At 36.5% G+C, this 72,089-nt stretch overlaps 4 protein-coding genes, 1 long non-coding RNA gene and 1 pseudogene across 11 annotated transcripts; 2 read left to right on the top strand and 4 right to left on the bottom strand.

Annotated features, from left to right (window-relative positions):
* The first annotated feature begins 12,741 nt into the window (after window positions 1-12,741).
* Window positions 12,742-16,171, top strand: LOC147557626 (protein NTM1-like 9). Its single transcript, XM_086658444.1, has 4 exons — window positions 12,742-13,038; window positions 13,131-13,384; window positions 14,199-14,585; window positions 15,572-16,171. The coding sequence occupies exons 1-4, from the start codon at window positions 12,882-12,884 to the stop codon at window positions 15,800-15,802; spliced, it is 1,029 nt and encodes a 342-aa protein (XP_086514570.1). The 5' UTR covers window positions 12,742-12,881; the 3' UTR covers window positions 15,803-16,171.
* Window positions 14,868-22,077, bottom strand: LOC147557627 (serine hydroxymethyltransferase 3, chloroplastic-like). Of its 6 annotated transcripts, none has more exons than XM_086658439.1 (9): window positions 21,938-22,077; window positions 21,284-21,519; window positions 20,252-20,441; window positions 19,988-20,162; window positions 19,745-19,862; window positions 19,534-19,646; window positions 19,298-19,420; window positions 18,446-18,550; window positions 14,868-15,189 (listed from the first exon to the last, which is right to left on the bottom strand). In XM_086658439.1, exons 2-9 carry the CDS (start codon window positions 21,501-21,503, stop codon window positions 15,016-15,018), a joined length of 1,218 nt encoding a protein of 405 aa, XP_086514565.1. In that variant the 5' UTR covers window positions 21,504-21,519; window positions 21,938-22,077; the 3' UTR covers window positions 14,868-15,015. The 6 variants fall into 6 exon arrangements, with proteins under 6 accessions (XP_086514565.1, XP_086514569.1, XP_086514564.1 ...); XM_086658443.1 differs by having other exon boundaries at window positions 14,868-15,314; XM_086658438.1 differs by having other exon boundaries at window positions 21,952-22,071.
* A 53-nt stretch (window positions 22,078-22,130) lies between these two features.
* Window positions 22,131-31,600, bottom strand: LOC147557628 (pyrophosphate-energized membrane proton pump 3-like; annotated as a pseudogene). Its single transcript, XR_015234101.1, has 14 exons — window positions 31,472-31,600; window positions 30,297-30,500; window positions 29,384-29,529; window positions 29,154-29,301; window positions 28,936-29,068; window positions 27,519-27,689; window positions 26,436-26,556; window positions 25,371-25,558; window positions 24,793-25,230; window positions 24,527-24,691; window positions 24,119-24,274; window positions 23,923-24,034; window positions 22,489-22,708; window positions 22,131-22,230 (listed from the first exon to the last, which is right to left on the bottom strand). The product of XR_015234101.1 is annotated as a pyrophosphate-energized membrane proton pump 3-like (transcript).
* A 2,070-nt stretch (window positions 31,601-33,670) lies between these two features.
* On the bottom strand, window positions 33,671-35,367 carry LOC147557629 (uncharacterized). Its single transcript, XM_086658445.1, has 2 exons — window positions 35,065-35,367; window positions 33,671-33,964 (listed from the first exon to the last, which is right to left on the bottom strand). The coding sequence occupies exons 1-2, from the start codon at window positions 35,230-35,232 to the stop codon at window positions 33,917-33,919; spliced, it is 216 nt and encodes a 71-aa protein (XP_086514571.1). The 5' UTR covers window positions 35,233-35,367; the 3' UTR covers window positions 33,671-33,916.
* A 7,372-nt stretch (window positions 35,368-42,739) lies between these two features.
* Window positions 42,740-44,146, bottom strand: LOC147557630 (uncharacterized). The gene is made up of 2 exons (XR_015234102.1): window positions 44,103-44,146; window positions 42,740-43,035 (listed from the first exon to the last, which is right to left on the bottom strand). It is a non-coding gene; the product is annotated as an uncharacterized LOC147557630 (long non-coding RNA).
* A 6,019-nt stretch (window positions 44,147-50,165) lies between these two features.
* On the top strand, window positions 50,166-53,617 carry LOC147557631 (NAC domain-containing protein 76-like). Its single transcript, XM_086664240.1, has 4 exons — window positions 50,166-50,459; window positions 50,552-50,832; window positions 51,644-52,030; window positions 53,017-53,617. Exons 1-4 carry the CDS (start codon window positions 50,303-50,305, stop codon window positions 53,245-53,247), a joined length of 1,056 nt encoding a protein of 351 aa, XP_086520366.1. The 5' UTR covers window positions 50,166-50,302; the 3' UTR covers window positions 53,248-53,617.
* Window positions 53,618-72,089: the final 18,472 nt, after the last annotated feature.

A 72,089-nucleotide genomic window follows, 5' to 3' on the forward strand; every position in this document is an offset into this window, starting at 1 on the left:
AAAGAAGAAGAACATCCTCTTTTGTTATATATTTTAATAAGGGTGAAAGAGGTATTAAAGTCAAATATTCCTACCCAAGAAGTTCAAAGGAAATATTCTCATATATATCTCCAAGATATGAATATATTAGCATTAGGATTATTTCTATATCTACGTTATTTATTTCCATCCATTGTAATTCTCTGCTAGTATAAATAAATATGGAGGTATATGGTTTTCCTCATCCAAAACCTAAATCTTTTATGGTATCCAGAGCCATTCTCTAACGAGTTCGATCCTTGTTATTTTTTTCCGGTTGTCTCCAACCGAGATCATTATTCTATTGTCCGGCTCATCTTTACCGAGGTCTTCTTCTTTTCAAGAGCTATTTTTTTCCGATTTCATATCGAGGTTAAAATCTTCGAAAGGTTTTATTATTAAGTTTGTTTGCTATGGAATCTTCACCCGGTTCTTCTATTTCAAGTGCTATTTTATCTCCCTCGGCACCAACTATGATATCTTATCCGCATCTTAGCTCTATGATCAACTTAAAACTTGATTCAGAAATTTTTTTGCTATGGTGTCCTCAGGTTTTATCTTTATTGGAAAGTCCACGTCTGGTTCATCATCTTGATAATACGGTCCCTCCACCGGAACCCACACTTGCTTCCCCTACAGGTTCGTTAACGATTAATCCTCTCTGTGAATCTTGGTTAACTACAGATCGCCTTGTTTTTCGATCATCTATAGTTCTCTCTCCAAAGAGGCAATGACTGATATTATAGGCTTAACCCGAGCGGCTGATGTTTGGGCTCAGCTCAATCAAACTTATGCTAGTCCATGCATCACTCGCTCTCTTCAGCTCAAGGAACAAATTCAATGTATTAAACGAGGTAATGCATCTATAGCGGATTATGCTCGTAATTACAGGGTTTTATGTGAAACCTTAGCCACCACTGGTCATCATATTTCTGAAGCTGAGAAAGTATACTGGTTCTTGAAAGGTCTCGGCCCAAATTATGAATCTTTAGCCGGATCTATTATCTCTAAACCACCTCTTCCAACTTTTAAAGATATTTTACCTATGCTTCAGGCTCAAGAAGGTGTCATAAAATCCTTTCGGGTTGTTCCTCCTATTACCGAAGGTGCTTATGTCCCTACCCACAATTCAGGTCATCGCCAATATCGGTCACCACAACGTTCCTCTCGTTATGATCGGTCTTCTCGGTCTCCCCCTCGCCATGATAGACGACCCTCTCGGTCAACACCGATGTTTGTCTGTCAGTGGTGTAAGAAGCCTGGGCATTTTGCTGATCGTTGTTTTTTGCTTACTGGTCGACAACCGCGACGTCAAAGAGACTTTCCTCGTCGTCGTAATCAATATTCACCACGACAACCGTACCGAGAACCCTCTCCTCGTAGGACCCGTGACTCATCTCGTCGTCGTCCTCATGATCGATCTCTATCACCTCGCCGAGAAGCCCACGTTGTCGATGCTGAATCTATTGAAGCCTCCGCTGATGCTCTTCAGTCTCTCGTCATCACCAATCCGTCAGATCCGTCTTGGTATGTCGATAGTGGTGCTCAAGTCATATGACGTCAGGTTCCGGTAACTTTTCTCACTTAACTCCATATTCTGGTTCCAATAAAGTCTACATCGGTGATGGTTCGCCTCTCACCATTCGACATAAAGGTTCCCTTTCTCTTCCCACTCCTCATGGTGTCCTCACCTTACCTGACTCACTTCATGTTCCTTCTCTTACTAAGAATTTATTATCTATAGGCAAACTTGTTGATGATCTTCATTGTTTTGTTCTATTTTCAAAACATGGTTTTGTTATCTTTCAGGAGAAAGGAAGGATTCTGGGCACCAGCAGTAGGCGAGGAAATTTGTTTGTCTTGGATGAAGCTCATTCCTCATTTTTTAGTTCTACTTCAGTCTCAGTCAAAGCACCACTTGCTATATGGCATAATCGACTTGGTCACGTGTCTTCTAGGGTATTAGATATTTTAATTAAGGATAATTTAATTCAGTCTGTTTCCAAGAATTCTATGTCTTCTATTTGTATTTCTTGTAATATGAGTAAAAGTCATAGACTTCCATTTACTTTGAATAATAAACGAGCTTCTTCTCCTCTTGCTCTTGTGCACATTGATTTATAAGGTCCTTCTCCTGTTCCTAATTATAATGGTTTTAAATATTATGTGTTTTTTGTTGATGATTACAGTCGATTTTCTTGGTTTTATCCACTTTGTGCTAAATCTGAATTTTTTCAAGTCTTTGTAAAATTTAAATCTCTTGTCGAAAATCAATTGGACTCTAAAATTAAGACTCTTTAATTAGATGGAGGAGGTGAATTTCAAAATACTCAATTTTTAAATTTTCTAAGTGAAAATGGCATTGACAGACGTATTTCTTGTCCGTATACACCTTCTCAAAATGCTCGTGTAGAGCGTAAACATCGTCATGTGTGTTTATCGGTTACAGTAAATTTTATAAGGGTTTCAAATGCTTAGATCCTACCACCAAGAAGGTATTTATCTCTCGTCATGTTATTTTTTATGAAGCTATTTACCCGTTTAAAACGTCTGATTTTGTGTCTTCATCTGATGATCTAGTGAGTTTTCTTCATACTCGTCCCTTAATGTCTTTCTCGTCTTCAACTACTACCCCTAGCATTGAAGCCAATCCCATTCCCATTCCGGTGGATGATTCTGCCTCATAGGCGCCTTTAGTTACCACAATTCGTCTAAATGATACCCCTGTCAGTTCATTCGTGACCCCTATTCCTGCACCTACTGGGGAGGTGCCTTCAGTCTCGACTGAGGGCCCCTCCGCAGCTCCTTCTACTACACCACCGGAATCTACTCCTACCACTCCTCTAGTATCGGGTCCTCGTTCTTTGGCAGGTATTACTCTGGTTCTCATGCGTTCTATGACGGATTCGATTACGGGAAGGGTTGCTCCGACGGCGTCATTAGATTCTAGCTCGGAGTGTGGTCCTCAAGGTTACAGGTTGATGGACTCAATCATGCGTGATGCTCTACTAGTTGACACGACTCCATCTCAGGTATATTCTCGGTACCCTATTTCTCCCCGTGATTCTAATATTTTTGCTTCTTCTGGTTCCAGCTTTTATGCTGCCTTATCTGCTATCACGGAACCGCGGGGATATCGTATGGCTAGTAAATTAATACATTGGCAATGTGCTATGGAAGAAGAAATGGAAGCTCTTATGAAACAACGTATTTGGCCTTTTGTGCCCCCTGACCCCTCTATGAACATTGTTGGTTCTAAATGGGTTTTCGCACCAAGCTCAAACCTGACGGCACTATTAACAGGTATAAAGCCCGTTTGGTTGCCCAAGGTTTTACCCAGAAACCTGGACTTGATTTTGATGAGACTTTCAGCCCCATGGTCAAAACTACAACTATTCGGATTATTTTATCTATTGCAGTTTCTCGTGGATGGTCCATTCTTCAATTAGATGTGAAGAATGCCTTTCTTCATGGGGATCTAACTAAGGAGGCTTACATGGCCCAACCTCCTGGCTATGTTGATACTTCTCATCCATCGTATGTTTGTCGTCTTCACAAGGCTCTCTATGGTTTGAAGCAGGCTCCTCGGGCATGGTATGACAAATTCAGCTCTTACGTAATCCGTATTGGTTTTCGTGTTAGTAAGTCGGATACCTCTCTTTTTATTCGTACGACTCCAGTGGGTATGATTTATTTGTTGCTTTATGTTGATGATGTTATACTCACGGGAGCTGATTCCTCCACCATTAATACTATTATTTCTCAACTATCTTCTGAGTTTGATATGAAGAATATGGGTTCTCTACATTATTTTCTGGGTGTTGAAGCAACTTCGAATAAGGATGGTCTTTTACTTACTCAATCTAAATACGCCTTAGCCATCCTTAAAATTTTAAATTTAGAGGGTGTCAAACCAGCTTCTACACCTATGACTACAGGCATTCAGTTGTCAGGACAGGGTGTTGCTTTTTCAGATCCTACTCAATATCGTATGGTGGTGGGTTCTCTTCAGTATCTTACGTTGACTCGTCCAGATTTAGCCTATGCAGTCAATGTGGCGTGCCAGTTTATGCATGCTCCCACAGTTGACCACTTTCAAGCTGTTAAACGCATATTGCAATATGTTAAGGGGACGATTCACATGGGTTTACAGTTGTTTGCGGACTCTGCCTCTAATTCTCTTCATGCTTACTCTTGTGCTGACTGGGCAGGTTGCCCTGATACACGTCGTTCTACATATGGGTTTTCCTTTTTTCTTGGTCGGAATCTTCTAACTTGGAGTGCTCGTAAGCAGCCTACGGTTTTTCGTTCCAGCACCGAAGCTGAATATCGGGCTCTTGCCTCCACTACTGCTGACTTAACTTGGATTGGTTATATTTTTTAGGAATTGGGTATTCGCCTATCTACTCCTATTAGTATATATTGTGACAATAAAAGTGTCATCCTCATGACTGCCAACACAGTGTTTCATGGTCGTTCTAAGCACATTGCTCTGGACTACCACTTTGTTCGGGAAAAGGTGGCAGCCGGATCAGTGAAGATTCAGTTTGTCCCATCTCATGATCAGCTCGCTGATATTTTGACGAAAAGCTTATCTCATTTCCGGTTCTTGGAGCTTTGTCCCAAATTGAACCTTCGCGTCTCCTCGAAGCTCAATTTGCGGGAGGGTAATAATGGTAATAATAATCAGATTCGGGAAATAATTGACTAAAGATTTTGGATGAGATTGGACTTGATTCTTTCCAATATATTGTATATACTATTTCCTAACTTATGTATTTTCTTTCCTCTTTTGTGTATAGCTATCTATGTCAATTACATATTTATGTAAACTATTAACAATATAAATATACAAGGGAGGTTAATGGTTTTCCTCACACAAAACCTATTCATATTCTTTTATATTTAAGGGAGTCCCAATAAGAAGAAAAAGATTTGCAGAGGAAGAGAGGATCTTCCACAACAACGTACTTAGAGACTAAGAGCAAATCCAATGGGGAGGAGTCCCGGGCCCTTAATTCAAATTAAGGGCCCGGGACACCCCATCCTCCCCATTGGACTCCAGCCGGTCCCGGGCGGAGGGCTGAGCCAAATAAGGGGCGGCCCCTTATTAGGGGCCGGCCCCTAGCTCCCCAAGGGACCGTTGGGGCTCCCCAACGGTCACATTGGGGAGCAAATCCCACCGTTGGATCACATCCAACGGTGATCCAACGGTGGGATTATTTATTTTCTTTTTCTTTTTTTTTTTGTAAAAACAAAATAAATAAAAATAACTCATTAATTTAAAATTTTAAAAAACTAAAAAATTCATTAAAAAACTTAAAAAAACCTAAACTTAAAAAAACTTGAATAAAAAAACTTCAAATTTAAGGGTCCGGGACCGCTCCCCATTGGAACTGATTTTGAGGGTCTGAGTCCGGACCCTTAAATTTGAATGAAAAGGTGAATTAAGGGCCCTGGGACCGCTTCCCATTGGACTTGCTCTAATAAAAGAGAAGAAACAGAAAGATAATGCTTATTAGAGGGAGAGACAGAAGAGTGCAACTTTGTAAAGTGGCTACGGTTTCAAGAGAGAGAGCATCTTCAGCGACAATGTTTTGTAGAAACTAGCTCGAGAGACAAACAAACATAAAGATCATTCATGAAAGAGAGAGTAATGGTGCATCTTTAACTAGGGTCGTACTGATTTTCGAGATCAGATATGCATCTTCCTACTTTGGGGTTTGTAGAGGGACTAGCTTTTTTTTTTTTTTATAGAGAGAGAGAGAGGAACAGTCAAGGATTATGGTGTAATCATTAAAGTGGGAAGTATGTCTTTACCGATATGGAAAATGGTATTTTATATAAAGGAAAAATAAAGTTATGAATAGTGATTAAAAATATAAAAACAGTAAAGAGAAAGTAGGTTTTCATGAAAAAGATAAAGAGAAGACTGCTGTCCAACTAGATTAATTTGTTAGTATTAGTTGGTGATGGAGCATCTAGTCACATTACCCATCATTTACTATTGAAAGATAAAGCAAAATTTTCACCATGTCTCAGTTGATTTCTTGAAGATGATTTGAGTTTGTCTCCAACAAATTTTTCAAAAGATTGTATAGAGCTCATTGTTCATATAACCAAGGAGAAGCATTATAAACATAACTAAATTGTTAATTTATGACATAAGGTAAAATATGTTTAAATTCACAAGTTAATGTTGGTGAAGAATAGTTAACATTGTTGGAATCGGAGCCGATTTTGGATCGGTTAAAGTCGTCAAAACTCAGAAACGAAGCATGCCATTGCGTTCGTCTCGTCGAGCTCTTAAGTTTAGACTCAAGAATCACTCAAATCCGATTCTGGATGAATGAGATATTCAAGTTTGAAGTTTGATCGATTTTTGGTTAATTTAGGGATTAAATCGCAATAAGGAAAAGTTGGTTTGGGGGCCATTTACGGAAAGAGAATACGTCCAGATCGGACGGCACGTGTTCACTCCGCGCAAATGCACCAGATCCAACGGATCGCATTAAGCCCGTGTCGGGCAAGAGGTGGGATCATCCCGAAACCCCATCCAACGGCGGATCTCCTTCAGATTTCGGTATGGTTTCAGTATAAGTCCATCAGATCTAACGGAGGGCGTTTTCTCCGCGCTTTTGAGTGAGATCTGACGGTCAAAATCTCAGCCGATAGTAACTGTTGGAACTAAGTGATCCGTCACCTCTTTCTTCCAACAGATGCGTCTCTAAAACCCAACAGAAGTGTCCCTTATGAATGCATCTATTCGAAACCTATTTATAGGACCCAAATCAACTCCAAATTTGAATCCGTTTTTTCCAGAGTGTCAAGCATTGTTAGAAGATCATATTAGAGTGTCTAAGAGAAAGATTTAACAGAGTTTTCAAGGAGTTTCATAAGCAAGAAGTTTGGTCCATTTGCATTAAGTCAGAGGTTAGTATACTTTCAAGTTCGACTGCTTTCTGATTCGAAGTACCATTGAATTGAAAGGTTAATCGTTGTATCCTGGGAGACAAACGCCGGTAACTGTTGGGTACTATACAGGGCGTCAATTGTCTTAAGGAAAGAGGAATACCTCACCTCGATTAAAAAAATTATTCTTCTTCTTATCCTCCGTTTTTTCTTTTTCTTTTTAGTCTATCTGATTTCTTAATCAAAGACATTCTGATTTTTCAAATCAGAAGTGTGTTGATTTTTTAAAGTAATAAATCAGTAAACACAGAAGGATACAATTCCTCTTTCCGATCTTAAATCGATAGTGAGATTCGACTACGAATCATCTGTTCTGGATAACAGACATTATCGGCTAGAAATACGAAAGATATTGAGTTGTTTTATTCCTTAGTTTTTCTCCATTAATTTGGAAAGAAAGTGTTTTTGATTGATTTACCAATAAAATCAAAGTAGTAACCAGTTTCACCAGTGATCCGGTTAGAGACTCGTTGAGTCAACTCGTTGAATCGGTACACCGAAACCAACAAACATTTAGTTGATCACCTTCTTTAACATGTCCACGAATAAAATGATAGTGTGTATCGATGTGCATGCTTCTTTCATGATAAACGAGATTCTTGTCTGGAGTAATAGTCGATTTGGTGTCAAGAAACACTTCTATTGGACTAACTTAAGGGCATTAAAGATGGTACAACACATTTCTTAACCAAATGGTATGACAAACCATTGAGCTACCTGCTACATATTCCGCTTCACAAGTAAATAAAGTCACAATCTTCAACTAAAAAAAGTAGGTAAAGTCACAAAGGGTTGTTTCTTAGAAGACCAAGTAAATGTCGTATAACCTATAAAAAATACGAACCTTGATGTACTCTTCCTTTCATCTACCTCTCTACCCCAATCACTATCGGAATTCCCAATAAGTTTAAAATCTTGTGCACAAGAGAAAAATAAACCATCAACGTACCTTGAATATATCGAATTAGCTTTTTTGCAACATTAAGATGAGATTCATTCGGTGTCTTCATGTGCCTACTCACTAGTCCAGCTGCGTAAAGAATATTCGGTCTTGTACATGTATGATAACGTAGAATGACAATCAAACTTTTGAATATGTTGGATCCACCGTCGTAGATTCCAAGTCTTTTGACTCTGCAATAACAATAAATACATTATCAAACTTAGGTGTCAAAAAGTGTAAAATCTTCTCCTCACCCTAACATCATCACATTTTTCACCACAGGCCATCATTTCGTCAACATCGACAATAATCTTGAAACGTAATAAAAGATAAGTTCTCATTCATTCATGCTCAACTTTTCAAATTCACCACGCGAAATTTGAAGACGAACCTTCACCGCTTTATCAACTCCTCTAAATGAATTACTGAGAATACTCTAACCCTCTTTCGATGATTTTACTTTAGACACTTTTTCAAATGTTGTCCATCAATTCTTTGATAGATAAGATATAAAGTTGTTTTCTTGAGTCTTTAAGAATACACTTTTGTACATCATTCATAATACTCTCTTCTTCTTGAGTTGGTTATACATAGCCATCTTGAACAATATCCCACAAGTCTTGAGATCCTAATAATACCCTCATTTGGATACACCAATGTCCATAGTTCTCTTTAGTTAACCTCTTTTTTGTTGCAAATCTCTTTAGTTAACCTAGATATTTGAGGTTGTATCATATTTGATATCTTCTTACTCCCCAAAAAATTTACACACCCTACATTCTCAAGATGTTAAAAACATGAAATGATAGACTAATATGACTCTGATACCATTTACTGGAAATAAGGTGTATATAATCACAATAATACAAGTAATAAGATCAATATCAAATCAACTCAATCTATTTAATTCAATAAACTTCAATAAATACACATTCAAATAAATCAACAAAAACTTAGTTATTCAATAACTAACTAATTTTGACATTGGTACTTACCTTGATACAAACATCTTTAACACCAATTTCTTTTCTAAATCACAAGTTTTCCAACATTCACTTATTTTTCTCACTAGGAACCTCTTTTCCGTAAAAAACCAAAATGCATTAGATCTGGTCCTATTACTTGAACCCTTTTTTTAGAGAGTGCTACAATGACAAAAAAATTTGACTTAATTTATGATTTAATGACTCGCCTTAATTTATGATTTAATGACTCGCCTCCACTAAAAGACAAAAAATATACAAAGTTTGACTGCAATCTAGGTCGTTCTTTAACATTCAACATTCCCTTTTGTACATTTAACATTCCTTTTTCTTTTCTTTTCTCTTACTGTTTGCTAAAGTCCTAATTACTTAGTTTAATAATAGGCCTAAACTCAACTTGGTTTAAAGCTCTCGGATGCCATAAGAAGAAGATCTCTGGGTAACATCACCACCGATCACATTGATAGAAAACCCAAAACCAATCACAGTTAGATCACACAAATACTAGACTCCTTACTTTACTTAGGTGTTGTTTGTTTTTTTTAGACTGAATTGGTTGAATCTCAATTTGTTGAACTGAATTTGCTGAAGTTGAATTGTCTGAATTATTTTACAAATTAGATGTTTGTTTTATGAATCTGAATTATTAGGTCTGAATTGAAATTGTGACAATTATACCCTTAGTTAACATTTCTGACCAAGAACAGAACAAAATCCTATTCCTCTTGCTCCATACATGGAAGTCTGAATAATAGAAGGAAAACTTCTTAAAACCTGACATATTAGGGTTTTTTAGAACCTATAGAGTTTTTTAACAACCTAACAGATTAGTGTTTTTTCTGCATCCCTTTCTCCTTCCCAATGGAATCAGTCTCATTCCCTCTCCTTGTGCCTCACCCTCTCTCTCGAGGCGAAAATCATCAAAGAAACTAGGGTTTCGAACAAGATATGTGGTTGAAGGGTTTGAAGAAGTTTCTGAGATGGTTGTGGTTTGTGCTCTGATGGTAGTCACAATGTGTGGTGGTGGCGGTATGTTGTCTTGGTGGCGGTTTATTTCTCTCTATCTCCCTCACTCTCTCTGCCTCCCTCATTTTCTTTCTATACGACCCGAAGATCAGACAGCTAAACCCTCGCCAGATCCGACGAGGGTTCAGACCTCTTGCGGTAGTGGTGATGTATTTTGTGGTGGTTGTTGACATTAGGGCGATTTATCTTGTTTAATTTCAGGGTTCACAGATCTGGCGAGGGTTCTCTTTAGATCTAACTTCTACCAAGACTACTACTGGTTTTTAGTAGTGGTGGTGCGGTTATATTTGTGGTGGTTGTGGGATCTTGTTTGTGGTGGTGGTAGTGGTGGTATTTTGTTTGTGGTGGCGGTGGTGCGATCTTGTTTGTGGCTGTGGTGGTGGTGTGATCTTGTTTGTGGCTGTGGTGGCAGAAATGTAAATATGAGAGTTTTTTGTTCTTAAATTACAGGGGTACAATTGTCATTCCATACATTTCAGAAATCTGGTTTTGTTTTCAGACTTGTTTTGAAGTCTGAAATAATTGGGCTCTTTTTCAGTCCATTCAGACAATTATCTAATTCAACTAACTTTTTCAGATTTTCATAAAGTGATAAACAAACATCTGAAATCTGAATTGTGATTCAATTCAAATTTCAGATCTGAAAAAATGAAAAGCAAACAACACCATAGTTTACCATGTTATGTTCGCATGATCTCCGTGAAAAAAATGGTGTTTCGTAGTTAATTGCATAATAAGATACCAAAAGTATAATCTCACTCTTTACACGCAATACACAATTTATTCTTTTCTCTAATTACCCAAACTTCGTTAATGTCATCTAATTTGACAAGGACTAAAAACACAAAAACAAGTTACCTATCTATAATAATTTTATATATGTTCATCTTTCTTTCACGATCAATAATATTTGTAACATTTAAAAGAAATGTGTGTGACTATAAAGTGTTACATTATGGAACCTTATGGTACTATTCAAATATTAATATCTAGAGAAATGCTTCACCAAGATAGGTATCCTTTATTCTCCTTGTATTGATTAATTGCCTTAGTCTACATACCATGCTATTTAAAGTTTTTAAATAATTTAAAAATATGGTTGAGACATATAATATAGTTAGAGGAGATAGAGAGAGAGAGAGCATAGTATTGCGTGTGGGGCGATGGAGCGGCAAGTGGGGGCCTACACAGACTTTTTGGTGGCCTGTTGTTTTGTTAGTTTGTGAATAGAACATTAGCAGAGAAGCTTCTTGTCCTCCCTGTGGCTCTTTTCATACAATAACGTCACCCATAGAATCTATTAAAGCCAAAGCTAACCCTAATATTTCTTTCAACAAAAAAAAAAAAAAAACCCTAATATTTCTTTTTTTTTTTTTTGGAAACAAAACCCTAATATTTCATTACCCCTCATTTACTCCCATTATTACAAATTTCCTTTTTCTATCTTCCTATATTTCTTCTTTTTATCATGTTGATTATTTCATCTTAAGAGTTTCATTATTTCATTGTATTCTTTGGAATTATTCGAAAAGGACTACGTACACTCTAGTCCGTGATCTATATTGCTAATAGTTTGCACAACTTGAATAAAACAATTATAGCAAATTCGTGCTACTAAAATTGGCTTGTATTTTAACAGACTCACACTCTTTTTTTTTCTCCCGAACTTTAATGAAACTCTGTGAATAGAGAGTAGTTTTTCTTGCGTAAAAACATTGCATGGGTTTTACTTGACCAGAACAAAATCCACCAAAAGAAGATCATGTGTTCATTTTCTTGATTGTAGACCTCGTTCATCGGAAGGCTTTAGAGTCTCAAGCAAGAGATGAAAGTTCACTTAGTTGCAAATTTTGAAAAGTATAAAGACCTTGATTGAAGATGATAAGAAGACGGATTAGAAAGAATAAAAATTAGGTAGAACGGCAGGTTTAGCACGAAAAAAAAATCTTACACGTGTATGACGAATACCCTCTGTATATGACGCCGAAAATAGACCGGTTTAATAGTACCCTTTAATTCGAAGAGCGAAAGAAATGCCTCCTTGCATAATATGTATTCCAAACATTCATCATCTGTATGTGAATGAGTCGAATTACTTAGTTCTGGGTCTACTAGTGAACTATCTCTCTAGCGATTGAGCGAGACGCTCCACTAGAATTATCCTTGTTATTGGTTCTACTCATATTCTCCAAAAAATAGATCCCACTCTAATAGTTACGAATAATTTTAATACACGTATTAAGATGCGAAGACTTCTTCTGCCACAACAACAGAAACACTTTTTCAATCTTTCATATATTAAGTTTCACTAGGAAAAGAAATGCTCCATAGTAAAGGAGTCCAAACATTCTTTGAAAGGAAGTACCATACATAATTTCTACCTATAGTTTGCATAGTTTTTCTTGTAGCGAAGCACTCCTCAACAATTTATTAGTAATAGATTAGAAGGTCGTTTGGTAATTTTTGCTAAAATTTATTAAATATTATTTTCACCTGTCCTAACTTAATTGAGATACTTTTCAACTAAAAAAAAAGAGAGATGCTAGAATCACAAAATTTTTTGACAAAAACTAGTTCCCAGCTGATGTGGCGGTTGTGATTTTCATCTCTCAACAACCTAGATTTGGTCAAAGTTTGAAACCACACCCGTCACATCAGCTGGAAAGTTTTTTTGTCAAAATCTTTTGTATCTTTATCATTTCCCAAAAAAAAAACTTAATTGAGATACTAAATTGCATGGATTGTATAGCATCCTAATATATTAAATGTCTAAGGGCTTTTACTTTACAACTCATCTTAACAGGGAGCTATTTAGTTCAATATCCATCGTACGAGGCAGTCATCTACAGAACTCTCTCTCTCTCTCTCTATATATATATATATATATCTATCTCTCCATCTTTACTCTCTCTTCCTTGTGCCTTGTGTATGAGATTCCAATGGCACCCATTACCTTACCACCCGGTTTTCGTTTTCATCCAACAGACGAAGAACTCGTAGTTTATTATCTGGATCGTAAGATCAAAGGTCAGTCTATCGAACTTGAAATAATTCCCGAAGTTGATCTCTACAAATGTGAGCCTTGGGACTTACCAGGTAATTAAAACCTAACTAATGATTAGATCTTAATTAATAATGATCCACTTATTGTTAATTATGTGTTTATATACTAATTTGTTATTATACAGATAAGTCATTTTTACCAAGCAAAGATATGGAGTGGTATTTCTTTAGTCCAAGAGATAGAAAGTATCCAAACGGGTCAAGAACTAATCGGGCAACACGATCTGGTTATTGGAAAGCAACTGGAAAAGATAGAATAGTACAATCGCACAAGCGTCCCGTTGGTATGAAGAAAACGTTGGTTTATTATAGAGGTCGTGCTCCTCATGGTATTCGTACTAATTGGATCATGCACGAATATCGTCTATCAACTCTAAAGGTATATATGTTGAAATTTTGTGATTAAAATGGAGTACTATATTTCATGTTTACATTCAATAACTTAGTAATTTAACATAAGAACATATAATAATTTTGCGATTAAAACGGACTACGACATGACATTTTGGTATAACCACAATAAAACAGTAGATTACAAAACTAAACATAATATTCAGTTCAATTTAAAATAATAACTACATATGAAATGAGTCATTGCTATAACAATATCAATTCAATACTTATCACTACGACATGCTAAATATCCACTAGTTTTAATTTGTTATTCTCGTGAATGTTTAGTTTTTATATTGTTAGCAGGTTTATGTTATATTTTTCACCAGGTCCGTAATAATTGACAGCGGCAGCAAAGAAGCGATTTAAAAAAAAAAAAAACACTATTTTCGCCGGAACATAAACTGACGAAAATACTTTGACCACTATTTCCGACGGATCTGCAAAAACAAACCATCGGAAATAGGCCGAGCTTAGTTCACATTTAACCGGCTTTTTCCGGCGGGATTCTTCAAGTACGTCGTCGAAAATGAAAATTTTTCCGACGGATCCTCTCGGCGAAATAGTATTTGCGTCGCCCTTATTTATGACCATTTTACGACGGATAGAGATCGTTGGAATTATCTTTTTCCAACAGTCTTTCTTATATTTCCGATGGTTTCATTCCGTCATAAATGGCCTTCATTTTTGTAGTGTATGGTTGGAATTAGGTAATTAGTTATTCTTTGATTATGTCTTAACTAATCCCATTTGGGTAATGGGTAGCTACATTTGACATTAATTGTGGTTAAAAAATGCAGGACACTTGTGCATTGTGTAGAGTACTAAAGAAAACTAGCCATGTACCAAAAACAAGACAAGGACAAGAAGGCAATACTTCTTCCCGAAAGAGCTTTTCATTCGTTTCGACAGGGGATGATGCAAACGATATCGTTTTGTATTGTAGAGATCCAATTGGAGTAGCATTAGAAGAAGAAAATTTTTATTATCAACAAGACTTTTCTAAGTTTCCTCTTAATTCTTCTGATACATCTTCTTCGGAGATTACTCAAGGAACACCTAACAATACAAGTAGAACCGAGGATCAGTATCTTCTACTTCACCGCGACGAAGCAAATAGCTCCATCAACCATTCAAGCTTAAACATTTTGGACTCATCATATAAACCAGCTGCTGCCACTCATGAGGTATGTATAAGTTCAAATGTTTCTTTGGTCTTATTACAATAGAGAAGGTTTATGGGCACCATCAGTAATAATCTTCCTCAACATAATCATTTAGTGATTTACGTACGCGAATAATTGGTCTAAACTTATGAGGAATAACGACCTTTAGAGTGATTTCTAGTAATTAATGGCTGAGTTTGGCATAGGAAACAAATGTGATTACGAGGAACACCGACCTTTAAAGTGATATCTAGTAATTCTTGTACCTTATAATAGTATTTGATTTGATCAGGAATAAGATTAGTATAAATTTATTTTGCCCATAGATTATTTCTATTTAATTAGTGATTAAATTTCATATTCCAAACATGACTTCACTAATTTGGACAGAAATAGTAAATCTAAGGAGGGTTGTTCAATTACATATTACTAAAAGTTACAAACTCAATTATCAATTAGTGTCGAGGGAGTAAGATAAAAAAAAATCCATATATACAATATGGTAATCTTGACAGATAGTTGTGGGTGACTGGACATTTGAACAAAGAAAGTACTCTAAAGCTTCCAGGTATTTGATTGATGAGGACCATGACCAAAAAGAGAACTCCCTTGATTTCAGGACACGCTGAAATAAAGTTTCAGCATTACAACTTGAATTCTTTGATCACTTATTCAAAAAGAACTGTTGACTGCATGCATCTCTATATAACTTTTCTCATTTATTTGGTATCTGCCCTCTAATCATGAAACCTTTGAACAAAGAAAAAGTGAATAAATTTTGAATCTTAATCTCAAATAGGTCACTAGATATCACTCACTTTACCATTTATGATGGTGTCTCACTCATCATCCTCATCTTCCTTTAGAAACAACCTTTCTACTTTTTTTTCTTCTTCTATATCATCAATTTTCATCTTATATTTCCTACTTTCTTTGATTAGTTTATTATTTATTTGATTAACTTATTACTTAGTTATCATTTGTTTTTGTTTTTAATCTTGTTACAGGGTATAACTACATTGTCAAAAATTTCAAGATCACAACAATTCCCATATCCACCATTAGGTTTAGAAGATTTTCCATACATGGATACAATGGAAACAAGTATATTGACGAAGTCTCAAACGGTGGAGGAATATGTTACGAATAATTACTTCATCGAAACAAACATGCTCGATGAGATTTTCTTCGCAAGTTCGTCCCAAGAGACTTCTATTAGTACTACTCCACTAATATAGTATTGTACTCGCATTGCTCGAACGGTACTCTAAACCATGAAAGTTTTAAACAATGAGAGGGCCTTTAGACCTTTACCTAAAAATGATCGTTTTGAGGTGATCATTTAGCTATTTAGTGAAGAAATTATTTACATTATAGAATTCATTTGGGGTGGGGTGGTGTATATGGGTAGTTAGATAGAAAAATTTGGAGTGCCACATAGTATTTTTCTAGAAAGAGTGCTGGGAATTGATCAAAGATTAGGTTAATATGATCATCTGCAGGGAGGAAAATTTATTTATAGTCGGATAGTGATCATTACAATATGAATACGTTTTGTTAAGTGATATTCTATTCTATACCCTTAACAATGCATGATTTTACTTTTTTGTGTGTTGTAGTGAGATTTGAATGTTGTTTCTTTTTTCTTTTACACATATTGGGAATATTATAGTGAAAGAATTTGATTATAGCTGGTTTTCATTATATTGATATGAAATAATTTTACTAAAAATGCTCCTAGCCATATGCTTCGCTCTCTTTTAATCCAACTTCCGAATCGAGTGGTTTCTCAATAGCATTCGAATCGAGATGGAGAAGATGGGTTAAACAAGGTATGAGTTCAACTCATTTTTCAATCTTGATCAATGGAGAATCGAGTGGTTTCTTCAACAACTTCAAAGGGTTGCGACAAGGCGATCATCCTCTATCCCCCTTTATCTTCATTCTAGTAGGTCAGGTTTCTTCTGGGCTAATGAAAGAAGCCATAGCATCTAACAGATCACATGGGCTCAGGGTCAATGCACAGGGGAGTGAGATCTCTCATCTCCAATTTGCAGATGATCATACAGTGATATTTCAGGAAGCTAAGATTGAACAATTTCAAGCTCTTAATATGGTTCTTCAATAATTCGAATCTCTTACAGGTTATCAACTGAGATTAATCTAATATTATTGGGGTGAATACAGAGCAAGTTTTTCTAGATGAAGTCAAAAGTACGTTGCATTATAAACAAGAAAACCTTCCCTTCTCTTATTTGGGGATGCCTCTAGGAAAATCGCCAAAATGCAAGTCCTTCTGGAATCCTGTTATTGATAAACTTCAAAATGGATTGTCTTCGTGGAAGTGTAGGTTCCTGTCTAAAGGAGGAAGAATTGTGTTGATTAAGAGCCCTCTCACAGCCATACCAATTTACTTTCGCTCCCTTTTTCTAATGCCTGTATCCATCAGGAAGAAGATTGATAGAATTATCAAAAACTTTTTGTGTGGTTCGACCAATAACAAGAGGAAGAATCATTGGGTTGCTTGGTCCAAAATAAATATCAGCCAAAAGTCAGGAGGCTTAGGTATAAAAAATTTGGAATGGTCGAATCAAGCCTTAATCTGTAAATGGGTTTTGAGATACGGGCAAGAGCTGCAGAGCGTATGGAGAAAGATCGTTGATGAAATGTATAAGGAAAGAGCCTTCCTTTGGTTCCCTAGTGAAAAAAAATCCTCTAAATTCTCAGGTCCATGGAGATACATCTCTTCTATGATGCCAAGTATCCTAAAACATACAAAACTAGAGACTAACTGAAGGATATATCTGTTCGGTTTGAAGGAGATGTCCTTCCGAAGGAGTGTCCTTCGACCAAGATGACCATGTGTTCAATTTGTCAGTTAGGATAACGATGACTTTTTCCGGAAGATCATCTAGTCCGGTCCAATTACGGATCGTAATGCTTAGCTAGAAGCCGCTTACGATCGCCGGATCACCTTAATAATCCGCGACTAACATAGATCGGATCCTATAACGGGTTACCCCAAAGAGTGGTGGCTTCATCGGAGAGAGTTGACTAGTGGGAGCTTTCTTATAAATGGATATGATCCTATTTGATAGGCGCAAAAAGATAGAAAGAATCGATTTCGAAAGGGAAGCCCGGAAAAGTGTAAAACCCATTCATGGGTCGACTAGATCAAACCCAGTAATGGGTTGTCGGAACCGACCACATAAAATGGATGGGTCGGCCAGGCCAAACCCAGTAATGGGTTGTTGGAACAGACCACACAAAATGGATGGGTCGGCCAGGCCAAACCCATTAATGGGCTTAGGTGGCCGGCCACACTATTAAGGGAAACCCTACAGGGAATCCCAGATGGAAGGGATTCCCAGTCAGAAAGGGTTTCTGACAAGTTTATCTTTTCTGGGGCTCTTATTGAAACCTGATGGGAATGGGATTCCTATTAGGGTTTCTCTATATAAGGACCATTATAGAACAGAAAAGGTGTGGATTTTTCTCAAGAGAAAAATTATTTCTCTCTCTCTCTCAGACAGCTAAGTAGAGAGAGAGGGTTTTGAGAAAAAACTCCCAATCTATCTAAACAGGCAAAAGAAGAATGGTTCTTCTTCTCAACCTTGAATGGAGTCATAGCTGACATTAAAGAAGGGAAATCAAGTCACTTACTCGGGTATCTCAAGTCGAGGAGCGACAATTGGAGCTCTCATCTTCGGGATAAAGGAGTTAGAATCTTATTCGGGAAAGCGAATCCAGGTATTCTACTTTCAGTTTCTAGTTTATTATTTGTTCTTGCATGCGACCTCGTAGACTAGTGTTAAACATATGATGTTTGAGATTAGCATCTAAATACAATGAATAAACAGAGAAACGAGTGATCCACTGACCTGTAAACCTGGAAAAACAGCATTGTTGATAGCAGTCTCCATGTCAATTCCAAGAACTGGATCTTTCTTGAAGAATATCATGCCACCTCTGGGACCTCTCAAAGACTGCCAAGTGTCTTAAGCTATTAGGTATATACAGAGATATTATAAAGTCAAGGACTGTGATACATAATTGAACCGCCTAGGGGTTAACCCATGTTTGTAGATTGCTGGTTTGAACAACTTGTCACCCAAATGTTGATCTTAGAGAATTAGATATGGACAAAACCATAGCGATTAAAGATTGTGAAACCCCAAATATTGGGGCCAGTGCACTCTTAGTTCATCGCTTTACTCCTGTGCAACATGGACTTGAGTACTAAACGTAAATTTCACCACCCATATGATGTATCAGATAAGAGTGATAAGACAACCTAAATATCCAAATGTTCCTACAGCTACAAAAATATTCTCTTGGCTTAGTTATTCGTTTCTTGTCTTTACTTACAGTTTCTAGTTCTCCATCAATCATTTCCAAATTATACAAAAATCGACATTAACCTGGTCCTGAGGTAGTAATGGTATTTTATGGACATAAACACGACTTTGTGCAACTGTGCAAGTCCACAAGATGTACATACAAAACTTCACAACATTGGACTGGCTGAGTGGCTGTGACTATCCAATAAGTAATTAAGTAATGGATATGATTATCCTTATCCTACACTGGAAAAAAAACACTAAAAGGAGCATACATTTCACACAGGTATATTTCAACAGCTTTATTTAACTCCTACAAAAATTTGCACGAAATGCAACCCTCACATATAGCCAATAATATCTTGTTAACTTTGTAAATGGTTCTGGTTGTACCTTGTGTGTGGTAGTAGTCACGACATCGCAATATGCAAAGGGATCTTTAAGTACAGAAGCAGCAACGAGACCACTTATGTGAGCCATATCCATCATGAGGAAAGCACCAACAGCATCTGCAATCTTCAAAAACAAGGTAGACGAGAACAATTATTTGCATATAGAGGTAATTAATCGATAATTAATCTGCAACGATCCCAATTCTTGATTAAAATACAACCCGTGAGGATAAATACCTTTCGGACACGAGGATAATCAAAATCTCGAGGATATGCACTAGCACCAACAATGATGATCTTGGGTCGGAATAAAGTTGCTGTTTTCTCGAGCATGTCGGAATCAATAAGACCTGTAAGCAAATAGAGGTAAGCATGAAAACTAACAAATACAATAGACAACAATAACAACATTTTACACTGATTCAACCAAATAATGTAAAACCATCACCTGTAGATTCATCAAGCCGATAAGGCATTGATTCAAAATAAATAGAAGTGGCCGAGACCTGTCTCTTGGGAGTCATGAACCCATGTGACAAGTGGCCTCCATGAGGAAGGTCCAAACCCTAAGTCAAACACTTGAACGAATTAATACAACTTCAACATGAAAGCTAAAAAAAGAAGTTCAACAAATCCGCATCAAACAGTTGAAATGGCAAACCTAAAATTGAACATGAAATGACTAGCTTACCATAATTCGGTCATGTGGGTTAAGAAGTGCAGTGTAAACTGCAAAATTGGCAGGAGAACCAGACAAAGGCTGGACATTAACTCCCCACTTCTTTCCATCTAAATGAAATGCAGCCAAAGCCCTCTGTTGACAGAGGGTCTCAAGCTCATCAATGTACTCATTTCCACCATAGTACCTAAGTCAGATACATAAACCATTAATTGCATCCAAAGATATAATATAGTAATAACTGAAACTCAAAGGAAACATTAATGATTGTTTTACCTTTTACCAGGAAGTCCTTCAGAATACTTATTGGTGAGGCAAGAACCAACAGCTTCCATCACTGCGCGAGATGTAAAATTTTCTGAAGCAATGAGTTCTAAGCTGTTAAATTGCCGATTCTTTTCACTGTCAATAATTGCCCGTACTTCAGGATCTGCTTCGCTGAGACCATTGTCTACAAATACACTTCCTGTATAACAGAATGCAATATTCCCGAGTCAGACTCAAGTTAGTAGTTGCAACTCGTACTGCAATATATATCTATATATATACACACACACACATACACACACACACACACAAATACTGAGACACCACAAACATTATAACAACCTAAGCCTCGGCTGTCAATGATATTGATCCTGGTTTTACCATCCAGACCGAAGCCTAAGGTGCACAGGATTTTGTTTTTCCGCGAATGCCCCACAAGCCCACAAATGCCTTGACATTTGTTACGCTTGAACCCGCACATATATATAACCCAGTCTTACAATGCTCCACCAAGCCTCACACACACGCCAAATAAAAATTGGAGCGGACAGTTCGCTTCGTACAAGTTAAGAAATGCAATACTAGCTTTTTAATAAGAAGAACAACCTTCTATAATACAATGGAGAAATCAAATTTTTCCTTCACTTTCAGGTCAATGAATTGTTAATTTTATTGTTAAAAAAGGGTACATCGTCGGTACACAGAGTAATTACAAAGATAAGCACCGATACTTGTTACCCTAGAAATATAAATATTCTAGGGAACGGAAGTAACTTCAGAGAGCTGAAATATAGTTATTCCCACTCAAGGACTCAGATATCTTTCGAGGAATATCTGTTAAGTTTGTGGTCATCCAACTCAAAACCAATTGGCAATGAGTGGAGAGGACCTAGACATTATATTCTTGGTTGCTAGATACCCCTTCTCCCATGTGGGACTATTCTTACAATATCTACTCAAAAAGCAATAACATTTCTTCTATAGAAATCAGAGTAGAAATAAATAGACAAAAAAAAATTCTAACGATAAGTTTCAGATCACCTGCAACTTCAGGAATAGGAACTGACACAGACGAAGGAGGCCTTCCAGTAACTAAGCTCCCTTCAATAGAAGAAGCTTTACACGGCCTTGCGATATTAAGTCTAACTGGAACTGGAAAGCTACCAGTAAAAGTACTCAACTTCGGAAGAAAGTTGGAACCTTTAGTCAAATTTAGCTCTTGAACTCCACCCATAACTCCAGCTCCACTACAAGCTAGCATCTTTCCTTCCTCAAACCTAACAAACCCAACAATTTCCAAAGTTTTTACAAACTAAAACTACAAAAAAAGCAACATAAATTTGTATAGAATCTTTAAACCCTTCATTTTGGAAGCTTAATCAATGGAAAGATGATTTTTATTGAAGTAATAACTATAAAAACTAGGAAATCAATCTAAATATCAAAGAAATTAAACTAGGGCTAATCTTTAGAACTTTCTCTTATGATTCCTTGGAAGCTCGGATTAGCAAATGAGTCATTTGAGAACCCTATGAAAACTATTTATGTTTTCTAACAACCTAAAAGATGACTTAAACTTTAAAAGATGGTTCCTTTATCAATCTAAGAAGAGAAATTGATCAACAAGAACAACATATTTTAAGATAATCAAAGTATATATCAACAATTTAAAAAGTTATGAAGAACAATAGTAACCTGGATCCACTCACTTTCTCTCTCTATCTACTCAATATCAATATCTGTGTGTGAGAGAGAGAACTGAAAAAGCTCAATTAAGACAGCCGAATGTACTATGTCATCAAAATTAGGGAATCGTCTGATTGATGTCGTATTCTTGGGAGAATGAGAACTGAAAGAAGAAGAAATGAAAAAGTATAAAGATGAGGTCTCACAGGAAAACTGGCGCCATAACTAGAGTAATGGTTGCAAGCATTTTGATAAGGACATGGATCGATGGTCCAGCAGTGTCCTTAAAAGGGTCTCCCACTCTGCAACACAAACATGTATTAGCCGAACAGCTCATTAGAATAGTCAATACTGAAAGGACAAGATTCATTCGGGAGGAAATTTTGACTTGTTAAAATTTCCAGTTCCATCCTAAGTAGTTTCTATGATTTTCAAAGATAAGGTATGTACAAATTTATGGCAAACCTTACTAGACCAAACATTTATACATCCCTTCTTACAAAAGAAAATTTGGCCTATGGGGTTTTGACAAATTTTCCAGATTGAATTTATGAACTTACGTATCGCCAGTGATTGCAGCTTTATGACAATCACTTCCCTTGCCTCCTAAAGCTCCAGTCTCTATATACTTCTTTGCATTATCCCAAGCACCACCCGCTGTGTTTAGGAAAAGAGCCATAAGAATACCAGAGACAGTTGCAAACATTAGCATAGATGCCACAACTTTAGCACCGAGTAGAGGATGTCCTGTAAAGTGTCCCAACCACCGAAACAAGAAGCCTGCAACCCATAACCATCAGAACTTGAATATATATATTTATATAATAAAGTAGGTAGGTTTTTATCGTTTTTAACTAGCAGATTTGATTTTGTGCAAAGACATTAGACAGTTCAGATTATCAGATTTGATTAATAAAGTAGCTTTCCAAGATGCCCTGAATGAATATTATGTCTTCTTACTTTTAATTCTGACTTTCTATTTTTCTCTAAAACTACTTCTCTCTGTATATTTCTGTCTTACAAAATTAATAGCTTATTTCTCGACCATGGGCGAGTCACTTTATCTCTCTTCTTCCCCACCTCCACACATACTCAAGCGAAGGGGAGAGAGGTAAAAGACAGAAAACGACTCGGTTTACATTAATAGCTTATTTCTCGACCATGTGACCTCGATAATTACTCATTGGAATTATGTGCAAAACAGAACTGTATGTGCCATATGGGCAAGGTTATACCTAGTGTGTGCGTGTGTGTGTGTCTATATATGTATCCACATATATACATATACATATATATGTATATATACTAGGGTGAAGCCCATGTCGTTGGCACGGGAAAAATAAAAATAAAAACATTGAAGAATCTATATCAAAAAAGAAGCAAGAAAAATAAAAGATAAGAATTTAGAGAATTTGCATGAAAAATAAATTGAAGGATGAACAATCACATAAAAGAGACAGGGGAAGAGAAACACAGTTCCAAGAGATAAGTTGAAAACAGCAAACATCCCATTATTACGCTTCTCTGGCCAAAAAAAGGATAGAGCTATGAAAATAAACCTTAAATAGATTAGGTGAAGTGGGTGAGCAGTTCATGAATAGGAAGTTAGATAAAGTGGGGGTATGTGTTGGTTATTGGCAATGGTTGGGAGTCAAAAGAAGTCGAAATATGGGGTTTTCCTACGTAAATTGTGTGGTCTATGAGAAGCTTTTAGAAACAGAAATTGAGGGTGGGTTGGTTTTTAAAAATGTGGTATATAATCCAATGGATGAAGAGATTCAATATGTAAATGAGATGATTGTGAATATCTAGAAAAGAACTGTACTGTCGAGCTCCAAAGACACCTTTGTGTTCTATACAATAGATGTGCATATATATATATATATATATATATATATATATATATATATATATATATATATATACATATGTAGAGAGAGAGAGAGAGTAGTAGTAACCAGCGGTTTTGTTCATAATAAAGATGAAAGACTCACCAACCACAATGGGCGAAATAATTGCTAAAGCACCAGGCTTTATCATCTCCCGCAAAGATGCAGATGCCACAATTGCTACACAGCGACCATAGTCTGGTTTCTCCTTATACTCCTGTTTTAGGATGTTTAGTAGATTCATGAATCATTCAAATGGAGATATGAAACATAGAGCTAGAGTTGTTTTGAATTGACTTACCATTATACTGGGTCTCTCAATGAATTGTCTTCGCACTTCATTAACAACTTCTTGGGCAGTTCGACCCACTGCTGAACAGGCCCATGCACTGAATTAGTAGATAAGCATAGAGCCCAACAAACCTCCGACAAAAACTTCTGGAATTGCAATATCAACCTGCAAATCGGTTATTTGCCAATGTTATCTTGAGATACACAACAGAAAAATCATTTGAAAATTGCACATCTATTGAAATTAGAATTGGAATACTCTCATGGTTGAATACTTGAGCTCTACGTTTCAAATAGCTGCGACTAATCTTTGTGAAGCCCACTTCAGTTGGGCGGTAGTGTATGTGTCTTTCTAGAGAGGAGACTGAATTTCGAATCTTACGTGTCTAAAAGAAAAACAAATTGAAACTTAGCTAACCTGATGGAAAGCTGAACCAGCAAATAAGGCTACTTCATCCATATACGCACTAAATAGCAAGAAGGAAGCAAGTGCAGCTGATCCAATAGCAAAACCTTTTGTGGTCGCCTTTGTGGTGTTCCCCACAGCATCAAGAAGATCAGTGATCTCACGAACACTTTCAGGCTGCAAAAAACATGATAAGTTGAAGTCGAACCCCAAGGTCCACCTAACGAAGTATTAGAAATTGAAGGCAAAATAAAATTTTCATATGCATTAAGTTTTACCTGTTGGCTCATCTCAACAATTCCACCTGCATTATCAGCTATAGGGCCGAACATATCCATGGTGAGAACATAAGCAGCCGTACTAAGCATTCCCATTGTTGCTACAGCAGTCCCAAACAGGCCGCCAGTACGGTTTCCAATGTCATCCACCAAACCCGAAGTATGACCAAGCCAGAAAGCCGAAATAATAGCAACACCAATTACAAGAACTGGTAGGGCAGTTGATTCCAAACCCAAGCTGACACCTGCAATTATGTTAGTCCCATGTCCTGAAGCACTTGAAAGAGCTAATGTTCGTACTGGTTCATGCTTGTAATCAGTATAATACTTCGTGATCCAGACAAAAGCATAGGCTGTCATAATTCCAACCAAGCCACATAAAGCGAAGTTGAGCCATGCTGTAGGTGCTTGCTCAGTGTAAAGCATCCATCGGGTAGACTGTAGAAATAGTAATATGTCATAAATGAGGAAGTTATCCACTCTACAGTAATAGCAATTAATGGTTGAAAAATATCTTCTTTTTTTGGAATGAATGGTTGCAAAATATTAAAACGTTTCTGCTATGGATGAGGCCTTACCAGTCCAAATGTTATAACTGCTAAGACTATTGTAATTGAATAGCCTTTTTGAAGAATTGCCATTGGATCCTCTATAGGAACCAGAGAACCAGAACTGCGTGTGCCCCTGATTGAGAGTATTCCAATTGAAGATATAATCAAGTCGAAAGAGTGAATAACAAGAGGAAACAAGATGAACCCAGATGGATCTGCAGGAAAAGGGACTTGTCAGGTGTCACTCTTCAAGATAAATTCATTCGACATAATTATAATATCACTGAGATGTAACTTGAACCAGAAAAATGTCAGGCATTTGAAGATGTTGGGTTGCAATATGAAAAAGCTGAATCTTGTTAAATAAGAAGAAACTAATTATCAGCTTGAAGAAATCATCAGACAAACTATCAAAACAGAACTACCAAACGGAGGTACGGGATAAAGGTTAGCTTCTAAAGCATTATGCAGCAGAAACAGCGGACAACCTTGATACACGATGAAATTTGAATTTACCTTGCTTTTCCTTTTTACGACTAACTCAATTTACTTCTCACAGAACCTCTGCTGTGGTTGCAAAAGAAGAGTATTTGGTCCACATGTTCAAGATGCGATTTGTAATGCAAATCTAATGTAGTATAACTCAATCCCCATCATATCAACACCAAACAAAAGATATGCTTTGATATGTTTCAGTACAAAGCGTAACAAATAAGTAGATTAGGGTCAAACAATCCTCTTGGCCTATACTCTTACCATTTATAGATGTATTTTCATAAATCTTCTACTTTCTAAAGCATAAAGAGAATATGCATATATACACGAGCTCGGATAAATGAAGTTCAAGTGTTTACTTGAAAAAATTAAAAATAAAAGGAAGTATATTATTTGAGCAAAATAAGGGCACCAATATACGTTTCTTTGGGTAAGTACCGGTATGTGACAAATACATGATCACTATAGGAGTCCAAGAAATCACAACTTACTATCTTAGAGACATTGAGACAGAGTGTCCTTGTTAGACAGTACTGCAGGCATCGTATAATCTAAGTTTGAAACTTTTAAGAATATAAACAGACTAAAATGCTCAACCTTCAATTTTGCAGCGTTTAGCCATTGTTCCCCCGAGTATCATAGCACTGATGATTTCTGCAGCAATACTCTCAAATAGATCCGCACCTCGAGCTGCACAATCACCTACGTTGTCTCCAACCTTCAAAATAATAACGGTATTAACATTAATTTCAGTAGAACCTAACGACTACATTTGAAACCTTACGGAAAAAATTACAGAATTGGTTACAATTTATCATTTGTGGTGTTGGTACACATTGCAAGCCCAGTTGGTAAGTACATCTACTCCGCTATGCGGAGGTCACAGGTTCGATCCATGGAAGTGCAAATCCAGGAATATTGAATTTGGGTATAAATAAGATAGTTTATGTGGGCTGCAGGCCATTTAATTCGTCGGGCTTTAGGCCATTTATTTCATCGGGCTTTAGGCCAGTACTTATACGGCAGTTATCGCTTTATCACATCATATCAATGTATCAATGCCTTTGTAATGACCATTGTAGTCAATTCAGAAAAAAAGTAGAAAATGTAGAGTATTAGTAGCGTACCCATTGATGTATTAAAACCAAGAACTTCTGGTGAAAGAAGGATTTTCTTTTAAGGACCTTGAAACTTGACATGCGGAAAAGAAAGAAATACTCCAGGTGAAGAAGGGTTCTTACTCTTAAGTACGGTAAGCATCGGGTTTGCTGAAGACTCGAAGATATTTCTTATTGGAAAAAGGAAATAAGATCACATTGATTCTTCACCATACCCCTTGTGCAACCATTTTGGTTGTTTTGTACAATATTTTACTTGTATAATTTTCTTTATCACCCCAAATTCTTTCTTCCTTTAAAAAAAATAGCAAGTCCTTCGTGCGTTGGTATCAAAAGATTTAAATACAGAAGTGTGCCTCGCATTTTCCTAATTAGTACTTAGTTACTAACTTACTAGAAAGTTTAAAAACAGAATTTTGTGAAGCAATTTAGATCCCTAACGAAGTGACAAACTCTAAGTGAAACCTCTACACCATTCCGTGCAATAGACAACCTCAAGAAGAAAAAGGTCGAAAATTCATAATGCTGATTCATAGATTTTATAAAAGAAAGGTAAAAGTACCAGATCAGCAATGACTGCAGGATTTCGAGGATCATCCTCAGGTATCCCTTGCTCTACTTTTCCAACGATCAGCTCCAACATCAGCTGCTTTAGTATATATTCCACCACCCAACTGGGCGAAAAGGGCAACAAATGAAGCACCAAAACCATAGCCCACTAGAACAAGTGGCACTGACGAACAAACACAACAACAGAAAGAAAAGATTACTAGATAAGGACAAAACCCACCGATAGCAAAAGGTTACATGAAAGTTAGAAGGGCATACAGTCTACGAGTAACTTATCACATAACGCCAAAAGGTACTGATGCCTTTATAAGCAATTAAACTCAGCAGAGAGGATTCATGGAATAAAAACAATGAATAGCCTTCCTAGAGGAAAATACCTTCGCCATGGATCCAAACAAACGAAAATCGCATAGAAAAGAATTTCCGTATGCAGAGTATTCACTAATGAAGACAGGGCTCTTCAAAGGTTCATAAAATTAAGCTAGGAAAAGGGGGATTCATTTAGGTACTGAAAGGGATCATTGGTGCAATGAGGGCAGATAGAGTGACATTTTTAGCGACATTTTTAGCAGCCCTGATACTATGAAGGGTTGGGAGGTCATATCAACTCAACATTCAACTGCAAGGATCATTGCAGAGCAAATGCACCCAAAAAGGTATTGTTCTTTATATGGGAGGTCTGCATTGAAGCTACATCCCCAGGATAGATTACGGCATACATATTTTATCTAGCGAATAGATCTAAGGTGTCAACCGCGTAAAATATCAGAGAAAACAACAGCCACAAGCTATATGGGTTTGTTCGTTAGGATTCTCAGCTAAAGTCTGGAGGCACTTCTTGGAGGTATTGAATTACCCTTAGACCTTCACAAATCAATGGAGAAAAACCTCTCATCTCATCTACGTTTCAAAAAAAACACTTCTCATCTCATAAAACCTTGGTGGAAATCCATTAAGAAAATCATGTGGGAGGTAACTTTCTTCACCATCCATGGAAAATTTGGAAAAAAGAAATGGAATCTAAGAATTTCGTAGGAGGATGAAATTCAAGATTTCTGCTGAACAAAATTATCTTACAAATGTCGGCTTATATATATATATATTACACACAAGCCTTTATGCGCTTCTGGTTTCAATGGCGTAAAGGATCAACTTCAAATTCTTCATAAGTAATAACAAATTTGCATGCGCTTCTCACATCTTATTTTGTAAATGGTTTACTCTTAGGCCTTAGACTCCCATATATGTGTGACGGTGCAATGGTGCCTACTGCTTTTCGCAAATTCTCAAAGAAAAAAGTAAGCTCAGTGACTCTCAAAAGCAATCAAGTAATCAACTATCAAGACAAAATATGAAATGCAAAGGAAAATTATGTGTACTATTGATTTTTTTACTAAGGAACAACTTACAATCAGTGACCTTCATGGATCCGTCAGTGTCTACCCCCAGTTAAACGTAAAACGTCGCATAAAGGATAGCAACTCCCATAACAGCCAACGCAACAACAACAATTGCTGAGAAACCACCAGCACGAACAGCTATCTGCATACAATATATTGCAATATGTTAGGCAAACAGAACTGGTTTATAAGCAAAACAACGGAAATTCAGATACATAAACAGGTACCTGCAATGCCTCTCTTGCAGACCGTCTGGCAGCACTAGAGACTCGAACATTTGCTCGAACAGACACCCACATACCCACATAGCCAGCGATACCTGAACATAGAGCACCTAGCAGAAAAGCAGCGACTGTAATATAAGCAGATGCCGTCCTGAACATTATCGCAAGAAAATGAAGTTAGACTCAACTATTTGGACAGGAAAATAACCGTGAGAAAGAGTTAGATAGCCTACCTTCCAAGTGATTGTTGGTGAGGACTTGTACTGCGGAACAAATAGATTATAAGAATCACAAATGCTAGCACAAATGCCATCTTGGATATAGTGCCATACTGAGTCCTGAAGAAGCCTTCTGCACCATCTCGTATTGCTTCTGATATCTAAGAAAAGAATAATCTACTGAATCAATTGCGCAATGGAACTCTAAAAGAACAAGTAATAATCTTCCATTTGTTCCACTAGATTTTGCAGTTCATATATTAATATCTAAAACAGAAGAAATGAAAATGGACACTAAAGATCATGCCGAAAGATCAAAACTGGACAAGAGAATGAATGATGCTAATATAGATGACCTAGCAGAAAAAATAACTAGAACTCTAAATATCACATATCAATAGTCTCATTTGTTACCATGTAGAAGTTGTACTAGAATACTTAGACAGGAAGTAATCTGTTGGCATTGATTCTACGTTATCGAAGGCAAGGCCTTAATCCCCCGGCCTCTCAAGATAGCTTTGGTACCCACCTCTCTGATTTTGCGCTTTTTGAGTGACAGTAAAAAAAATTATGATTTCTCAGTCAGATAAGTGGATTCCATATGTACACTAATGTATAACTTATCTGCCGATTCAAGTTATAATTTATCGTGCATGTGTGTATCAAATAACTATAAAATATGGATTGCTAAAATAGCTATATCTATCTAATATGGTATCCACCCACGCCCAGCCCCCAGTTTAATATTCCACCAGCCAGCCAAACACTTCAGAGATAACAACATATGACACTCTACAAGTATAGATTCAACTAATCGGTGATAAAAAAAAATACTATCCTATGTTGAAGAAGTCCTTACAAGGAATCGAACCTTGCCAATATTATTACAGATAGAATTCACTAAAACCTGATAGAAAAAGGCAAATACCTGAACCATCTCTGGAGGTCCTTCATCCTTGGCAAGCACCCATCTTGTAAGATATATGGAGAACAGGAAGCTGAGAATACAAATGGAGAAAACAAACACGATAACAGGGGAAGTTTTTGCTCCAATATAGAGTAGAGCTCCCAAGCCCAGGACAGAAAGGACAATAAGGACACGAACATTAAGTCCCATTACAATCCGTAAAACCTGTGCAAAACGAACAGTTAGTAAACCAAAAAAGGTAAACTAATGCATGCTATAAACATAACAAGAATGCTATAGATAGAGCCAGGAAACATGTATAATAACATTGCAAAGTTGTCATTTTAGTTTCTGAAAAATGGGTAAACATTTTAAATGGCATGACATTGTTAAGAAATTCAGAACGCCAGTAAGATGCTAAACTGCTTAAATATTTCAATTTGGTTTGTTTTCAATTTGTTCATGTACTTCAACTTTATTACTGTTTCAAGAACAAATGAATAATCAACTTTTAAATCATGTTGTCTTTCAGTTCACCACTAATAGCAGCAGGCACTGTCGCCACTCAGCAAATATAAACCGAGCCCCTTCTAGATTTCTAGTCCTTTCAGTGAACGCAACTAGCAAAGAAGACTGAGTCAACCAACTAGAGTTACTCCTAATTTGATGCAGATTTACCAACTTAAGATACATCTTTCTAGTTTTCCTCTTACTCACCCTAGCACTTCATGCCTCAATCAATATGTCAACAGTTTTGGCCCTAAACAAGATTAATATCAGATACAATATATAGTTACGCATCATGATTCATGACATAGGGGAAGGGTGCTATTTTGACTCCTTTAGCCACCATGTCAAATAAGAAAAACAAAGCTGAAAATAGGATTACAACTCAAATGTTCAACCTGTTTCCACAGATGGGAATGTAGAAGTAGATAAATTTCAAACTAAAGGGTTCTAACTGCTCTACTTATTAAGATTTTTTCAACTATGACATTGCTCACTTGGCAAAAAATTGCATAAAGATTCACAAAGGTGAAAATTTCCAACAAAAATTGGCAGCTTCACAGAGCTCTTCGCACTGAGATACATAAGTAAAAAACTAACAGTATCCATTGGACGATGCATAAACATGTAATATGACAGCTAACATATCACATTAAGCAAGTAACAGTAACTAAATAGTGGATCTTTACCAGTGGAGTATAAGGCTTACTACGCATGACAGGGAAAGTCCTCGGCCTATCTTGATAAGGCCCCAGATTTCCATCTTCCACGTCACCTTCCATCATGATTGCATGTGAGGAATTAACCCTTCTGGCAACAGGAAAAGGGTTGTACTCCCCGCCCTGGGGCAGTTCACCCCCTGAACCTGGTCGCTGAATTTTGAACGATCCTAATTCAACCTAAGTATGAAACTTTAGCACCAGACAAAAACGGGAATTGCCGATCAGTTTGGTGGTTGCAAATCGTCTCCTCTCAGCTCGCTTCTTTTTAGTATGGCTCCAAGTTGAAAAGGTATTATCCTTCTTCAGGTTCTTCAACTCAAATTTGTTCCTCTAAAAGAAAAAAAAAATTAGAAAATTAACATAAACGAAGTTCCAAAACCATGAATAACTAAATCATAAGGAAACATGAAGTCTTCTAATTACGATACGAGAACGCTGAAGTTACTCAAAGAACAACTTCATTTGGAAAGAAAATTTGAGATACCCGAAAAAGGGACATATAACCATACCTTTTGAATCCGGGCATTCAATCTTGTTATAGCACTCTTCAATTTACGAACTTCATCAAAGTATCCACTACTAATTTGCAATTATACAAACAGTCAACAGTGTATCTCTCTGATGTAGAATATATTGTTATTGTTGAAGAAAAAGTAGAATCATATGTTGGAACTGACGAACAGTGAAAGATATGTTTCACCTATACCGACAAGAAATGCTTGAAAATAGAAACTTTCATATAAGAATATATCTTCGTTTCCCTTGGATGTTAATTCATCTAAGGTTGGATAACCTGTTGTCTCCAATTATGTTTCGGGTGCATCGAGAAAACTACTACTCCTTCCAGTGCTACTTCTAAGGCCCGAAATTCTGAATGAGAAAACTACAACACCCTTCCAGTGCTACTTGTAACGCCCGAAATTCAAATGAAAACTCTACATTTTATGAGTTCAGACCACCAATATGAATATGACAAAATAAAACGTGGGCTTGTTTCATGCCTTATATCACACAAACTTCATAGTTGTTATTCTTCATTCCCGATTGAGACTCGGATCTTAATTGAACATGATAGTACTTTGAGTAGGCGCGCTAATTACTTATAAACTAGACCTTAGGGTATCCACTTGAGTGTTGAGAAGAGCTCGAACTCAAAAATCGAAACTAAGCAAAACATTTACATAAATATATCTTCATGGGTCTCCGAATTCCTCAACCTCTCTAACATTTGGGATAAACCCTAGCCTCCCAACCATTAGCAATTAGTTCAAGTTTAATTGTTTCTTCTTTTATGTCTTTGGTTGCTTTGTGTCTAACAATCTGAAACTCTCCTTTACATATTTTATCCCTTGGACAATTAGGTTTAATTTTTTATTAGTTTTTGTGGATAAATAACAGCCAATTTCTAGTCCACTTGAGTTATCCCTGTGAATCGACATCGATCTGTTCACCTTTTCAGGTGCATAAGTAAACTGAGACAAAAGAGCCAACCAGCTCTCGAGCCCTGTATGTTCTTTTATAGCTCAGGTTTAAGTCCAGTTCACATTATTCTTCTTTCCTTGAAGGGCTTGAACTATGTTAGTTCCACTTCTCCTTCGATCTTAAAGAAACCGAATCTCGAGTCCACTTCAATGTTTCAAGGGCCACTCTGTTCTTCCCCTTCTCATGAGTTCCTATATCGAATCTTGCTGCAATAAACTCTCACACATCATCATGAGTAATATACCAATTCCCACATTATAGGTAATCATACAAACAGTAGAAGCTCCCAGTTTAGAAAAACTATTGCAGCAAACTGACAGAAGAAATGACTAACCCTCAATTAAGATTAGTAACAACTAACACCTAGTAGATACTCTGTCCTTTTAGTTTCTTGATGGAGAGTGGCGACAACTCCGTTTCTCTGATCTCTTTCCACTGTCTGTTATCTAGACTCAAAATGAAACTAGTACAAAGTTCTTAACTGTTTGACATGAAGAACCATTTGAAAACACTGAAACTTCGAAAGAATATGGTACTTTCATTTTCACGAAACATCTTCAAGAACGAATTTTTCAAGCACAAACCATCGTGTCTGCTCCAAATCTAACCATCCATAAGATTACAAGACAACTAATTTTATCTAAATCGAAGAAAACTGAAATAAGTATAACAGTACAGCAGATAAGATTCATTCAACTGCATCAATAAAAATAAAAATTTGTAACAAAGGCACACAGGCAACTCATACGATTGACAACACTGGAAACACAAACAAACTAAATCTTTGATAAGTTTTCAGGTTTATCGAAATAAAACACAATCAAGGTTTCCATCAAAGACAAAGAACAACACGAAATGGGAAAAGCAAAGTTGGTGATGCAGATGGTTATCCTAAAACCACCATTATTATGAAGCAATTTCACAATTCTTTCACAAAAATTTCCTGTGTGGTCTCCCTGCATCTTCATCTTGCATATGCTGTGACACAAACAATAATGAAATAAATAAATCCAAGAAATTTGTTCTTCAAATGAATTAAAACATTAACAAAAGTGGGAATCAACATTAAGAACATTATAATTCCACAAAAATATATGATAATGTGGATTGATAGATTAAAAAAGCATGGGATTATAAGAATTGATTGAATGAGGATATGAGCTGAAAATAACTTCATCAAGCAACAAAAGGATCAAGTATAATGTGTATCAAGATACCCATTTGGGGATTCAGGCTTCAAAGTGTCTAACCTAGACCAAAATGCAGACCTTTTATAGAACTCAGCAGAGAAATTCAACCTACGGAATTAAATCCTCGAGGTTAGCTAAGGTGGTTTTTGTTTTTATCTCATTGTGTTGAATCTGACTTGTTACGTTTGTGGTCATCCAATTCAAAACCAGTTGGCAGTGAGTGGAGAGGGCCTAGACATTAAATTATTGGTTACTAGATCATGTGGGACTATTCTCACACGCCCCCTCAGGTGTGGCGTTCTTTTAGCCTAACACGTGTTTTTTTTTTCGGGGGACATGGAGCACGTGTTGATCTAGCTCTCATACTATGTTGAGTTTGTGGTGATCCAACTCAAAACTAATTGGCAATGAGCGGTGAGGACCTAGACATTATATACTTGGTTACTAGATTACCGTTCTCCCGTGTGGGACTATTCTCACATGACTCGTCTGGGTCATTTGAGTCTAAAGGGTCTATTTAAAAGGGACCGAGAATCAGTCAAAATCTAACAACAACACACATCACGCGAGTCGGACAAAACAAACATTCTGAAAGCTTATTCAAGTCGATTAGACCTCTAAGTTAGATTTGGGGTCTGCTTAAGGAAAAACCACCTAAATCTGTATTTTGGGTATCTCAATTTTTCTCTACAACCTATCTAAACTATGGATCGAAAGCGAAATGGGTGTTCGAAAATTAGGGTTTAATTATGAAATGTCAAAAGGGATCTAAACTCTCTGTAAAAGTGGCATCAAATGAGTTGCACAATAAGAACAAAGTAAATCAATCGAATCACAAAGAGAGAGAGAGATACAGTGAAATTAAAGAGTAGATTAGGGTTTAATTACGAAATCTCTGACGATGCCCTTGTAAACAAGGATGGGGACAGCGATACCGAAGATACCCAAGAGAGCAAAGTTGCGTCGAGTCCATCGGAAGTTGTGTTCGAGATTCTCTCTAGCTGCGTTCCAATCCTCTACGTGTATGTTCTTCTTCACATCCATTCCTCCTGCCATTTTTCCAACTCTTTTTCCCTTTCTCCTCTTTCGTTGCTTTTCTCTCTCTCTCCCAGCCCTCTTCGTTTGGACGTGTTTGGTTAGAAGTATCAGGTAAGGATTTCCTTTCTGTTTTCTTGAAGGGGCCAAAGCCCAAGGCCCAATGGTTTGTGGGAATTAAAGCTGATAAAGGAAATAAGCGACAGCTCCATAAATCAGAGTCCTAACAGTAAGAAAACGCACTATAAAAAACAGTAAGAAAATGCAAAATCGTAGTGTACCATACGCGATATTATCATTAGAAAAAATCTTGTTAGAACTAGAAAAGTCACTCGTGGGGGTTGTTTTCTAGAAAATTACATATGTGACTACCACTGGAATTATAAGGCCAGCGTTTTGGGGAAAGCTAAATATTTTCCCGGGTATGAAATTTTAAAGAAAATATGTAGAATTTCAGAAATTTTCCGGGAAAATAAATTTTAAGGGGAAAAAAACACTCCACCTCGCCTCACTCTCTCTCTCTCCACCTCACCTCTCTTTCTTCTCCGACTAGGTCGCCGACCGGAAAATTTTCCGGCAGGTGACCATGAAAAAAAAAAATTCACTCACTCTATCTCTCTCTAGAAACTCCGGCGAAGGGGTTTCCCTTCGCCGGAGTTCCGGTCTGTTCTTCAACAGATCCGAACAGGTCTGTTGAAGAACAGAACGGGACTCCGGCGAAGGGAAACCCCTTACCCGGAGTTTCTAGAGAGAGAGAGAGAATGAAATTTTTTTTTCATGGTCGCCGGTCGGAATAGAGAGTGGTGGGGAGAGAGAAGATGAGGAGGAGAGAGAGAAGTGAGGTGGAGAGAGAGAGAGAGCTAAGGTGGAGAAGCTATTTTGCTTTCCACAAAATAAAATTGTCAAACAAAATTGACCAATTTTTGACCAAGTCTTCAAACCCCGGAAACTATTTTGCTTTCCCCAAAGCGTCGGACAATAATAATACTTGATTTTTTTCTCTCTCTCCCAACTAAAATGTACACTCTCTCTCTCTAAAATAATAGTCACGGTAAAAAATGGCCAGCGCTTTGGGGAAAGCTAAATAGTTTCCGGGGTGTGAAATTTTAAAGGGAATATGTAGAATTTTAGAAATTTTCCGGGGAAATAAATTTTAAGGGGAGATAAAAAAAAACACTCCACCTCACCTCACTCTCTCTCCACCTCACCTCACTCTCTCTCCACCTCCTCTTTGTCTTCTCCGACTAAGTTTCCGGCCGGCGACCATGACAAAAAAAAAACTTTCACTCTCTCTCTCTCTCTAGAAACTCCGGCGTCTGTTCTTCAACAAGCCAGATCTGGTCTGTTGAAGAACAGACCAGTTCCGGTCTGTTCTTCAACAGACCGGAACTCCGGCGAAGGGAAACCCCTTCGCCGGAGTTTCCAGAGAGAGAGAGTGAATTTTTTTTTTTCATGTTTCCGGCCGGCGACCTAATCGGAGAAGATAAAGAGGTGAGGTGGAGAGAGAGTGAGGTGAGGTGGAGAGAGTGAGGTGAGGTGGAGAGAGAGAGAATTGACCAATTTTTGACCAAGTCTTCACACCCCAGAAACTATTTAGTTTTCCCCAAAGCGCTGGCCTAAAAAATACGGAGTTTTTGTACTTACGAACATTGATAAATAGATAATTAACTGTCACAATAAATTACATCACTAAAGTTGATTGACGGAAAAAATGAAAAGGGGGCAAAAATGGGGGATGATCATCTTTAGGGGGCCATTTGGTTTGTCGTTTTTAGAGGGCCAAAATGGAACAATTCTTTCTTTTTGTTAGCGGGGTACCCCTCACCACTAATGTCCAACTAGCGATACCCCTTCTGTAATTGGACTAAGTTTCTGCCGCGTCCGTAACAGATTTCTCTTGACTAACGCGGGAGATGATATTTAAATCTGAATTCCTAAGAAGAATCCAGGGAGAATAAATAAGGAATTGATATTATTAACCAACTCATAAATAAGTTGTATAAATCGTGAGTAAGGAGATAAATACGTGGGTAGTAGTTATTGTAGGGATATCATAACCGATTTTGGTTTATTTACACTGATACCCTTCTATTTTGATTTAATTTACATGAAGAGGATTTTGTACCAGCCGTCGGATGATCTTTACTCGGTCAAGTAGTCCAACGAGCTGAAAGTACTTGTTTAGTTAGCCAAAGTCAAATCTTACAAGTTGACGACAAATTAGAATACTTGCAACTTGGTTAATTAATTGGTTCATATTTGGGGATGTGCAACCCTGCTAGTGATCAAAAACATATTATTTAAAGAACACAAGATGCTACAATAATTCCCTAGCTAGCAAAGGAAGTTATGTCCTTGCTTGTAATATTCCATCTTTCATGTTGGTTAAGTCTTTTAGGTTCTTCATGGGTTACAACATTAGCTGCCTTGAGTACAACAAAGGAAGGCTGCCAATCCAACTGTGGAGGCATTATTATTCCGTACCCATTTGGTATAGGTCAAGGTTGTTCGGTCGACGCAGCATCAGCTGGGTATTGATATAGCATAAGATGCAACACTTCATATCACCCTCCAAAGCCCTTCATTGGCAACGGTGGTTTCGAAATTGTAAGTATCTCAGACACCGAAGTTCGCATAAAAAACCGTGTAGCCACCCAATGTTATAGCAAGTCCGGAAAAGCAATAGAGGATGAAAGTTTGTTATGGTACACTATGAGGAACCTGACTAGGAGCCATTTTACAGTCTCATATGTGAAAAATAACTTTTTTGCAATCGGGTGTGACACTATGGCCTTGCTTGGGCTGAATGTTACAGCACAATGTAGTTCAAAATGTGACGGACGGAACGATGTGGCATAAGGACTTTGTGATGGGCATGGATGTTGCCAAACAACTATCCCTAAGAGACTAAATGATTTCATAATAGTAGTGGACAGTTTTGAGAATCATAAAAAGGTTTGGTCCTTCAATCCTTGTAGTTACGCCTTTCTCGCTGAGAAAGATCGTTATAAGTTCGACACATGGGATCTTACTGGTAGTGCTACTGATTTCTATGCCAAAATCGCAAATATACCTGTGGTGCTTGATTGGGCGAAGAAATGTAATTAATTAGTGAAGTATGCCAAATTGCTAGCAAAGGAAGTTATGTCCTTGCTTGTAATATTCCATCTTTCATGTTGGTTAAGTCTTTTAGGTTCTTCATGGGTTACAACATTAGCTGCCTTGAGTACAACAAAGGAAGGCTGCCAATCCAACTGTGGAGGCATTATTATTCCGTACCCATTTGGTATAGGTGAAGGTTGTGAGAAGGATTGGGGTAATTTAATCTGATTGTTCTTTTTAATTCTTAATGTGGCCGATTTTGAGAGAGGAATTTGAGAAGTTACACCGTGGGTTTCTTCATTCTTGTGCTAAGTTATTGAAGAGATAGCTTTATTGACTTTGATTCTTGGAGGCCATATCTCTAAAATTCAAAGGTTTAATATTGTTAATCAACCTATACTTTTCAATCTTTAATATATTTTCATAGAAAATTTTCAATTTGAAGATTATAGTTATTGGTTTTAGCTTTTCAACTTTCTCTCTCTAGGGGTTATTGTAAACTTCAAATACGAGTTTCTGAATTCATCTACCATAGGATTCAATCATTCAAATGGTTATAAGAGTTAGATTGAAATAAAAAAAACATGTTAGGGTTAGGGTTTATTTTATAATTCATATATAATTTAGTTTTATGAAATCAGTTTAGGTTTATGAATCGAGTAATGAGTTTATCTTCATTCTAAATTTCAAACCATAACACTAAGGTCAAGTTTGTGTTAACTTTATCGCAGAGGGTTCAAGATAAGTTCTCTTCTCTGTTATCTTGAACTCTCTCTCACCCCCTTTCTGAAGAAAATCCACAAACTTGACGAGGACCAAAACCTAGTTTATCCTGTTTGAGTCATCCTACTACTGTTTTTGAGATCTAAAAATGAGTCCATAAAATGTTGGTAACAATCGTGACATTATCGAGAAAGTTAAGTAGGTGTAAATTTGTTTTATTATTGACATATTTTTCATTTGTTTTCCCCTGGACACATTCTTATAAATGTTTCAGGTTTGGCAAGGATTGGCCACAAGCGATGCACATAATTAGGGTTCTACTAATAGGATACGTGATATAAGATAGATTGAGATGAAGAGATCTGAAGATGAACATGTGTCCAAGCAAAGAGATACGTGTGACACGTGTATGTACGTGAGACATCGAGAAGACGAGATCCGACGATCAAGAAGAATTCAAAATATTCTAAGATATTTGAAGATATGTGAAGATCCATAATGCTTAGTTTAATACATTTGGAATGTCTCTTGTAATATATTTGATATTAATTATTATTAGATAGATTTTATATTATTTCCTAGTTTAGTTAGGAGAAACTAGGAAACCCTGAACCTAATGCCTCTATAAATAAGAGAGGGTTGCGGAAATTAAACTCATCGAGTTATGTCTAACAATGTAACCGATCAACCCACAATTGTATGCGGTGATTATTAATTAATAAAGAAATTATTCTCCGTGGATGTAGGTTATGATTATCCGACCGAACCACGTTATATTATCATGTCACAATTTAAGTTTATTTCTTTGATTATCTATAATCAACTTTTAAATCATGTTGTCTTTCAGTTCACCACTAATAGCAGCAGGCACTGTCGCCACTCAGCAAATATAAACCGAGCCCCTTCTAGATTTCTAGTCCTTTCAGTGAACGCAACTAGCAAAGAAGACTGAGTCAACCAACTAGAGTTACTCCTAATTTGATGCAGATTTACCAACTTAAGATACATCTTTCTAGTTTTCCTCTTGCCTAGCACTTCATGCCTCAATCAATATGTCAACAGTTTTGGCCCTAAACAAGATTAATATCAGATACAATATATAGTTACGCATCATGATTCATGACATAGGGGAAGGGTGCTATTTTGACTCCTTTAGCCACCATGTCCAATAAGAAAAACAAAGCTGAAAATAGGATTACAACTCAAATGTTCAACCTGTTTCCACAGATGGGAATGTAGAAGTAGATAAATTTCAAACTAAAGGGTTCTAACTGCTCTACTTATTAAGATTTTTTCAACTATGACATTGCTCACTTGGCAAAAAATTGCATAAAGATTCACAAAGGTGAAAATTTCCAACAAAAATTGGCAGCTTCACAAAGCTCTTCGCACTGAGATACATAAGTAAAAAACTAACAGTATCCATTGGACGATGCATAAACATGTAATATGACAGCTAACATATCACATTAAGCAAGTAACAGTAACTAAATAGTGGATCTTTACCAGTGGAGTATAAGGCTTACTACGCATGACAGGGAAAGTCCTCGGCCTATCTTGATAAGGCCCCAGATTTCCATCTTCCACGTCACCTTCCATCATGATTGCATGTGAGGAATTAACCCTTCTGGCAACAGGAAAAGGGTTGTACTCCCCGCCCTGGGGCAGTTCACCCCCTGAACCTGGTCGCTGAATTTTGAACGATCCTAATTCAACCTAAGTATGAAACTTTAGCACCAGACAAAAACGGGAATTGCCGATCAGTTTGGTGGTTGCAAATCGTCTCCTCTCAGCTCGCTTCTTTTTAGTATGGCTCCAAGTTGAAAAGGTATTATCCTTCTTCAGGTTCTTCAACTCAAATTTGTTCCTCTAAAAGAAAAAAAAAATTAGAAAATTAACATAAACGAAGTTCCAAAACCATGAATAAATAAATCATAAGGAAACAAGAAGTCTTCTAATTACGATACGAGAACGCTGAAGTTACTCAAAGAACAACTTCATTTGGAAAGAAAATTTGAGATACCCGAAAAAGGGACATATAACCATACCTTTTGAATCCGGGCATTCAATCTTGTTATAGCACTCTTCAATTTACGAACTTCATCAAAGTATCCACTACTAATTTGCAATTATACAAACAGTCAACAGTGTATCTCTCTGATGTAGAATATATTGTTATTGTTGAAGAAAAAGTATAATCATATGTTGGAACTGACGAACAGTGAAAGATATGTTTCACCTATACCGACAAGAAATGCTTGAAAATAGAAACTTTCATATAAGAATATATCTTCGTTTCCCTTGGATGTTAATTCATCTAAGGTTGGATAACCTGTTGTCTCCAATTATGTTTCGGGTGCATCGAGAAAACTACTACTCCTTCCAGTGCTACTTCTAAGGCCCGAAATTCTGAATGAGAAAACTACAACACCCTTCCAGTGCTACTTGTAACGCCCGAAATTCAAATGAAAACTCTACATTTTATGAGTTCAGACCACCAATATGAATATGACAAAATAAAACGTGGGCTTGTTTCATGCCTTATATCACACAAACTTCATAGTTGTTATTCTTCATTCCCGATTGAGACTCGGATCTTAATTGAACATGATAGTACTTTGAGTAGGCGCGCTAATTACTTATAAACTAGACCTTAGGGTATCCACTTGAGTGTTGAGAAGAGCTCGAACTCAAAAATCGAAACTAAGCAAAACATTTACATAAATATATCTTCATGGGTCTCCGAATTCCTCAACCTCTCTAACATTTGGGATAAACCCTAGCCTCCCAACCATTAGCAATTAGTTCAAGTTTAATTGTTTCTTCTTTTATGTCTTTGGTTGCTTTGTGTCTAACAATCTGAAACTCTCCTTTACATATTTTATCCCTTGGACAATTAGGTTTAGTTTTTTATTAGTTTTTGTGGATAAATAACAGCCAATTTCTAGTCCACTTGAGTTATCCCTGTGAATCGACATCGATCTGTTCACCTTTTCAGGTGCATAAGTAAACTGAGACAAAAGAGCCAACCAGCTCTCGAGCCCTGTATGTTCTTTTATAGCTCAGGTTTAAGTCCAGTTCACATTATTCTTCTTTCCTTGAAGGGCTTGAACTATGTTAGTTCCACTTCTCCTTCGATCTTAAAGAAACCGAATCTCGAGTCCACTTCAATGTTTCAAGGGCCACTCTGTTCTTCCCCTTCTCATGAGTTCCTATATCGAATCTTGCTGCAATAAACTCTCACACATCATCATGAGTAATATACCAATTCCCACATTATAGGTAATCATACAAACAGTAGAAGCTCCCAGTTTAGAAAAACTATTGCAGCAAACTGACAGAAGAAATGACTAACCCTCAATTAAGATTAGTAACAACTAACACCTAGTAGATACTCTGTCCTTTTAGTTTCTTGATGGAGAGTGGCGACAACTCCGTTTCTCTGATCTCTTTCCACTGTCTGTTATCTAGACTCAAAATGAAACTAGTACAAAGTTCTTAACTGTTTGACATGAAGAACCATTTGAAAACACTGAAACTTTGAAAGAATATGGTACTTTCATTTTCACGAAACATCTTCAAGAACGAATTTTTCAAGCACAAACCATCGTGTCTGCTCCAAATCTAACCATCCAGAAGATTACAAGACAACTAATTTTATCTAAATCGAAGAAAACTGAAATAATTATAACAGTACAGCAGATAAGATTCATTCAACTGCATCAATAAAAATAAAAATTTGTAACAAAGGCACACAGGCAACTCATACGATTGACAACACTGGAAACACAAACAAACTAAATCTTTGATAAGTTTTCAGGTTTATCGAAATAAAACACAATCAAGGTTTCCATCAAAGACAAAGAACAACACGAAATGGGAAAAGCAAAGTTGGTGATGCAGATGGTTATCCTAAAACCACCATTATTATGAAGCAATTTCACAATTCTTTCACAAAAATTTCCTGTGTGGTCTCCCTGCATCTTCATCATGCATATGCTGTGACACAAACAATAATGAAATAAATAAATCCAAGAAATTTGTTCTTCAAATGAATTAAAACATTAACAAAAGTGGGAATCAACATTAAGAACATTATAATTCCACAAAAATATATGATAATGTGGATTGATAGATTAAAAAAGCATGGGATTATAAGAATTGATTGAATGAGGATATGAGCTGAAAATAACTTCATCAAGCAACAAAAGGATCAAGTATAATGTGTATCAAGATACCCATTTGGGGATTCAGGCTTCAAAGTGTCTAACCTAGACCAAAATGCAGACCTTTTATAGAACTCAGCAGAGAAATTCAACCTACGGAATTAAATCCTCGAGGTTAGCTAAGGTGGTTTTTGTTTTTATCTCATTGTGTTGAATCTGACTTGTTACGTTTGTGGTCATCCAATTCAAAACCAGTTGGCAGTGAGTGGAGAGGGCCTAGACATTAAATTATTGGTTACTAGATCATGTGGGACTATTCTCACACGCCCCCTCAGGTGTGGCGTTCTTTTAGCCTAACACGTGTTTTTTTTTTCGGGGGACATGGAGCACGTGTTGATCTAGCTCTCATACTATGTTGAGTTTGTGGTGATCCAACTCAAAACTAATTGGCAATGAGCGGTGAGGACCTAGACATTATATACTTGGTTACTAGATTACCGTTCTCCCGTGTGGGACTATTCTCACATGACTCGTCTGGGTCATTTGAGTCTAAAGGGTCTATTTAAAAGGGACCGAGAATCAGTTAAAATCTAACAACAACACACATCACGCGAGTCGGACAAAACAAACATTCTGAAAGCTTATTCAAGTCGATTAGACCTCTAAGTTAGATTTGGGGTCTGCTTAAGGAAAAACCACCTAAATCTGTATTTTGGGTATCTCAATTTTTTCTCTACAACCTATCTAAACTATGGATCGAAAGCGAAATGGGTGTTCGAAAATTAGGGTTTAATTATGAAATGTCAAAAGGGATCTAAACTCTCTGTAAAAGTGGCATCAAATGAGTTGCACAATAAGAACAAAGTAAATCAATCGAATCACAAAGAGAGAGAGAGATACAGAGAAATTAAAGAGTAGATTAGGGTTTAATTACGAAATCTCTGACGATCTTATAGCTCAATTTTTAAACAATATACAACAAAGAAAATTGTTTCTATAACAGTTTTGGCGCACTTCTTTCCTTTACTTTTTCTCCTTTGTTTTTGGTCTTGGAGAAAATTAACCTTCCCTTATAGTTCAAATTTTATACAATATTATAGTTATGCACAACTATGGAACCTTACGAAACTGTAACATTGGTTGCACAATTAGCCTCACTCGCTAAAATTCATGGCTAATGGCAGCATCTCATGATAAACAATCCACAAATTTACAAGGAATTTACGAAGTTTCAGGTATCTATTATTAGTAGTAAAAGTCATTATGCTGGAAACTACATTTAAAGAACAAAAAACAACAGCAGTCAGGTTCAATGTAATCACACTGCCAATTTAAAAAAAAAAACGCACGACCAAAGAATTAGTCTTGGCCATCCATGGAAGGAAACCTCACTTATTTCCAAAGCTCCCTCTTCTTTTCAGGTACCCTTATCCCTTATCCTCCATCTCTATCATAATTTTGGTTCAAAAAGGAAAAAAATTGTATCCCTAACAGCTAACTATATATAGTCCAATCAAAGGTGGTCCTAACTGTTGATTTAAATTGTGGATTAATAAGACCAAGCCGATTTTCTTCGGTTTAGTCGTCTATATTTATTGTTGAAAATGATTTTTTCTAAAGAAGTTTCTCTACCATTTGGCAGGGATACATTAGAAAGCTATTCATTCGAATTGAAAAGTCTACCTATGACTCCTATAAAAGTAATGGCAAAAGCTTTACAAATCGAAACAAAGGTGATAGAAGAGTTACTTCAAGATGGAGTGCAGAGTATGAGAGTGAATTATTATCCACCTTGTCCTCAGCCTGACTTAGTCATGGCCTCAAAAGTCAAACCACACTCTAATTCAGTTGCTCTAACTATTCTCCTTCAACTTCATTAAGTTGAAGGACTACAAGTTCTTAAAGATGGAAAACGGGTTCCTATTAAACCTTTGTGAAATGCTATTATTGTCAACATTGGAGATATTCTTGAGGTATGGATAAAATCATAACAGAAGCATTTTTTGGAACAACTACTTGTAGAGGAAAAGGTTGTTTTACATTGAATTAAAACAAGAAGATCCAAAAGGTCAAAGGTTCGACCCTTATTAGATTTAATATAGGAAGAAAATAGAAATATTCAGTCAATCTTGAGGGGGCATAGAGATCCACACCCCTCGACCCAAAATATCTATTAATATGAAATAAAACAAGTTTTTCCACGAATTATAAATTTTAGAGAAAACAAGTATTTTATGATATATTATATTTAACAATTAACATATCTAATCATGGTTTAGAATTGTCACTACCAGGTGGAATCAAAACGATATCAGATGCCTATAACAAAAGAGGTGTTAGGAGTTATGCATTTCATTTGTGCCCATCAATCATTCTTCACAGACATTTAATCGAACACTTGATGAACATCTTCAAACCATTATGGTATGAAGCAAATAACAAGAGAAGAAAATAATAAGTTCAATCAAACTCAAAAGACAATATATATATATATATATATATATATATATATAACCTAATTTAAGGCAAATAACTTATTTAAATTGATGTAACTAACCCTAAAATGATTGAACATCAAATTAGAGTTCTAAATCTGCTGTTAGAAGGTAAAAATTGATGGAAAAGTGATGGAACTAACCTGAATTTGTACTATAACAGCAGCCAAAGCTTGGAATTGAAGTCTATGCCTTGAAGATGATGATGGAGCCCTAAAATTGATTGAGTTGTCCAAAATTAGAGTTCTAAACCTGTAATTAGGAGGTCAAATTGATGGAAGATATTAGAAACTAACCTGGATTTGTGAGCCTAGAACTAAAGAATGCAACTCAAAGGTGTTCAAATGTGATAATGAAGAACCCTAAATTTCATTAACTAACTTGAACTCGTGAGATGATGGAATAAAATTAAGGGAGATTTTATAAGGCCCCCTCATTTTTGTTAAAAGGCCTCCCCTCAGTGATAATTTAGCAAGTAAAATGGTTCATGGGGAGGCCTTTTAACAACCTTTTAACAAAATTGGGGAGGCCTTATAAAACTTCCCTAAAATTAATTGAGGTTCCTCTTAATCGTGGGACCTGAGATTTCTACCAAAAAATTTAGAGGGAACTTTAATCAATTGTTCCAAAACTAACTTAGTGTTAAACTGTCCCAGATACATAGGTTTTAGGGGCAGATGCCTATAAGACTGTCCCGGATGTGCATTTATAGGGGACAGATGCAAAAATCGTCTGTCCCTAATGTACATGTTTTTTGTAGTGTATGACTCTGATACTATTTGTTGGAAATAAGGAGTATATAATCACAATAATACAAGTAATAAAACTAATATCAAATCAACTCAATCTATTTCATTCAATAAACTTCAATAAATACACAGTCAAATAAATCAACAAAAACTTAGTTCTTCAATAACTAACTAGTTTTGACATTGGTACTTACCTTGATACAAACATCTTTAACACCAATTTCTTTTCTAAATCACAAGTTTTCAAACATTCACTTTTTTTTTCACGAGGAACCTCTTTTCCGTAAAAAATCAAAATGCATTAGATCTGATCCTATTTCATTAACCATTTTTTTGGAGAGTGCTACAATGAAAAAAAATTTGACTTAATTTATGACTTAATGACTCAACTCCACTAAAAGACTAAAAATATACAAAGTTTGACTGCAATCTAGGTCGTTATTGGACCCGAATGATTCATTAAGTCACCATCTTTTGTACATTTAACATTCCCTTTTCCTTTCTTTTCTCTTGTTATTTGATAAAGCCCTAGTTACTTAATTTAATAATAGGCCTAAACTCAACTTGGTTTAAAGCTCCACTTTAAACATAACAGATGCCATAAGAAGAAGATCTTTGGGTAGCATCACCACCGATCACATTGAGAGAAAACCCAAAACTAATCACAGTTAGATCACACAAATACTAGAATCCTTACTTTCCTTCGGTGTTGTTTGTTTTTTTAGGCTAAATCGGCTGAATCTCAATTTGCTGAACTGAATTTGCTGAATTTGAGTTGTCTGAATTATTTTACAAATGAGATGTTTGTTTTATGAATCTGAATTATTAGGTCTGAATTGAAATTGTGACATTGATACCCTTAGTTAATATATCTAACCAAAAACATAACAAAATCATATTCTTCTTTCTCCATATATGGAAGTTTGAATATTAGAAGGAAAACTTCTTAAAACCTGTCATATTAGGTTTTTTAGAACCTATAAGGTTTTTTAACAACCTAACAGATTAGGATTTTTTCTTCATCCCTTTCTCCTTCCCAATGGAATCAGTCTCCTTCCCTCTCCTTGTTCCTCACCCTCTGTCTCGAGGCGAAAATCATCAAAGAAACCAGGGTTTCGAACAAGATATGTGGATGAAGGGTTCGAAGAAGTTTCTGAGATGGTTGTGGTTTGTGCTCTGATGGTAGTCACAGTGTGTGGTGGTGGCGGTCTGTTGTCTTGGTGGCGGTTTATTTCTCTCTATCTCCCCCACTCTCTCTCTCTGCCTCCCTCATTTTTTTTTCTATGAGGGTTCAGATCTCTTGCGGTAGTGGTGATCTATTTTGTGGTGGTTGTTGACATTTGGGCGATTTATCTTGTTTAATTTCAGGGTTCACAGATCCGGCGAGGGTTTTCTTTAGATCTGACTTCTACCAAGACTAATACTGGTTTGTAGTGGTGGTGCGATTATGTTTGTGGTGGTTGTGTGATCTTGTTTGTGGTGGTGGCGGCGGTACGATCTTGTTTGTGGCTGTGGTGGCACAAATGTAAATATGAGAGTTTTTGTTTTTAAATTACAGGGGTACAATTGTCATTCCATACATTTCAGAAAACTGGTTTTGTTTTCAGACTTGTTTTGAAGTCTAAAATAATTTGGCTCTTTTTCAACCCATTCAGACAATAATCTAATTCAACAAACTTTTTTAGATTTTCATAAAGTGAAAAAGAAACATCTGAAATCTGAATTGCGATTCAATTCAAATTTCAGATCTGAAAAAATGAAAAAAATAAACAACACCATAATTTACCATGTTCGCATAATCTCCCATGAAAAAAAGATGGTGTTTCGTACTTAATTGCACAACAAGATACCAAAAGTACAATCTCACTGTTTACACGCAATACACAATTTTATTCCTTTCTCTAATTACCTGAACTTCATTAATGTCATCTAATTTGACAAGGACTAAAAACACAAAAACAATTACCTATCTATAATAATTTTATATATGTTCGTCTTTCTTTCACCATCAATATTTGTAACATTTAAAAGAAATGTGTGTCACTATAAAGTGTTACATTATGGAACCTTATGGTACTATTCAAATATTAATATCTAGAGAAATGCTTCACCAAGATAGGTATCCTTTATTCTCCTTGTATTGATTAATTGCCTTAGTCTACATACTATGCTATTTAAAGTTTATAATTAGTTTAAAAATATGTTTGAGACACATAATATAGTTTTTTTTTTTTTTTTGTTAAAGGAGACACATAATATAGTTAGAGGAGATAGAGAGAGAGAGAGCATAGTATTGCGTGTGGGGCGATGGAGCGGCAAGTGGGGGCCTACACAGACTTTTTGGTGGCCTGTTGTTTTGTTAGTTTGTGAATAGAACATTAGCAGAGAAGCTTCTTGTCCTCCCTGTGGCTCTTTTCATACAATAACGTCACCCATAGAATCTATTAAAGCCAAAGCTAACCCTAATATTTCATTACCCCTCATTTACTCCCATTATTACAAATTTCCTTTTTTCGTCTTCCTATATTTCTTCTTTTTATCATATTGATTTCATCTTAAGATTTTCAATATTTCGTTGTGTTCTTTGGAATTATTCGAAAATGACTTCGTACTCTCTAATCCGTGATCTATATTGCTAATAGTTTGCACAACTTGAAAAAAACAATTATAGCAAATTCGTGCTACTAAAATTGGCTTGTATTTTAACAGACTCACACTCTCTTTTTTTTTTTCTCCCCAACTTTAATAAAACTCTGTGAATAGAGAGTAGTTTTTCTTGCGTAAAAACATTGCATGGGTTTCACTTGACCAGAACAAAATCGACCAAAAGAAGATCATGTGTTCATTTTCTTGATTGTAGACCTCATTCAACGGAAGGCTTTAGAGTCTCAAGCAAGAGGTGAAAGTTCACTTAGTTGCAAATTTTGAAAAGTATAAAGACCTTGATTGAAGATGATAAGAAGACGGATTAGAAAGAATAAAAATTAGGTAGAAGGGCAGGTTTAGCACGAAAAAAAAATCTTACATGTGTATGACGAATACCCTATGTCTATGACGCCGAAAATAGACCGGTTTAATAGTACCCTTTAATTCGAAGAGCGAAAGCAATGCCTCCTTGCATAATATGCATTCCAAACATTCATCATCTGTATGGGAATGAGTCGAATTATATAGTTCTGGGTCTACTAGTGAACTATCTCTCTAGCGATTGAGCGAGACGCTCCACTAGAATTATCCTTGTTATTGGTTCGACTCATATTCTCCAAAAAATAGATTCCACTCTAATAGTTCCGAATAATTTAAATACACGTATTAAGATGCGAAGACTTCTTATGCCACAACAACAGAAACACTTTTTCAATCTTTCATATATTTGGAGATTTCACTTGGAAAAGAAATGCTCCATAGTAAAGGAGTCCAAACATCTTTGAAAGGAATAAAATAATAATTCAAGCCATACATAATTTCTGCCCGTAGTTTGCATAGTTTTTCTTGTGGCCAAGCACTCCTCGACAATTTATTAGTAATAGATTAGAAGGTCATTTGGTAATATTTGCTAAAGTTTATTAAATATTATTCTCATCTGTCCCAACTTAATTGAGATACTAAATTGCATGGATTGTATAGCATTGTAATATATTAAATGTCTAAGGGCTATTACTTTACAACTCATCTTAACAGGGAGCTATTTAGTTCAATATCCATCGTACAAGGCAGTCATCTACAGAACTCCATCTCTCTCTCTCTCTCTCTCTCCATCTTTACTCTCTCTTCCTTCCCATCCCTATCTCTCTAACTCCCTCCCTATCTCTCCATCTTTACTCTCTCTTCCTTGTGCCTTGTGTATGAGATTCCAATGGCACCCATTACCTTACCACCCGGTTTTCGTTTTCATCCAACAGACGAAGAACTCGTGGTTTATTATCTCGATCGTAAGATCAAAGGTCAGTCTATCGAGCTTGAAATAATTCCCGAAGTTGATCTCTACAAATGTGAGCCTTGGGACTTACCAGGTAACTAAAACCTAACTAATGATTAGATCTTAATTAATAATGATCCACTTATTGTTAATTATGTGTGTATATACTAATTTGTTATTATACAGATAAGTCACTTTTACCAAGCAAAGATATGGAGTGGTATTTCTTTAGTCAAAGAGATAGAAAGTATCCGAACGGGTCAAGAACTAATCGGGCAACACGATCTGGTTATTGGAAAGCAACTGGAAAAGATAGAATAGTACAATCGCACAAGCGTCCCATTGGTATGAAGAAAACGTTGGTTTATTATAGAGGTCGCGCTCCTCATGGTATTCGTACTAATTGGGTCATGCATGAATATCGTCTCCTTGACTCCGTTTACGACACCACTCTATCAACTCTAAAGGTATATATGTTGAAATTTTGTGATTAAAATGGAGTACTATATTTCATGTTTACATTCAATAACTTAGTAATTTAACATAAGAACATTTAATAATTTTGCGATTAAAACGGACTACGAGGTGACATTTTGGTATAACCACAATGAAACAGTAGATTACAAAACTAAACATAACATTCAGTTCAATTTAAAAGAATAACTACATATAAAATGAGTCATTGCTATAACAATATATAATATATCACAATTCAATACTTATCACTACCACATGCCAAATATCCACTAGTTTTAATTTGTTATTCTCGTGAATGTTTGGTTTTTATATTGTTAGCAGGTTTATGTTATTGTTTTCAGCAGATATGTGATTATTGACAGCAGCAGCAGAAGGCGATTTAAAAAAAAAAAAAAAAATATTTTTGTCGGAACATAAACCGGCGGAAATACTTTGACCACTATTTCCGACGGATCTGCAAAAACAAACCATCGGAAATAGGAAGAGCTTAGTTCACATTTAATAGGCTTTTTCCGCCGGGACTCTTCAACTACGTCGTCGAAAATGAATTTTTTCCGACAGTCGTCGGAAATAGTATTTGCGTCGCCCTCATTTACGACCATTTTACGACGGGCAGAGATCATTGGAATTATCATTTTCCGATGGTCTTTCTTATATTTCCGACGGTTTCTTTCCGTCATAAATGGCCTTCATTTTTGTAGTGTATTGTTGGGATTAGGTAATTGGTTATTCTTTGATTATGTCTTAACTAATACCATTTGAATAGCTAGATTTGACATCAATTGTGGTTAAAAAATGCAGGACACTTGTGCATTGTGTAGAGTACTAAAGAAAACTAGCCATGTACCAAAAACAAGACCAGGACAAGAAGGCAATACTTCTTCCCGAAAGAGCTCTTCATTTGTTTCGACAGGGGATAATGCAAACGATATCGTTTTGTATTGTAGAGATCCAATTGGAGTAGCATTAGAAGAAGAAAATTTTTATTATCAACAAGACTTTTCTAAGTTTCCTCTTAATTCTTCTGATACATCTTCTTCGGAGATTACTCAAGGAATACCGAACAATACAAGTAGAACCGAGGATCAGTATCTTCCACTTCACCGCGACGAAGCAAATAGCTCCATCAACCATTCAAGCTTAAACATTTTGGACTCATCATATAAACCAGCTGCTGCCACTCATGAGGTATGTATAAGTTCAAATGTTTCTTTGGTCTTGTTACAATAGAGAAGGTTTATGGGCACCATCAGTAATAATCTTCCTTAACACAATCGTTTAGTGATTTACGTACGCGAAAAATTGGTCTAAACTTATGAGGAACAACGACCTTTAAAGTGATTTCTAGTAATTAATGGCCGAGTTTGGCATAGGAAACAAATGTGATTACGAGGAACACCGACCTTTAAAGTGATATCTAGTAATTCTTGTACCTTATATTAGTATTTGATTTGATCAGGAATAAGATTAGTATAAATTTATTTTGCCCATAGATTATTTCTATTTAATTCGTGATTAAATTTCATATTCCAAACTTGACTTCAGTAATTTGGACAGAAATAGTAAATCTAAGGAGGGTTATTCAATTACATATTACTGAAAGTACAAACTCAATTATCAATTAGTGTCAAGGGAGTAAGATAAAAAAAAAATCCATATATACAATATGGTAGTCTTGACAGATAGTTGTGGGTGACTGGACATTTGAACAAAAAGTACTCTAAAGCTTCCAGGTATTTGATTGATGAGGACCATGACCAAAAAGAGAACTCCCTTGATTTCAGGACACACTGAAATAAAGTTTCAGCATTACTACTTATATTCTTTGATCACTTATTCAAAAAGAACTGTTGACTGCATGCATCTCTATATAACTTTTCTCATTTATTTGGTCTCTACCCTCTCTAATCATGAAACCTTTGAACAAAGAAAAAGTGAATAAATTTTGAATCTTAATCTCAAATAGGTCACTAGATATCACTCACTTTACCATTTATGATGGTGTCTCACTCATCATCCTCATCTTCCTTTAGAAACAACCTTTCTACTTTTTTTTCTTCTTCTATATCATCAATTTTCATCTTATATTTCCTACTTTCTTTGATTAGTTTATTATTTATTTGATTAACTTATTACTTAGTTATCATTTGTTTTTGTTTTTAATCTTGTTACAGGGTATAACTACATTGTCAAAAATTTCAAGATCACAACAATTCCCATATCCACCATTAGGTTTAGAAGATTTTCCATACATGGATACAATGGAAACAAGTATATTGACGAAGTCTCAAACGGTGGAGGAATATGTTACGAATAATTACTTCATCGAAACAAACATGCTCGATGAGATTTTCTTCACAAGTTCGTCTCAAGAGACTTCTATTAGTACTACTCCAATAATATAGTATTGTGCTCGCATTGCTCGAACAGTACTCTAAACCATGAAAGTTTTAAACAATGAGAGGGCCTTTAGTCCTTTACCTAAAAATGATCGTTTTGAGGTGATCATTTAGCTATTTAGTGAAGAAATTAACATTATAGAATTCATTTGGGGTGGGGTGGGGTAATATGGGTAGTTAGATAGAAAAATTTGGAGTGCCAGATAGTATTTTTCTAGAAAGAGTGCTGGGAATTGATCAAAGATGAGGTTAATATGATCATCTGCAGGGAGGAAAATTTATTTATAGTGGGATAGTGATCATTACATTATAAATAGGTTTTGTTAAGTGATATTCTATTCTATACCCTTAACAATGCATGATTTTACTTTTTTTTTGTGTGTTGTATTGAGATTTCAATGTTGTTTCTTTTTTCTTTTACAAATTTTGGGAATATTATAGTGAAAGAATTTGATTATAGCTGGTTTTCGTTATATTGATATGAAATAATTTTACTAAAAATGCTCCTAGCCATATGCTTCGCTCTTTCTTAATCCAAGTTCCGAATCGAGTGGTTTCTTCAATAGCTTTCAAATCGAGATGGAGAAGATGGGTTAAACGAGGTATGAGTTCAACTCATTTTTCAATCTTGATCAATGGAGAATCGAGTGGTTTCTTCAACAACTTCAAAGGGTTGTGACAAGGCGATCCTCTATCCCACTTTATTTTCATTCTAGTAGGTCAGGTTTTCTCTGGGCTAATGAAAGAAGCCATAGCATCTAACAGATAACATGGGCTCCGGGTCAATGCACAGGGGAGTGAGATCTCTCATCTCCAATTCGCAGATATCATACAGTGATATTTCTGGAAGCTAAGATTGAACAATTTCAAGCTCTTAATATGGTTCTTTAACAATTCGAATCTCTTACTGGTCTGAATATCAATAGAGATTAATCTAATATTATTGGGGTGAATATAGAGCAAGTTTTTCTAGATGAAGTCAAAAGTACGTTGCATTATAAACAAGAAAACCTTCCCTTCTCTTATTTGGGGTTGCCTCTAGGAAAATCGCCAAAATGCAAGTCCTTCTGGGACCCTGTTATGGATAAACTTCAAAATAGATTGTCTTCATGGAAGTGTAGGTTCCTATCTAAAGAAGGAAGAATTGTCTTAATTAAGAGCCCTCTCACATCATACCAATTTACTTTCGCTCCCTTTTTCTAATGCATGTATCCATCAGGAAGAAGATTGATAGAATTATCAAAAACTTTTTGTGTGGTTCGACCTATAACAAGAGAAAGAATCATTGGGTTGCTTGGTCCAAAATATATATCAGCAAAAAAGTCATGAGGCTTAGGTATAAAAAATTTTGAATGGTCGAATCAAGCCTTGATCGGTAAATGGGTTTTGAGATACGGGCAAGAGCCGCAGAGCGTATGGAGAAAGATCGTTGATGAAAAGTATAAGGGAAGAGCCTTCCTTTGGTTCCCTAGTGATAAAAAATCCTCTAAATTCTCAGGTCCATGGAGATACATCTCTTCTATGATGCCAAGTATCCTTAACCATACAAAACTAGAGACTAACTGAAGGATATATCTGTTCGGTTTGAAGGAGATGTCCTTCCGAAGGAGTGTCCTTCGACCAAGATGGAAATGTGTTCAATTTTTCAGTTAGGATAACGATGACTTTTTCCAGAAGATCATCTAGTCCGGTCCAATTTCGGATCGTAATGCTTAGCTAGAAGCCACTTACGATCGTCGGATCACTTCAGTAATCCGCGACTAACATAGATCGGATCTTATAACGAGTTACACCAAAGAGTGGTGGCTTGATCGGAGAGAGTTGACTAGTGGGAGCTTTCTTATAGATGGATATGATCCTGCTTGATAGGCGCAAAAAGATAGAAAGAACCGAGTTCGAAAGGGAAGTCCGGAAAAGTGTAAAACCCATTAATGGGCTTAGGTGGCCGGCCACACTATTAAGGGAACCCCTACTGCGAATCCCAGATGGAAGGGATTCCCAGTCAGAAAGGGTTTCTAACAAGTTTATCTTTTCTGGGGCTCTTATTGAAACCTGATGGGAATGGGATTCCTATTAGGGTTTCTCTATATAAGGACCATTATAGAACAGAAAAGGTGTGGATTTTTCTCAAGAGAAAAATTGTCTCTCTCTCCCTCTCTCAGACAGCTAAGTGGAGAGAGAGAGGGTTTTGAGAAAAAACTCCCAATCTATCTAAACAGTCAAAAGAAGAATGGTTCTTCTTCTCAACCTTGAATGGAGTCCTAGCTGACATTAAAGAAGGGAGATCAAGTGACTTACTCGGGTATCTCAAGTCGAGGAGCGACAATTGGAGCTCTCATCTTCGGGATAAAGGAGTTAGAATCTTATTCGGGAAAGCGAATCCAGGTATTCTACTTTCAGTTTCTAGTTCATTATTTGTTCTTGCATGCGATCCTGGTAGACTAGTGTTAAACATATGATGTTTGAGATTTTGCATACAACACTAGTTAGGTGATTAAGTAGTCTTAGAGACGTACAAAACTCTACAGTGGTATCAGAGCCTCTTGCATGTAACTAGTTCTGACTAGACGAATTAGATTCAGACATGATTTATTAGATAGATTAGTTTGAATATAGATTCGAACACGTTTTTTATTAGTTTGAATTAGATTTAGACGTAATCAAGTAGAGTTTTGAAAGAGTTTCAAAGCATAGAACCTGGGTTTTTTCGTCTTTTCGAAAAGGGTTTCCAAAAACAAAGATTTTAGGGTTTTGATTTTTGAAAAAAGTTTTAAAAATCAGTGTTTTTGATGACCGAATCATCCAACGTGGCTGTCATCTCCCCAAATGGTAAATGGAAAGTGTTTGTGTCCTCATGCCACCTCTCGACGAATGTAGACATCACTCTGTCAAGTTTCATGTACGAGTAATGAGCTATCTGTCCAACCTCTGACTTTTCAACCAAATCTTGGACATAAGGGCAGTCCACCTTGATGTCCTATACACTCTTTTTAGAATGTTTCAACCCGACCTCAACCATTTGAGAATGATTATGTAACCTAAGGGCTCCTTTATCCTGCATAAAAATCAGAATTAATAATATTGAAGTACAAATATGACTTAAAAAATCTTGTAAAAGATTTATAGTGAATACCTTCCCTTCCCAAATAGCTTTAGCTCAATGATTTGAAAAATTTGTCAAAAGGGTTGGCCTCTCAGGTCCCAAACACATACAGGCTTCCCCGGAAGGAGGATCAGAACTGCTCTCGGGTTGGGAAACAATCTTTGGTTGCTGAGATAACAACCCTACCTCTGGTTGTTGCGGCGGGGGTACAACCTCAAATCGGGGTTCATCATGATCCCCTCGACGCACACTTGCAGTTTGAACTATTCGCTTTCTAGGAGCCATAACACTATATTACAACATTAAGAAGTACAACTAAGTTATGTTGTACCTGCACCAATATTGTGCTTGAGGCAAAACCAGATAATATAGAAGTCCCAAAACAAATACAAAAAATTGCAGACATTTTCTAATGAAGTAGGAAGAATAGGAAAATGAAGCCCATGTTTTCTTCTTATTATCCTGTTTAATCAAAACTTCATGAAGTTAATGTCAATACTTCATTTGGAATTCCATGTGTAAGCTCTACTAGATTAGTGTACTTCAGAACTAGCATACCAAAACTGAAATACAAACAAACAAATTGAACAATCTAACACAAGTCTATATAATGAGATCTGTAACAAATATTTATGAGCCTAATTAGAATGAACCCTATATCATGATTCATCAGTATTTAGAGAGGGAAATAATGAAAATCAAAAGAAAACTACAAAATTCAAACCTTTATGAATCTAATTAGAACAAAATAGAGATACTCATAAAAGATATAAGCGTTAAAATTGTAAAATTAATAAGATTGTAAAACTTATTCAGATTGAGAGAAGTTGAAGAAGTTGCTTGGATGAGGAGAAAAAATCGTAAAATCGAGCTTGATGTAAGAGAGTTTCTTAGTTAGTTACATAAGACCTGATTTTAACTACTCTCTGAACTCCCCAATGATCCTCACCCGGACTGAGACGGAGTAGAAGAGACGGAAGCAAAACAAGTCGGTCAAGGGTTTTGACCAAAATGTGAGTGTAAGTGATAAGTGGGTGTATTTGGGTAAACATGGGTATAAGGTGTCAGTGTAGATTAAGGTGAGTGTATAAGGTAAAAATGGTGAGTGTATATAACATTTCCCTACTTTGAGTCCTAACTGCTTATGTGGGCCCAACATTTGGGTTTTTTGGACTTCACTTGAAATGATTAATTCTAATATGACCCTTAGTTTGAAACAACTGTAAGATTTTTCCCCTAGTCGTGACCAACTATAAAATATGGCCCTCATTTATTGTTTAATTTCCCCAAACTATATTCCTAATTCTTGCACTCAACTCTTGTAATCCTCATGTCTAAAAGTGGTTATCAGTGTGACTGCATGTTGGTCATCTGGCAAGAGTACAAACACACGCTCTCTCTTCACTTTATACCTACCTCCTTTATCAAACTCTTTCTCTCCATTTTTCTCTTTCTCTCATTTCTTCGTACCTTTCTCTTTCATCCTCTATCTCTCTCTCCTGCCTCTCTCATTAACGAAACCTCTAGTAGAAATTTTTGTGGAACATTTTAAGCAGAAATCCCTCATAAGAGTTTCAAAGATTGAGTCAATACGAAAAATTATGTCTTCGAAAAGGTCTGATAGAATTGATATTGATTAATTGAGTGAGAATAATGTAATTAATTTGCACTAATCTATGTTTCAAAAGAAAAATAAAAATTTGATTAATAAATGACACGAACCTACTGAAGGATATTTGTCCTTAGAGTCTGAAGGTATATCCTTCTAAAGGAATGTCCTTCGACTAAGATGGCAATGCGTATGATTTGGCTCATAAGATAATGATGACTTTATTGGAAGATCAATCAATCCGGTTCAATTAGGAGTCGTAATGCTTAGCTAAAAGCCGCTTACGATTGTCGGATCACTTCGGTTATCCGCGGCTAACATAGACCGGATCCTACAACGGGTTACACATAAGAATTGGTAACTTGAAAAGTGAGTATAGACTGATGGGAACTTGTAAATAGATGGATATGATCCAGTCTAAAAGATAGAAAGAATCGGGCTCAAAAGAGAGGTCCGAAAAGGTAAAAACCCACTTTTAAGGGGCAACCAGGGATTCCCTTAAGGGGAGATCCCTGGCCGCCCTAACTAAAGGGGTGGCTCGAACAGAGCAAACTCATTAAGGGCTGCTCTGGCCGGCCATACCAATGGGGAACTCTAATTAGGGTTTTCCTCATATTAAAGAGTCCTAGTTAGTTTAAACACTAACTAGTGCTTATCTTTTCTGAAGGGATTTTTAGGATTCCTTATTTGAGTAGGAGTCTACTAAGGTAATGCCTATATAAAGCCCCATTATGAGTTCAAAAAAGGTGTGGAATTTTCTCAGAAGAAAATCATCTCTCTCACACATCTTAGAGACAAAAGACTTTAGAGAAAAGTTCTCATTCTTTCTATCTAGTCTAGACGAAGCAGTTCTTTATCTCAACCTTCAAGAAGGTCCTAGCTGGCTCAAAAGAAGGGGGTTCGAGTTATACAATTCGGTGTCAAGTAGAGTAGCTCCACTTGAAGCTCTTTATCTTCTGAATACTGGTCGGAATTTAGTTCGTGGGAAAGCGAATCCAGGTATTCTTCTTTTTTCTAGTTCATTGATATGTTCATGTATAGATCCTAGACAACCTAGTGTTAATCATAAAGGAAGAAACTAAGTGGGTCGTAAGTCTGAATTTTACGAAAATTGACTTAGAAGCCCATTAGACATAGATATTTCACAATATCCCACGTTTAGCTATACGGAAAATAGCAAAATCTAGAAACGAATCTAGGTCACATACTTTATTTATGATTGTCATATATTTTGTATGTGTATGTGAATGCGTAGTGTAGTATTGCCTTCAGTTAAGTAAACGATTCTTGTTTCTCAGAACAAACGAGTATGTGCCCGAATAATACGTAGAGTAGGGTCTAGAAAAGCCATTGATGAATCGAATGATGAGATCATGATTCGAGTGGGAGTAATCAATGGTGCTTCAAGGATGAAAACCCAAAAAACAGTTAGGCGAACAAGAATAAACTAAAAGATGAGATCTTTTAGAAGGTTTTACTAAGATTTTACAGAAAATCTTACGAGAATTCACATAAAAACTTACGTATTAAAATCACGAATGGTTACGAAAGAGTTCACAGTAACGCAAACCTGATAAAATACATAATAATCCCTGAAAGAATTTTGAGTATAAGCCTACCCAGAAATAAGACATATGTTGATCCCTTGTTCATCGATGGTGGGTCTGCCTCCGCAGAGTGCCAACTTTTATCTCGGGACAATACGGGTAGATCTATGAAGAGGTCTACGCGTCTAAACTGGTTTTACTCAACGAGTGAGCAAAAGGGTTTTGGATTTCGAGGCAAAGGATTAAGTTTGACACTCAAGTGTGAAACTAATCAACCAAGAGTCATAGGAGTATGATCAGTAAAGATGTTACTCACCCAGGACGACGGGGTTAAGGGCAGTCCCCTAGTACGCTTAACTTTGAAGAATTGGGATCTTGGAATCGTATTATTCAAACAAGGGATAAAAGAATTTTGAATAATATGGCAAAATTGGAAATTTTGATAAGATAACAAGTTTAAGTCACTTTGCATTCTTTATATGTAGTTTAATTATGACAAACAAAGAAACGCTCAACATCTGTTGGCTAATCGAGAAAGAAAAGTTGAACGGACACAACTTTAAGATATGGGAACGGAGTCTAGGACTTGTCCTCAGATCAGAAAACAATGCAACTGTCTTAGAAACTCCTTTTCCGATAATCACTAAAGATTAGTGATGCACCCGAAAAGATTGCACACCCAAGCGGAGGTATCAAGTAGTAATCCGGCAAAGCCGGGATCGATCCAAGGATAGGAAGGTAGTTTGGATATCGAAGGGTCTTATCCCTCGGTCTAGATATTAAAGGCTTACTTAAACAAAAGCGGAAATAAAAGAAAGTAATGTGAGGTTTATAATCGAATAAGCAATAAGGAAATAAAGTAAGTAAAACAAACTAAAATATCAATGTAAGAGGGCGAGAGAGATTTGAGAGAAGAGTTCGGAAACAAGAGTCGGGAAGCAACAAAAGTCGAAAGACAAATAAGTGAGCGAGGTGTCGAAGTCCGGGAATCCATGATAATAAACCTATAACTATGTACGGTCCAATCGAATGGATTGATGTAAATCTAGTCTCGATTCCTAAGGTGAACGTTCATAAGCACTACGTATGTCCGAAGATAATACTTAGTCAAACAAACTTCCTAAACGATTAAAACCGAATCATCGAATGTGTCGTCTAGTTGCCTAACTATGTGAAGTGCATGACAAGACACATGAAATTTGAATCTAGACTACGATCGATATCGATCACTTTGCCTAATCGATTAACTATGCGAAGTACTTGATAAGACACATGAAAAACGATTGAAACAAGTAATCAAAATAAGAGAACATCAATTTATTATCAAAACATTAAATCATATTAAACATAATCACAAATTCATCACATTTCATCCATATAATCGACACACTTGATTTAGCTAAACATAGTGATACGTAATAAATGAAAAGAAGATGATGAGAAATTCCCCTTTTTCGATGTAGTTCGAGGCTAGGTTCGTCGGAAAATATGAATAGATAAGGTTCAGCCGATATCTCCTTAGCAAATTTTGGGTTCCCCATAGTGACCACCATCATCTTCTCCATTTAGAACACAACCTCCATTAAAGCCAAGCTTTCTCTCTCTAAGCAATTTCAACCAAAAATCAAATCGAACACAAGGGGTAGCAAGACCATGACATGTGGAGTAAAAGCCCTATGGTTTCCGGCCAAAAAAGGGGAATTCCGGCCAACTCAAAATCCGGCCAAATGTAGCAAACCCGAGCATCCTCCAGCTAGTGGCCGCGTCCCGTGCAAGGTCCGAGCTGTCCCGAGCTATGGAGCAGCCATCCCGTGCGAAGTACAGCTCGTCCCGTGAAGAAGCTGTTGCTTGGAGCAGCTTACTGTCCCGTGAAAAACAGCCCGTGCTGTTCTTGTTGGTGCGTGTTGTTGCCGTGCTAGTCCCGTGCTCGTCCGTGCTTGAGTGCTCCTACCCGAGCTGCTCCAATGGAGCTCGGGCTGCTGTTCTCTAACAGCCGCGACCTTGCTCTTCCGGCCAAGACTAGGCCGGCCTCATGTGTTGGCCGGCCTAGCTTGGCCGACCTCTCCTTCTTCTCTTCCTCTCTCTTCAAATCCAAACCCTAGAAAGCCCTCAAGAACCAACAAAACCTAGCATCCTCTTCCTCTCTCTTGTTGTTAGCTTAGTGAAGAAGATGATGAATAGTTGATAACTTGAATAAAAACCCTAGACTTAGTCAAGTTGACTAAGTCTTTAGACTACTTCAAACCCTTGACTTTGTCCATCATTAAAGACTCTTGACTTGGACCAAAAAGGGTGCCCATAGAATCTCCATTGTTCTCTTCCTCTTTGGGCTCTTGGGTTGGGCTTCTTTCTAAAGCAAGGGAGTACCTTCATCTTGTCTCTACATTTAGAACCAAGGGGTGCCTTCATAGAATCCTTGTTTCACGACCGAACCTCGGCTTCTTTCATTCACAACTTTTCCGTCCGAACTCCGAATCGACTTCCGTTTTCACCATCGGACTCGTCATTGACCTCACTTGTTGTCTGACTTCTGATATTGACCAAAATGACCAAAATGACCAAAATACCCCTGGTGCTCTTTTCTTCCCTTTTGCCGCATAAGATGAAAATGTGATAATTCACTCTTTTTATTCCGAATTACACGCCAAACCTCAAATAAACAACCTAGCAATGAAAACACATAAATAATTAGAAATAAAACTCGAAAAGAACTAACTCATCAAAGTTAAGTGACCTAAATGTGGCATTTTCACGCTACATCAATTAGACTAATGAGGAGAAGGAGCAAAAAAAGAGACTTCAGAGGAAGTCGGAGCCCGTAACGTGCTTAATGTTAGCAACCATGGAACCCAATATTCAGGATAAGTTCATACACATCGATGCTTACACGATGATAGACTTAGGGAATTGTTCTAAAAGAAGTCCAGAATGGAAAAGTACGAGATGTCAAAAGCAATAATAGATTGTCTCCTTGAAAAGGGTATGCCTGTAAGGCCACATGTTTTCAAAATGATCAGTCTTTTTGAGAAACTAGCACGACTAGGAGTCGATCATGGCCTGGATTTCGCCACTGATATCATTCTGCATTCCCTTCATAATGGATTCAATCAGTTTAGAATGCACTACAATATGAATGGATGGGATAAATCTTTGGAGGAACTATACGCAATGCTCCAGACAGCCGAAGACAATAGCGTAGTAGTTGAACCTAAGAAAGAAGTTCTAATGGTTCAGAAGGACAAAGGATTCAAAAGGAATGGAAACCAGAAGAACAAGAGAAAATTTGGAAAAGAAAAAGGCAAACAAGTTGCCAAAATAAATAATTCTTCTCTTGACTCCAAGTGTTTCTATTGTAATGGCATAGGCCATTGGAAGAGAAACTGTCCCAAATTCGTTGAAGACAAGAAAAACGGAACAATAGTTTCCGCTAAAGGTAAAAATGTTAAAAGTTGATTCAATTAAATACAATTCCCTCAAAGGTATTGGATACCTAACGCTCGGTTCATTATGAATGACATGAGCAAATGGGAGCTGAGTATTTAACTGAAAGGAGATGAACCTGTCGAAGAGTCAAGGAAGCAATAGTTGCTGAGAAGGCTCCAGAAGGCTTTTAAATCTCCTATAAGCATTACTATTATTAGATATTAGTAATTTTTCTTTTCCGTTTCAACATCTCTCTAAAATTGGATTTATGAGAAATAAAATATTGAGATTCAATATTTTATGATGTTCTTAAGAAAAGTACCTATTTCAACTTATAAACATTAAAGACCGAACGATTCAATTAGTTATTCTAATCTAGTCAGACAACTAGGATGAACATGAAATTCAAAAGAATAAACATGGTTCAAACTAACTGATCTGATAAGATCTCTTATGACAAAACAAAGATCAATTAATCACTAAAACTTATGTTGAACTTAAGATAGTGGTTAATGTGAGTAGAATCAACTAAGTACTCGAATTTAGGAGAAGTTTTAGAAACTTAACCTAAATCCAGTAATGAATCAGTATGACTAAAAATATTGATAAGATCAATAGTCTAAGTCATAACAAGTCTTCCAAAGCGATAGTGTCTAAATACAAGCTGCATACCCACGAGAAACCCATATAGAAATTGAAAGAATTCCATACAAATATGGATTTTAGAATGATTCTAAAATAGCCTTTCAAATATAGTTTGAGAACTTCGGACATAGTTTCTTCTTCTTCAAAAGAAGAAATATGGGGTTTTTCCCTCACAACATCAAAACAAAATTAGATTGTTGCTCTCGATGGTGATTTCCTTGAAAAGAATTGTTCAATAAGACAAGTGGGAGAAAATATTCAAATTTGATTCGAACCGAGCAACAAAAGAACATAATGGGAGCACGAGAAACTCACCTAAACTTCTTAAGATGAGTTAAGAAGGTTTTACGATATTGTTCAGAAACCCCATCGAGTCTTCAGAAGACTCACATAAACTATAGCAGAAACCAGACTCTGAAAATTGGCTAAGAATCAATAAGATCGAAAGTAAGAGTTGGTATCTAAACATTCATAAAAGAAATTCAAGGGTTGATTTTCTGAAACGAGTGGCTAGATTCTTGTTTGACAAGAGGATAAGTGGGACTGAAACTAGCCAGTTTCACGCCCTATATGTGAGACATACTAGAATTGAGAAACAATTAAGGAACTGACTCAATAGAACACCAGACGAGGGTAAATTAATAAATTGGGCATCGAAATCTATAGGTTATAAATTAACAGATGATAAGACTCATTCAAAAGAAGTTTTGAAGAAGTCCAACTAGAAATACTCTTAAAGAGAGATTCTACTTATCTCTCACGGATCACTGCTAAGCAAGAAATCAGAACTTGGAATTCTGATGAGCAAAAGCACACATGAGGGAATGCTAATGTCATAAGACATAAAATCGATTGTAAATATAATCGATGTTTAGCAGCACATCTAGAAATACATAAGTATTTAATGTCGTCACCCATAAGACAACAGAGAAGTTCCTAGAATACTTGGAGTATCTAAGAAAGTATCTCTGAAAGTAAAAGTTGAAGAAAGTCATAAAAGCAATCTTCCGAAAATAAAGATCGAAATCTTTTAGGAAGGACAATCATGTGAAAAAAGAAGTTTTTCACCGTGGGAGTCGTTGCAAACTCTACTAGTAAAGAATGAACAATTAGGACTTAGGAAGTGTTAGTTTCAGTATAAGGAAACTGACATTATCGTAAAAGCTGACGAAGGCATTCTTCAGCATGATAATGATAAGTAAAGTGAAAACGAAAATGGGAATTAAATCCAGAAAACTAAACTGTCACCTCAGATCGAACATGGAAGATGTAAAAATCTAAGGATTTAGGGCCATGAAAGACTACCCTAAGAGACTTGTAAAATTGGGCACGTAAAGAGTTTACCTAGGGAACTCACTTTTACAAACTCTTGTTATCCGAAATAAATTGAATTAGAGAATTCAAGTCAACTTCATGGGTGTATTAGATATACTGGAACCCACCAAGTGAGAGTACTTCAAGAAGTTGAAGATATGAACGTCATAACTCTCATTTAGCAAATCAAAGAGATTCTTCAAAACATGAGTACTCGCTCGTTTTATGTAAGGAATGTCAAGCCTTGGTCCCGTCAAACGCCGCGCCGTAACAGAAGGTTATAAAACGGAGACCGAGTAAGACAGGATAGACATGAAATTGAGTGGGAGTACAAGAATAGAATATGTCTTTCTAACGAGAGTTAGGATAAAGTATCTCTAGGCCACTTGAGGAGTGACAATTGGAAATGCATGGCCGTGCTCAAATGGATTAAAAGTTAATCATTTGATTTGACAGTTTATCCTCCTGATCAAGAAAGTCTAATAAGTATGACGTATCAGATGAGATATGAAAAACATGGGAATCGAGCATTGCACTTGTTCTAAGTACAAGTGGGAGACCTAAGGTTATATGTCCTTAGAGTCTGAAGTTATATCCTTCTAAAGAAATGTCCTTAAACCAAGATGGAAATGCGTATGGTTTGGCTCATAGGATAATGGTGACTTTATTGGAAGATCAATCAATCCGGTTCAATTAGGAGTTGTAATGCTTAGCTAAAAGCCGCTTACGATTGTCGGATCACTTCGGTTATCCGCGGCTAACATAGACCGGATCCTACAACGGGTTACACATAAGAATTGGTAACTTGAACAGTGAGAATAGACTGATGGGAACTTGTAAATACATGGATATGATTCAGTCTAAAAGATAGAAAGAATCATGCTCAAAAGAGAGGTCCGAAAAGGTAAAAACCCACTATTAAGGGGCAACCAGGGATTTCCTTAAGGGGAGATCCCTGGCCGGCCTAACTAAAGGGGTGGGCCGGACAGAGCAAACCCATTAAGGGTTGCTCTGGCCGGCTATACCAAAGGGAACCCTAATTAGGGTTTTCCCCATATTAAAGAGTCTTAGTTAGTTTTAACACTAACTTGTGCTTATCTTTTCTGAAGGGACTTTTAGGATTCCTTATTTGAGTAGGACTCTACTAAGGTAATGCCTATATAAAGCCCCATTATGAGTCCTGAAAAGGTGTGTAATTTTCTCAGAAGAAAATCATCTCTCGCACACAACTTAGAGAGAAGAAGATTTTAGAGAAAAGTTCTCATTCTTTCTGTAGTCTAGAAGAAGCAGTTCTTTCTCTCAACCTTCAAGAAGGTCCTAGCTGACTCAAAAGAAGGGAGTTCGAGTTATACAATTCGGTGTCGCAAGTAGAGGAGCTCCACTTGAAGCTCTTTATCTTCCGAATACTGGTCGGAATTTAGTTCGTGGGAAAGCGGTATTCTTCTTCATTCTTGTTCATTGATATGTTCATGTATAGATCCAGGACAACCTAGTGTTAATCATAAGATGATTGAGATTCCGCTACCAACACTAGTAACATGATTAGGTTATGTATTAGATACGTGTAATTCCCAACACCTACACATATGTTTTATCTAGAGTATCGAGATATAAGTGATTTAATTTGGAAGACTTCTTGGATAAAAAAGTAGTTGTAAGAATTTTGGTGCAAGTTTAATGGGAATACTTTATATACTTATAATTCTTATATTATACTACATGTGTATGATACGGAAACAAGATATTAATTCAAATTTCTGTCTTTTTGATTAAAGATACATGCATGAGAATATTATCCAGACTTCGACTTCTTGTGACTATTCATGCAACTATGTGTGAACTTCTGCAAGTTAACTTGTGTCAGTGTTGCGTTATATGTATGATCTTTCATCATCCTTACTATGTGCAAGACCATGCAACCTTACATACCAAGTTGAACCAAAAAAGAATAAATTATTTCCGAAAATTAGCCGCGAGAGTTTTGGCAAACTATACATTTATACTACAAAAGTAGGCCACAATAATTAGATCCACTTCAAACGTTACAAAAGTCAGGATCGACCCTGTGCTTTGGTCTGACGCTTTTGGATTTAATTTTCTGAGAATTGTGGTCATGTATGACTAAGCCAATTCTAACATTCTTCTTACTGTTTCTGAAAGCCGCATCAGCGTTGAACTTGTAAACTTCAATAGGAGGAGAGGTCCATCCTACTTGTGTGGGCCTTTTATGAGGAATCTGTTGAGTTTCGTAGTCATCTAGTGTTCTGAGCGGAAACTTATACGTCTAATACATCTAAACTAGCAACCAGAATCACATGCATGAACTAAAGATGAACTAGAATGGGATAAATGATTACCTGGATCGCTTTCCCTCAAACTAAATTCGATGACTTTATCCCGAAGATGGGAGCTCCAAATTGTAGCTCATCTACTTGAGACACCCGAGAAAGTTGACTTGATCCCTCTTCTTTAATGTCAGCTAAGACCTTATTAGAAGGTTGAGATGAAGAACTCTTCTTTTTTTACTAGATAGATAAATTAAGAGTTTTTTTCTCTCAAATGTCATTCTCTACTTGATATTGTAAAGATAAATTTTCTTTCAAGAAAATTCAACACCTTTTCTGTTTTTATTAGTGTCCTTATAACCCTAGAGTTGAAATCATATTCCAATTAGGATTTAAATAAGAACTTCGGAAAAGATAAGACTCAGAAAACCATTTCTAAGTGGGATTCCCATATGGAAGTTTTGTCCCATCTAGGACTCTTTCTTTTGTATGGTCGCCCATGAAAACCTCTTTACTGGGCTGGGCTGGGCCCGACCGCCCACTTCATATGGCCGACCCATCTTTCTTGATTCAAGACTCTTTTTAGGCCAAGTTCTTCATATCTTTGTCTAGATCGAATCCAAACCTTTTGGGCTTATCAAATTGGATCTAATCCATCCTTTTAGCTTATTCCCTTTAGTCAACTCTCTCTCTGATCAAGTCACCACTCTTTAGTGTAACCTATTGTAGGATCTGATCAATATTAGTTGCGAATCACCGAAGTGATCCGATGATCGTAGTTGGCTTTAGCTAAGCATTACGATTCCTAATTTGACCGAACTAGATGATTTCCGGATAAAGTTATCATTTTCCTATTTGATAAATTAAGAGCATTGTCATCTTGGTTGAAGGACACTCCTTCAGAAGGAAATCTCTTTCAACCCGAAAGGACATATACTTCAGTCTCCTATGTGTACTTAGAATAAGTGCAATGCTCGATTCCCATGTCTCTTCGTATTTCATCTGATATGTCATTCCTTTCAAACTTTTTTGATCTAGAGAACATCTGTCAAATAAATGACTACCTTTTAATCTATTTGAGCACGACCATGCATTTCTAGTTGTCATTCTGTAGTGGCCTTAAGATACTAATCCTAATTTATTTAAGACATAATTCATTCTTATACTCCCACTCAACTTCATGTCTATCATGCCTCACTCGGTTTTCGCCTGTACAACCACCTTTTACGGTGCGGCGTTTGACGGGACTAGAGTTTGGCATCCTTACATAAGATGAATGGAGCACTCATGTTTATGAGAAATCTCTCCAATTTTTCTAATGAGAGTTCTTACGTTCAATTTTTGGAGAACTCTCATTCGTAGGTTTCCACTGTACCATACACCCATGCAGTTGACTTGAATATTGTTATTTCTGTAGCCCAACAAACAGCGGTGATGAGACATGAAAATGTCCCATCTGAATCTCTGAACTCGGGCTAGTTAGTCCAATTCGATCAGTTACTCTGATGAATTTTGTGTTTCTTTTGTCCAGGAGTCTTTTACAGAATTGAACGAGGAAAACGGATAAAATCGGGATAAAGACACACTTGAGGGTATTTTGGTCATTTGGAGGTTATGGTATTCTGGAAATTTTAGTTCTCGGATGGAAAGTGGGGTCCATGACGAGTCCGTAGGAGAAAACGGGAGTCCAATCGGAGTTCGGAGGAAAAAAACTAGAGCAGGTCAAAGTCTGTGTCAAAATGGGTTGAATAAAAGTCAACATAGATTGGTCAGTGACACTTGGCGCACAAGATGGAAGTAGATCTATGGAATGGATGAGTGTGTGGTACACCGTTGGGAAACATTGGATGGCACTCGGGATTTCTTTTGACTCTTGATTTGGTGCTTCACACGTTAAAGTTTCAATGCCCCCGAGAGGATCTGACGGACACAATCGCGGGCACACGGATCAGCAAGAATTAGATGGCCTCCTCAACTTTTCTTAATAAACCCAGCTCTAGCAAAGTTTCCCAATATCAAAGGATCAGCACTAGCCAATTTTATTGCCTATTATGAAGCAATTCAAACGTGATTTGGAGGGAATGGCCAATTTAGCCAAATTCTTGGAATTCTTTCCTGATTCTTTAGAAATTAAAGAGAAAGATATTAGCATCAAAATGGAAGGAAGGGCTGGAATTTACAGAAATTGATAGAGATTTGGGAAGAGATTTTCTAAGATAAATAAAGAAAATGAATGGTGAAGAGAGATTTCTCTTATCTTCATTGATATAAGAAAGAGAGCTCTCTTTCTTGGTTGATTAAAGTAGAGATATGGCTGAATATTTTAACAGGAACATTAGAGAAAGAAATTGGGCTGGATGAAGAAACAAGATAATAGAGGTTATAGAAATATTTTAGAGAGATAAGAGCTCGGCTGGAGAGAATCCTTCATGATTTTTTCTTCTCTCTGAAATCCGAAAATACTACAGAAATAGAGAGAGAAGGATTGGATAGCTGGATGATTTGCTTGAGATATATTTTCTTATCTATCATTCTTTTTCTATCATCTCTATAACAGTGGAGGATAGATTATGGAGGATTCTTTTTCTTGTCATATAAATAGGAGAAAACAGAGAGGTTGGAACCATCTCATCTTCGGGGGATCATCTTCTCCTGAAACTAAAACAGGAGGCAAAGATCCATTAAAGAGTGCTCTGTTTCTTCTTCTCAAGAGCTTCAATGTCATAACTTTTAGAGATTTAGGGAGAACAGAGAGTGTTTTTAGAGAGAGATAGAGTGAGTTTGTGAGAGACTTTATTTCATTTTTTTCTATTAACAGAGACTTTTCTTCAATCAAATCCAGAGAGAGAAGTGTAGAGAGAAAAACAGAGTATTGGAGAGGGTTTGTGAGAGACTTCATCTATATTCTTTGTAATTTTCTTATACAATCATAAAGCATTTACAGAGAACCTTTGTAGAGAGAGAAAGTTGCTGTTTTCATCTTCATTATCAAGGAATCTCTTCTTATTTGGTGATCTCTCTTTCAATTCTGTCTTAACTCTTGTACTGTACTTGTTTAAGAAATCTTTAATGAGCATGAATAGTTGAATCTCCATCTAGGGTATAGATGAGACCTTCATCATGATTAGTATGTATAACGTTTACATTATAATACCTTTGTTTAAACTCTTATCGTAATCGTTGTGATTTTCTTTCATTGTTTATGCTTCTAGGCTCGATCCACCATCATTAGGTTAGGTTCTTTTATGGTTGATGCTTGATAAGTTGATAGACAATAGTTAGTATCCATGATGTGGTATGAGTTTTATCTTGTCGATGATATAGTATTTATTGTTTATGCTTCCGATTTGATCCACCATCATTAGATTAGATTCTTTTATGGTGGATACTTATTAGTTGTAAAAATAGTTGACCCATCATCGTTCGAGAGAATCCAGTTATGTAATGTCATTGATGAATAGGTTGTCATCCGATCATGATTAGGCGGATTTGAAACCCTAGACTTCTCCCCCATTTGAGTTCATTTCCTTTATTTGTGTTAATATTTTATTATTTCTATCACCAAAAACAATTTTCAAAAACAAAACCGTACTAATTCTACGTTTTAGAATAGGTTTGACTAGTCTCTGCGGATCGACTCCGGTCTTACCGGGTTTACTACTTGACACCCGTATACTTGCGGGTGGTGACCTATTTAGGAAAGTTTCCTAAAAAGGTCATCACCCGCAAGTATACGGGTGTCAAGTAGTAAACCTGGTAAGACCGGAGTCGATCTGCAGGGACTAAGTCAAACCTATTCTAACACTTAGAATTAGTACAGTTTTCTTTTCGAATTTGTTTGGTTTTGGTGATTAAACAATAAAAACACTAGAACAAATAATAACGGTAACCGGATCAATGGGTAAAAGCCTAGGGTTTCGAATCTGCCTTATCATGATAAAATCATAACCTAATCATCCATGGCATTATAGAGGTTGATTTCTCGAATGATGATAAATAAACTAATGGATTACAACTAATAAGCATCGACCATAAAAGAATTTAATCAAATGATGGTGGATCAAATCGGAGGCACAACCATGAAAACTATATCATCAACGAGACCGAGCTCATTCACCAATCACATATACTAACTATTGCCTATCAACTAACAAGTATCAATCATAAAAGCATTTAACCTAATAATGATGGATCAAGTTTAGACGCATAAACAATGAAAGAAAATCATTAAAATCATGATAAGAGTTTTTTCAACAATAGTACGATGAAAATGTTAGATACACTAAACATGATCAAGGCTTCATCTAGACCCTCCTAGATAGGAGTTCTAGCAACTCATGAACATTAAAGAGATTATAAAGAATTTCATAGTGCAGTTTAAAGAGCAAAAGGGTAAGAGGTCACCAAATATGAGACTTCAAGATGATGAATATTAATAATGCTGATTTGATGAAGAAGATGAATTGATAATTCTCTCTCTAAATAATTCTCTGTAAAAGCCAATTAACAACCCTTTTCTCTACAATATTTAATGCCAAAAAGAACAAAAAGACTCACTAAAGGAGAAGCTCCAATCCTCACTGTATCTACCTCTCTAAAAGTTGTTTTTTCAATTTATGTTCTTCTTTTATAATTCTCTCTAACAAAATAGCAAGAAAAAAAGAATAAGAAACTTCTCTATCTCACTACAATCTTCTCTCTCTCTCTCACTCGCTCTCTCTCTCTCTCTCTCTCTCTCTTTCTCTAAAATACAATCTCCATCAATCTTATCAAAACTTCTCTCAAAAGATTTCTGCCAACCGAGCTCCTCCATCACAATATAATATCTTATTTCAGTCGTCTCTCCAAAACTTCTGAAAATCATTCTTTCTCTCACTGAAATCCGATCAAAGGAGGAGAAGAAGAATGGCAACAATATATCC

Source organism: Eschscholzia californica, unplaced genomic scaffold, assembly GCF_041429995.1.
Source record: "Eschscholzia californica isolate CP2 unplaced genomic scaffold, dmEscCali1.0.p SCAF_2, whole genome shotgun sequence".
Taxonomy (NCBI): domain Eukaryota; kingdom Viridiplantae; phylum Streptophyta; class Magnoliopsida; order Ranunculales; family Papaveraceae; genus Eschscholzia; species Eschscholzia californica.

Coding starts and splice junctions, on each gene's coding strand:
- LOC147557626 (XM_086658444.1), top strand. CDS start 12,882: ATGGCACCCATTACCTTACCACCCGGTTTTCGTTTTCATCCAACAGAC. Junction 13,039..13,130: donor TGAGCCTTGGGACTTACCAG/GTAATTAAAACC, acceptor GTTATTATACAG/ATAAGTCATTTTTACCAAGC. Junction 14,586..15,571: donor CAGCTGCTGCCACTCATGAG/GTATGTATAAGT, acceptor ATCTTGTTACAG/GGTATAACTACATTGTCAAA.
- LOC147557627 (XM_086658439.1), bottom strand. CDS start 21,503: ATGCTAGCTTGTAGTGGAGCTGGAGTTATGGGTGGAGTTCAAGAGCTA. Junction 19,647..19,744: donor TCGGCTTGATGAATCTACAG/GTGATGGTTTTA, acceptor ATTTGCTTACAG/GTCTTATTGATTCCGACATG. Junction 15,190..18,445: donor CTGTTTTTCCAGGTTTACAG/GTCAGTGGATCA, acceptor ACTTTATTTCAG/CGTGTCCTGAAATCAAGGGA.
- LOC147557629 (XM_086658445.1), bottom strand. CDS start 35,232: ATGGCAGGAGGAATGGATGTGAAGAAGAACATACACGTAGAGGATTGG. Junction 33,965..35,064: donor AGGGCATCGTCAGAGATTTC/GTAATTAAACCC, acceptor TTTGTGTCACAG/CATATGCAAGATGAAGATGC.
- LOC147557631 (XM_086664240.1), top strand. CDS start 50,303: ATGGCACCCATTACCTTACCACCCGGTTTTCGTTTTCATCCAACAGAC. Junction 50,460..50,551: donor TGAGCCTTGGGACTTACCAG/GTAACTAAAACC, acceptor GTTATTATACAG/ATAAGTCACTTTTACCAAGC. Junction 52,031..53,016: donor CAGCTGCTGCCACTCATGAG/GTATGTATAAGT, acceptor ATCTTGTTACAG/GGTATAACTACATTGTCAAA.